Source organism: Pogona vitticeps, chromosome 1, assembly GCF_051106095.1.
Source record: "Pogona vitticeps strain Pit_001003342236 chromosome 1, PviZW2.1, whole genome shotgun sequence".
Lineage (NCBI taxonomy): Eukaryota > Metazoa > Chordata > Lepidosauria > Squamata > Agamidae > Pogona > Pogona vitticeps.
The window spans coordinates 83,719,380-83,791,468 of record NC_135783.1 but is presented as its reverse complement, the minus strand read 5'-3'; the positions used below and the strand labels follow the sequence as shown (position 1 = coordinate 83,791,468).

Sequence of the window (72,089 nt, the reverse complement as noted above, 5' to 3'; positions counted from 1 at the left end):
CACATTCATACACTCAGTCCAAACATTAAAACTCACAATTTTGTTTAAAAATAAGAAAAAAGGGCAAAGCACAGGACATTTGCTACACAAACAGAACTCTCCCATGGTTGCTGTAGGTTTTTCAGGCTGTTTGACCATGTTCTGAAGGTTGTTCTTCCTAACATTTCTCCAGTCTCTGTGGCCGGCATCTTCAGAGGACAGCAACCTGTACTCTGGTGTAGTTGGCTTGGGAGAACTCTCCCACTTTACATTGTGTCTGGAGAATGGCTGTAATAACCTGATGATCTCACTCAGAGACCTTCCATGATCAGACTGTGCAGGAGAGGGTGAAACTGCTCTTTTTTTCCTCCTTTGGCATCCTTTTCCTAGGCTCCTTGGTAGACTTTGTGGTTGCCTTGGAAACATGGAAATAGCCCTGATCAGGGTAGTGCTTCAGCATTTGGTCAAAAATATGACATATCCCTAGTCAAAAATGTTTCTTTAGGACAATGGGAAAATATCATGGAGTTAGGGAAGACCCTAACATATCACATCTGAATAAGCTATCAGCATTTATAAGGCTTTCTTACTTCAGCTGGGAAAGCCAAAGCTCTAAAAGGAGTAGTAGGGTCATGCTGACATTTGCTAAACAATTAATGAAACATGCAGAGCTTTGCCATCATACTCTGTAGGTTAATTGACCATTTCTAAATAGAGCAACTGAACTGGCTCTTTTCTAGATCCAGATGATACAATGGGCATATTGGTAATAATAACTTAATCCAGGTCTTATTCCAAGCCTTTCCTTTGCCACTCTCCAATACAGAGACAAAACAGTACAGTACACATTTTGATTTTCTTTCATATCCTTTAATGCTCTTCCAAAAGATCTCCTATATGGAGAATCAGTGCAGGGAAATTGCCTCAGAGGGAGACCACTGCTACCATACAAGGATAGCTGCAAGCGGGATCTGAAGGCCATAGGAATGGACATCAACAGGTGGAAAAGTCTGGCATTTGAGCGTTCAGCCCGGAGGCAGGCGGTGCTTCATGGCCTCTCCCATTTTGAAGAGACACTTGTCCAGCAGGCCGAGGCAAAGAGGCAGTCCCGAAACTAGCAAAATCAGGGAGCTGGACAGGGGACAGATTGTATTTGTCTTCAGTGTGGAAGGGATTGTCACTCTCAAATTGGCCTTCTCAGCCACACTAGAAGCTGTTCCAAGTCTTCTATTCAGAGCACGTTAGTCTCTCGAGACTGAAGGATGCCTAATCTGAATGGACTTAAGGAAATCTAGCATTTTTTTAAAAAAAGGTCCTCACAAGAATATACAAACTACAGAATTTGGAAATCAAACCTCTGTAATTCAGTTTTCTTCTAAAATGAAACAAAACAGAACATGAAACAACACCTATATTCAACTCCACTGTGGTTGGGTGAAGGAGCTGATGCTTTTGTTTCTCTTTTGTTTTTCTCCAGGTCCTCTGGAAATCTCTGGATGGCTCTGAATGTACAAATGTACAGCCATGCTAGGTAATTAATTCAGAAAAGAGACACTGCAAAACTTTATATGAAGTAGTGGGACCTGACAGAAAATGCTTCAGTGGGGCTATACTATTCCAACCACAAAAACACAAGCAATATTTTCGATCACAACTCCAAATGCTACCCTACCACATGGACAATTTTGACCTCAGTGAGGTCAGTGTGGAAGTATTTTGAAAATCCCTTTTGTAATCCATTCAAAAGAGGGAGGGAGAAAAAATCATCCTGGCAACACCTCTCAGCCTTTCTTTCTCTTAATAACCAAGTTTAAAGAAATCCACAGTGATCTCACCCAGAGGTTGCAAAATCACATCCTTCAATTAAAGCATTATGTGAAACAGGACAGCCGTAGGGATATGGCGCAAGGGCTTATAAAGGGACATCTGTAATGATTAGGTAGTTCCTTATGTGCAAGACAAATGCCTCAATGTGATGAAGATCACAGGAATTTTTTGCGTATAAGCTTACAAAATACGTTAATCAAAGTAACATTTGCAAGAAGAACAGATGTTATGTCCTTAACTTGCCCGGCTGAATAATCTAGTCAAAGAGTCCTGCTAACAGGCAATTTTTTTCTACAGTGTCATCATTGTAACCATTTTATTGATTCATTTTCAGTTTAATGGGAGCTACTGTGTTGCCTTCACCTGCCTTCTGCTGGGACAGCAGAAATTGTGATCATGAAGGGCAAAACAACACATGAGTTCAATCACGTCATTAGAAGACAAACAATTCTATTCTCTAAAATTGTAAATGTTGCATGGAATGGATCTTAATGATTATAGCTCATGCTGACATTCTGTCACAAATCCTCTCTTTGACATTGACATTTTGACATGGGAAGAAAGCTTATCTCAGAGCTGTAACTAGGGTAGAGCGACTAGAGCTTTGACCTTGGTTGCAGAAATTCAGAGACTGCAAAACCATTTTCCCCAGGTGGACACGAACCCTCCTATCAGTGTTTGCTACTGGAAAGAGCATGATCCCACCTACACGAGTGCTTCTGCCACCACCAGCCACTCCTTCACTCTAATTTCAAGCCATAGCATATACCTAGAATAGTACAAAAATCTAGTTAGAAATAGTCTTCACTGAATTCAGTGAGACTGACTCCCAGTTGTCTAATAATAATAATAATAATAATAATAATAATAATGTATAGACAAGGCAGTTCTGTCTCAAAGTGACCCTGTTCAGGGTTTTCTGGTCACAGAGTACTCAGAAGCAGTTTACTATTCATTCCTTCTGGGACTGTGAGGCTAGCTCTACGTCTGGGAGGCACACAGGGAAATTGAGCTCCCAATCTCTTAACTCAGTGGTACCCACTGACTGTGGGCCTCCAGATGTTCTTGGATCACAACTCCCAGAAGCCTTCATCACCACTTCTGCTGGCCAGGATTTCTGGGAGTTGAAGTCCAAGAATATCTGGAGGCCCAAGGTTGGGGACTACTGTCTTAACTCATTGAGCTGTCCAGTATAGAACTGAAAAACTAGGGCGGCTCCCATAATCTGGCACCTAATGTGATGACCTCATCTTGTCAAATCTCCACAGGACTGTGTTTCTAGTTAGGTAGGCTGAGGGCCCTTTCTGGTTGCTCTGGAGCTCCAACCAGTGCCCAGGAATGCCATATGCTGGGGTCAAACCTGGGTGCATATAAGAAATGGCAGGTCTTTGGATGGAGAGAAGCTCATTTCCATTCCAAACCTAATTCATCCAACTCTATTGGGCCCAGAAAAACCCAGAGGTCTATCAAGAGAAATCTGCACAGTGGAGTTGGCTTCTGCTTATTACAGATTGGTAGTGGTGTTTTAAATAATTTCTTCCCATCTTTTCCAAGCTGTGTTGATGAAGCTGAGGGACTCTAATGATTAAATGGTATGAGAACAACAGTGTTAGAACTATGGGCAGTGTAACACACTGACTTCATAAGGTAGTCATTTGACCCAGTTAGCACTTCAAGTGTTTGAAGATTTCATGGTATAATACATCATTTGCCCATGCTCTCTTTCCTCAGTTTTCCTATGAAAGAAACCCTGCCCCCATGTAAACAGCAATAATAACAACTATTGGTTTTTGATCTTCGCCATGTGCTCAATTTCTGTTCTTTGGAATTCCATGTGATCCCCTAGAGGATTTGGGAGAATTAAGACCTGCACAAGGTACACATGCAAAGAAGCAAGATGAAATGAAACCCTTTCATTAAGGAGCTTTCCTGAATAAAGCCAGGATAAACTGATCACTACTGGCACTTAATGTTCTTTTCTGCTGGGAAGTGACATTAGCACTTCCAAAAGAAAGGACCATAATGGCTAATTGAAAGCATTCTTGTTTACCCATTAACGGCTTATTCTTTATGAAAGGGAACAAAATTAAAGCCACTGCAAAACATTCTCAGATGGTAAAATGACCTTTATTGAGATGAATTAGGAGCCATCTGTATGTTTGGTCTGACATCATAAAAAGATTCTGACAATAGAGCATCCTTTAGCATCAGGTCACATTCTGAAGAGAGCCAGTTTCTGTTTAAAGAGGTATTCCTACGACAGTTCCATATTCCTATGACAGTTCCACATTAAGCCAAAGCTGTCAGAGTAGAACAATGGAAATACCATCAACACCCTGTTCAAAACCAAGTACTGGTCTTCGGTAGATCTTAAAAGAGATCTTGGAGAACCTTCAGAATCTACGGTATTTCCCTTAATGGCCTTGTGCACTTCCTTTCTATTTAATGACTAAGAAATAATGGTGTTAGCCTGTTCCAACACATGTAGCAAAAACAAAACAGAACAAGGCAGAAGTATTTAAGCACCTTTAAGGCCACAGTACTTTTCATTACATTTACACCTCCAAAGCTGAAGGAGCCTACATGGGGCTCCCTGAGGCATAATGACTTGTCTCCCCTTGATCTGTCTATTATCACAGTCTTTTAAACTGCCAACTACTTCTCCTTTTTAAATATACCATCAAATCAATTCCAACTTACAGAGACCCTTTCCAGGGTTGTCTCAGAAGTGGTTTTCCATTCTCTTCTTTTAGGGGCACTTTGGAACCTCCATGCAGTTTGCCCAAAGTCTCTCATGCTGTAATTCACATGTCTGTTAACTGGGGGTCCCAACAATAGAAAAGAAGTGATTGTTGAAGTTCCCAGGATCATGTTGAGTGAATGTCCATGAACAGTTCCTAGATTTGCTAGTGGGTTTTAAAAGAGACTTTGATTCTTTAAAAAGCAAAACCCAAAAAAGCTATTATCTAGCTGGCTATATCCAGACAATATACCCTTTTATATTGATTAGGCGAAAGATAGAGGAGTGAAGCAAGGCTGCGTCCTGGCTCCAACCCTGTTCAACCTGTTTATCAACGATCTCGCCCCTCTCTTACGCACTGTCAACGGTCACAGCCCCAAAATTGGCCACCTCTCGATACCAATCCTTTTGTACGCGGACGACATGGTTCTCCTCTCACGCTCAAGAGTGGGCTTAAAGAGACTAATTACTTGCTGCCTTGAATACCTGTCACACAACAACCTTCAACTCAACTTTGAGAAAACCAAAATTGTGGTCTTTGGCAAAGCGTGGAAACCCTTCGTATGGTCATTCCATGGGAATTCCATTCAGCAGGTCAGAGAGTTTAAGTATCTGGTCATTACTTTCCATCACCGACACTCCTGGTTAACTCACCAACGGGCAGCAATCAAGACAGCCAAACTCTCAGCCCAAGCCATCCTACGATTTCACCACACCTGGGGCCATGGCTTTATTCCCGCTGCTCTACAGATCTTTAACGCGAAATCAGTTGCTCAGCTACTATACGGCGTCCCTATTTGGTTGTCCTCACTACACAGCTCTGTGGAGAGAGTACAATCTGTATTTTTATACAAAATCCTTGGTCTCCCTCACTGTGTTCCATACGCAGCTCTGTGTCTTGAAGGTGGCCAATACAGAATTGAGACTAAGGCCTGGCTCAGATTTCTCAAATACTGGGTCAAAATTTGTTTTTTCTCTCCCAAGGACACCCTATTGCAAGCGTTGCTAGCCGATAGCCTGCTTCCCAATGGCTTGGCCCTATTCACAAAGAAAGTTAAGACTCTAGGGCTATCTCCCGACCTTCTGGGCCTTATACCCCCCTCCAAGGTGTTTCCAACTATCAAAAACAGGGTCCTGGACATTGAAGGGCAAACTTTGTTTAGTGCGGCACAAAAAGTCTGCTCTCCACTTCGTCTTCACCTCTCACTCACTCTCGGACGCAGCCCAAGCTACCTATATTTCCTTGAACAGCCACTAGAGCGCTGGGCATTTACTCTCGCCAGATGCAACATAGTTCCATCAAATCTAGTGCAGGGCAGATACTTGGGCCTACCTACAGACCTGAGAACCTGTCCATGTGGCCAGGGAAAAACTGAATCTCTGCATCATATGCTATTTCATTGTATTTTGTACATGGATATCCGCCTGCTCCACCAGTCGGTCTTTCCCCCTCCTACACGCGATGGGATGACCTAAAGAAAACCCAATACCTTTTAAATGGTACTAACAAGGAAGTTACTGTATCAACTGCTCGATATGTTCACGCCATTATTCAGAGACGTCGCAACATGCCCTCTCTAAAATGAGGGGCTTAACGCTGTTATTTTCTCCACCCCACTCGCATGCAACGAACCCTGTATGCGTATTTTACTGTATTTATTTTGCGGCTCCTTCTGCTGTATGCCAATAAAGGTTTATTATTATTATTATTATTATTATTATTATTATTATTATTATTATTATTATTATTATTATTATTATTATTATTATTATTATTATTATTATTATTATTATTATTATTATTATTATTATTATTATTATTATTATTATTATATTGATTAGAGATGGGCACAGACCACAAAAGTGGCTACCACAAACCACAAATCATCTGAACTTTAAAACAAAAGTGAATCACAAATCATTTTTTAAAAAAGTTTGTGCCTGGATAGAATGGAAACTAAACCCCCAACCCCTGCAGCCTGGCCCTCGTCCCCTGCCCATGGCCCATGTCACCTCCTTACCTGGTCCTGCCTTCACCTCCTTCATCACTGCAAATGGCTGATCTGGTGCTGTACAGTCCCAGTCTGGCACTGTGCAGCACCGGATTGCCCATTTGCAGCCCCACAGCTTGCCTCCGTCCCCTTCCCACCACCTGCCTACCTGATCCTGTCGTCCCCTCCTCCATGACTGCAAATGAGCAACCTGACACCACGCAGCACTGAATTGACCATTTGTAGCCCCACAGCCTGTCCACTGCCCCCGTTGCCTTCCTACCTAGTCTTGTCACCTCCTCTTCCTTCTCCTCCTCCTCCTCCTCCTCCTCCTCCTCCACCGCTGCCATCTTTAGAGCCAACAGTCGAGCTTCCCTTCCGGAAGCTGAGCCTGCTGTCACTGACCATGTGCCTGCCCATCTGCTGATATGTGGGGGCCTGCACAGAGACAACCCGCCCAGGTCCCAGAAGGAAGCTGTCTCTCAAGATGGCAGTGGAGATGGAAGATGAAGAGAAAGAGGCAACCGGTCCTGGTAGGAAGGTGATGGGAGCTGTGGGCAGGCTGTGGGTGGTGGGTGGGAATGAACCAGAAGGTTCATTAAATCATTAAAAAACACAACAGCAACCTGAACCAAAAGCAGCAGTTTTTAATTTTTATTTATTTATGGTTGTGGGTCTTCTGGGCTGGTTGGCCATGTTCTTAAGGTTTTTCTTCCTAGAGTTTCACCAATCTCTGAAGATGCCGTTCACACAGACTGGTGAAACATTAGGAAGAAAAACCTTAAAAACACGGCCAAACAGCCCAGAAAACCCACAACAACCATTGGATGCTGGCCATGAAAACCTTCAAGAATACATTTATTTATTTATTTATTTATTTATTTATTTATTTATTTATTTATTTATTTATTTATTTATTTATTTATTTACTTATTTACTTATTTACTTATTTATTTACCTATTTACCTATTTACCTATTTACCTATTTATCTATTTATTTATCTATTTATTTATTTATTTATTTATTTATTTATTTATTTATTTATTTATTTATTTATTTATTTATTTAATACCCCGCCCATCTAGATCAAAGTCTACTCTGCACTCCCTGGTTTGTTTTTTAAGTTTGTGTCCATCTCTAATATTGACCCAGTGACCCAGCTGAGAACCAAGTGTGTGTGTGTGTGTGTGTGTGTGTGTGTGTGTGTGTGTGTGTGTGTGTGTGTGTGTGTGTGTGTGTGTGTGTGTGTGTGTGTGTGTGTGTGTGTGTGTGTGTGTGTGTGTGTAAGGGTTAACTCTCTTGTCATAACTCTGTCATAACTCTTCCCCACCCATTCAGGTGATATTAAATCTGCAAGAGAGCATTCCATGAATATCAAATAGTGCTCTGGCTTCTGAAAACTGGAAACAAAAAAGATATATACTTTAAGTTCCACAGTAATACAGTTCGAGATTTAGGATGATGGAGTGGTAAGATGGGACTTGGGATATCCAAGTCTAAAATGGGCCAAGAAGTTCACTCAATGACTTTGGACCACTCTCTCTCAGGGTGGTTGTGAGTTAGTGAGGAATGAGAAACCCTAGTTGGGTTAAGGTGAGGTATCTGAATACACTGTGGATTTCTGACTCTTTACCGAGACAATACACAAATGCAGAAACTTGAGTAACTTTCGTTTATCCTTTCCTTTGACTGTACCTAACTATAGCTCCCATAGCATCTTCCTAACCGGTTCGCACATGTGAGCTACCAACTTCAACAGAGTATGTCCTTAGTTTCCAAGCAAGTGTGCTTGGACTCCCCATGGTAGATCAGTAGATTCAGGCTCTTAAGTATATGCATCTCTTTCCTTGTACAAAAATCTGCTTCTATGACTTTCCATGGAGTGCTTGTTACTTACTTCAGGGTCAACATGTGAAGTGGTGGGTGAAATACACTGAACATTATTTACCATCCCATAGTAAACTTTAACATCCCATCACTTACTATAAGGCTCTGAGTGCCTTTTCTGAATGACCTAACTTTGCCATTAAATTAAACTCCATGGATGTTGTGCTACCACATTCAGTCAAAGATATATTGTAAAAAGCATTCAGATCTCTTCTAGGCAGAAGCTTATATTCTAGGATTGTATTTTGAGAGGTGGTACTCTGGGTGCGTACAATGCAGTACCATGTCTTTTTTCCCACCTTTTCTTTCACCTAGGATGGTCACTTTGCACATAATCAAGAGGACGATTTGCTTCACCAAAAGTAGGGCAAAATAGGTTTTCAGCAAAATTGCATATGCTAATTTATATGTACAGATGCAAAATTGGAAATGAGCTTTATAGTTTAAACAGAATTAGAATGCATCATGCTTGAGCAATGAAGATTATGACAAGGTGGACTGCATGCCTGCTGAATCTGCTAGTCAAGTCCCGCTCACTGTGATTGGGAAATTTCAACGTTCCTGTCCTTTGTCCTTATAATCCTTTCTTTTTTAATCAGACATGGACTGTATAACTCTTCAAATGGAAGACTGTTTTGAAAGGAAGATAGAGCTCTGGCAGCCCTTCAAATGGAGGATCATCCTCCCTAAAAGGTGACATGAAAGCCAGGGTGGTATAGGAGAAAGACTTGGATGAAGATTCTGGAGACCTAGATTCAAATTCCTGCCTGACTGTGGTAACTCAATGGTGTGTGTGCGCGTGTGTGCATGTGTGTGTGAGTGAAAGTCAGTGTGAGTGTGAGTGTGAGTGTGTGAGTGTCAGACAGTGAGAGAACAATGATGAAACACTCCTTGAATCTCATATACTTTGAAGCCTTCAGCCTCATATACCTTAAACTACATACCTCTCAATCAACATGATGGTGCATATCTATAGTAAAAAGAGGACATGCAGCTGCTCTTCTTTGACCTTCACTACTGCCATGGAGAAGTGAAAGTCAGTATCCTTGATGACTGGTCCTACATGAAAAGAACACTAGATGTTTTCAAGTAAGTGTGTGTGTGTGTGTGTGTGTGTGTGTGTGTGTGTGTGTGTGTGTGTGTGTGTGTGTGTGCACGCGCACGCACGTACACACGTGCGTGCGCACATGCACGTGCGCACCAAAGCACCTAAACTTAAATCAATTATTATTTTTATAACTGGCTCTCTGAATACACAATGCCAAAGGCAACAGACTAAAAATATAGATCTTATTAAAGCAACACATCTCTGACTCCAAGGCAAGTTAAATTAAAGTGCTCAGAGTCCAATGCCAGTTGTTTACTGTGCTTTTGCAAAACAGAGATTTGATTTCCCTGGCAGACTGGTAAAGCAATGAGCTATAACGGGGAGCAAGGAAGTCCCTTCCCAACAGAACACATGTGAGCTATGTTAATGAGTACAGCAATATAAGGATTACCCACTCCTAAGTATACTATTGCCCTTAATGGCTGCATTTGGACTTGAAAGCCATTCTTCTTAGTCAGTCTGGATAAAGAGACCTCTTTGGCAATCAGGTTCCAGCTAATTAAAATCTGTCCATCAGTTTAGCATCTGAATGAAAAAATCGCAACTGGAAAGTGACTGTGAGGCAGCAAAAACATAAACAATGAAAAAAATAATAATACAATGAAAACATTTATGGAATGTGGAGGCCTTCCAGGAATATTGGGGAAGGAAAGTCATTGCATACCAGCTCATTAGCAAAGTAATCAGCAGACAGCTAAGTGAGGTTGCCACAAAAGCTCATTTTAAACATCTCATTTTCCACAGAAGCTGAATATTCTCCTCTCTCTGCCCTGTAAAAAGAGTTGTGCTAACAGCAAAATAAAAAGCACTAAGGTGAAGAAATTTGTCGGAATATTGAAAATGATTGGCACAACAATATCCAGTGGGAGTTTCTTCTTACAGGTACTCCAGTCTAGGACCAAGCTATATGTACATCATTTGCATTTATTTAAATAGCTCTTAAATATATATTACAACACAGTTGAATGTGCCATGTTAACTTTGTGCAAAAGTGCTGACTGTTCATCTCATTAATGCTGCTGTTTAAAGAAAACAAGAGATAGACTGATGCAATTGATTTAGAAATGGGTCCTTAAACATAAGCACAAGGACCATTTTTATTGGGGGGGGGGCAGATACAGAAATCTAACGCAGGTGAGGTTGCCAGGTCACCACCATCCTATTCCCTGAGATTTCAGGGCACAAACCTAGCTAGGGGAAATGAAAAGAAAAGTGAAGTTGGAAGGGGCCTACAAGGCCATCAAGTTCAACCCCCTGCTCAACGCAGGAATCCAATCAAAGCATATCTGCCAGGTGATTATCTAAGTTTTTCTTGAATGCCTCCAGTGTTGGAGCACTCACCAACTCCTGAGGTAACTGGTTCCATTGCTGTACTGCTCTAACAGTTAGGGAGTTTTTCCTGATATTCAAGCAAAATCTGGCTTCCTTTAACTTGAGCCCATTGTTGTGTGTCCTGCACTCTGGGATGATAGGGAACAAATCTTGCCCCTCCTCTGTATAAGCCTTTGAAAAGCCTTTCAAATATTTGAAAAGTGCTAACATATCACCCCTCAGCCTTCTTTTCTCAGGGTTAAACATGCCCATTTCTTTCAGCCTTTCCTCATAAGGCTTGGTTTCCAGCCCTCTGATCATGCTTGTCGGCCTCCTTTGAACTTGTTCCAATTTGTTAGCATCCTTCTTGAAGTGTGGTGTCCAGAACTGGATGCAATACTTAAGGTGAGACCTAACCAGTGCTGAATGGAATGGTTGAAGATGTGAGTCCATGCTATAAAAGTGTGTCACACACAAATCACACTTCTGCCTCCTCCAGCACCACATACCCTGAGGGTTGTCTCTCTGACAGGCAACCTGAGGAAGCATAGCAAAATCCTGAGACCTAGTCTACACATTACATCTGTTAAACTTGCTTCTTATACACAACTATTAAAGATTAGGGGTCCTGTCCTCCATTTTATTTGGCTGCCCTCCCAAGTGGCAACCCTAGACATAGCCCCACTTTCTCACTCACATCAAAATCCCATCCCATACAAGCAGCGTCATGAGTCACAGAATAAAAGCTTCTGTTTTAACTCTGAAATCACATTTTCTACATTTCTGAAATTACATCTAGGCTCCATAACTGTTTCGTTTTTACTCAGCAAAGAAAGAGAAAAACATACACGCAGGTCTGCTGTTTTTACTTAAGATACCATCCAGCCCAAAACAGATTCCTACAAAGCTTGCAGGCATTGTAACTTTTTGGCTAGTCCTAATAAAGGTATTATCTTGCAGATGTTTAGATTTTTTAAAAAAAATCTAATGGACAAAAACAGCTTTAACTGTTTCATTTATATGGATCAACACAGCTGCTTGCATTTTTGAACTTTCTAAGGCCTGCATTTGTTTTATTTAATTTATACCCCACCCATCTAGACCCAAGTCTACTCTATACGAACTGTGAGTATGAATGCCTGCATATCTAAATTTTGTCAGCTTTTAAAACTTCTGAGACATTTCAGTTGTGATAAGGCTATATAATGAACACACATAGGTCAAGGTAGGAGTAGAGCTTACTGCTGTGATGAATCATGCCACTTGTCTAGCACATTTTTGCCTAGGCAAACAGAAACAGCTTTTATCTGATCAAATTCAAACTGTCTTAGTTTATGGATCTCCTGTTCCACACCCACTCTGCATATGTGTTTGAGCTACCCCAATATAAAATATTGTTCCTTAACTTTGAAAAAAGGTTATTTGCATATGTACATATTTAGGTCTCCCTACCCTTAGAGTACAAGTAAATTAAAGATATCATACATCTTAAAACAGGTACAGCATTTATGAATTCCACATGCTAAATACTTATACACAGTGGGAAAGACCCACCACTGATCCTATTCTGTTGGCTTCGGTGGCTGTTTCATTGAGCTTAACAAACTGTTGACTCCTGCAACCACTGGCAAGCAATTGTAGCATCAATGAGATCATTGTTTGCTTGCTGGGGTTTGAAGAAATGTACTGGAGCCAGCCTGTTTTGCTCATCCTCAGATTATTTAATCAAAATGTCATTTAGGTTTACATTGTTATAAAAGAAATGTGAGTCTTGTTGCTATTGATAACACCAAATAATCAGACAAGAAGCATGGAGGAAGCTTTTAACACACCCTACATGTGAATGTGAGGATGACTTGACTAATATCACTCACTCCTCCTGGCGAAGAATACTGCCTAAAGAAATAGTGAGAACAAAAATCAGAGGACATGTTTTCTGGTTGCATCCTGGACAGAGCCGCTAGGTTTTAAAACAGATTGTAGTTCTCTCCATTTATTTTAAAAGTGGAAAAAACATGTAAGTGGGGAGCAGAGTAACACCTACTAAGTCTGTTGCTGGTGTCTTTAATTAGCTGTTCTCCAAATGGCAAGCATCCCAGTTAGCTCCTCCTCCTCCTGGCATCTGTGTGCATGCCATGCTGTTGGGTGATGTGGAAGTATTTGCGCACACAGCTTTGTGCACAAAGCCCCTTAATCTACAAATGTGGATGCTGAGCATGCACAAGAAAGGTGAGGAGCTAGTAGGCAAGTGTGGCATCAGAGGCACAGTTGCTCTGGACAACCTGACTCATGTACCAGATTTATCACGTTCACTGAATAACTTATGTAGTAATGGCCTCTGCGCTAAGCAGAGGTCTGCCAGATGCACTATCTTCTTAAAGACCTGTTAAGTTAGCAAGTAACAGTGCAATGTTTCTGGACAGGAAGGATTAGCCAGCTGTGTACCATTGCCTAGGGGTCACTCAAATGTATTCACAATGCTGTCTTACTCTTCAAGGAGGCTCTTACTAGGGGAAAATCTTTGAGGCCATTGAGCACCAGCAAACCTCTGTATTAGAAGATCTTTCCTTATATGAACAACCCACTGAAACCAAGCCCTTTAAAACAGAGGTCTATGACATCCATTGAAAGAACAGAGAAGCAGAGAGGAAGCTCCAAGTTAGGTAAGATTTTGGAACATTGCCCTACCCCAAAGTATTTGGGCATCCTTTTGAATTGAACCTTGGCCTGCAAAAAACACCAAACAGAAAGGCTACTTGGATACAGGACAAAATTTACGTGACTGCTGAGAAATTCCATCAATGATCCATTTATGTGCATGCAATTGATGCTCCACCACATGTACAAAAGAAGATCTAGCAACTGGCCAAGATAATGCTACAGAAGTAGCTTGTTTCTGGTCAATAACAGTTTTAAGTATCTTAACGTTTTAATGTGTTTTTAGTTTTACCTATGTGACATATACTTATTTACTTATTTACTTTGTTTCAAATTTTTATGTACCACCATAATTACAGCTGGGCATTGCGCAATGCTCTGCTATGAATAAAGAAAGGAAGTTAGCAAGCACAAGGGGCAAAATGTCTTCGTATCCATTGATTTCTTCCTAAAGGTGGTACATTTGTTTTCCTGTTTATTTTTCTGTAGGACTTAAAGATTTTTATGTTTTAATAACAGACATTTTTATTATTGAGTTTTTCTATTTTCTCTCTTTGTGCTTCCACTGGTGGTATGCTTTTCATTGGTTTGATTATGTTTTTTGATAGGGACTGTGGGCAACCATGGGAAAACTTTGCTTGGAATATACAGTCTCCAATAAATAATTTAATCAATGCATTTGTAGGATAAAGACACTCAGATGACTGAGGTGAAGGAAGCTGGTAACATGAAGGTCACAGGAAAGGAGGCCTCAGGGGAGGCCATGGAGCATTTTGAAGAGGAAGAGGAAGAGTTTCTGCTGATTTTGATAGCAGAAAGATAGCCAGTCGTGGGTATTTCACAAGGAGAAGAATTGTGGAATCAGTGGACAGATGTTATTTCACAGATTGGACCCAGAAAGCTGCAATGAGCTGATGTCAGAGTAGAAGAGTAATGAAGAATAAAACGGGAATAGGTTCATACCTGGTCTTAGTCAAAGATTAGAAAACTAACTTTTCTAGGGTCCAGCTTTGGTCACAGGACGAGGGGATGTATATACAGGTCACACATCTGGGGCAGAGTTCATGCAAACTCCAGCACTCCTACATGCTAGGGGTGCACATACTCTCTCTCTCTCTCTCTCTCTCTCTCTCTCTGTGTGTGTGTGTAGAAGATTTCCACAGTGATGGTAAAGCTTAATGGGTTAGAACACCAAAGCTTAGAAGTTTGAATCCCCACTATATTCTTGGAACACGGGAGAGTTGAGATCACTCACACTATTCCTGGATGAAAGATTTATGTCCCCTTCCACCTGTGTGGTCTTCTACAAGCTGTACAATCCCAGAGGACCACCAAGTAGAGAGACTGGTAAGTATCTTACACCTAATGCAACCTGGGAAGATTGCTATCAGTCAGAATCAACCTGGCATCTAAGTGTCAATATTTGTGTTGTTTTCCTCTGGAGATATTAAAGTTTGTATGTGAAGACCTCCTGTTCCACATATACTCTCTTCATATCTGATTTCATCAGTTTTTCTTCCTTTTTAATGGGCACAAATCCAGCTGTGTATCTTTTCCCCCATTTATTTATTTATTTATTTATTTATTTATTTATTTATTTATTTATTTATTTATTTATTTATTTATTTATTTATTTATTTATTTATTTATTTATTTATTTACTTACTTATTCATTCATTCATTCATTCATTCATTCATTCATTCCATTTATACCCCACCTATCTGGTCATACTGACCACTCTAGGCGGCTTACAACACAAAACACAAAATACAAAAACAATATATAAATAAAAAGGAATTTGTACACAATCAAAAATTCTATAAGATGTAAAAGGGAAAAACATAATAAAGAATAAAAGATGGTAAGCATTACCTGAACTCATTCCTTATATTAATGCCATTTTTTGCACAACTGATCCATGTGCACACTTTCCAGAAAAAAACATTCCCCTCCAAATTAATCTCTGCCTGCCTGTCGGGGAGGGGGGGTGTCAGAGTGCAAATTTCATCTACTCTACAGCCGGACGAGGAAGAAGGAATGGAGGCAAACCTATACCTCAAATCTGATTTTGAATTTACGTTTCCTTATATTCTTCATTCTATTTAAGTCCATAGGAAGAGATGGAGCTTTTAGAAGGTTAAGGCTCCTAAAAGATTTATAGCTGAATTATATTAACGTAATACACAGCAACATCAATAGACTTTGTAAGCTGTATGTTATCAACACATTTTTCTTCTCAAATAAATGGTACATTCACTACTAATCTATGTTGTGATCTTAGAGAATAATTTGTGACAGTCCTCTGACTTGGTTTATTCAGCACTCAGATACATGAACCATAAAAGATGTTGCTCATCAGGGCAAACAAAACACTGACTGTATTGGTCATAAACATGAAGTCTGACAAATATTGCTTCTGACTGGCACTGGTTTATATCATGCCAGCAAGATGGGAAATATACTGCAAGAGCACACAAAGATTCTGATGGGCCTCACTGGATGAATTGGAGACTGAGGGAAGTTACTGTTGTTGTCCAGTTCATCTGAAGGGTATCGGATGAGGGCAGGCAGCATGCATACTAACTGGATTTAGAAATGCTAACTGGACTTTAAATCTTACAGCTTTGCTCTATAGTTGACTATGTGGGAGTAGATTCCGAAGCTTTATCATCCACACGGGTTGTATATGCAACACTTGAGTCATCTTTCAGTAAACAATTATTCATTAGGAGATGGAGGAAGGATCAAAATGATCAGACCTGTCCTCATACTTCTGAAGCTGCTGTGAGGAAGGCAGGCAGGTCGGCTGGCTGCATCCTGTCCTCATACTTCTGAAGCTGCTGTGAGGAAGGCAGGAAGGCCAGCTGGCTGCATATTTTGTATCTAGTTTATTCTCCAGATGCTATTAATACAACCTGAGAAACATGTTTACAAGCACTTGCAAATCTTTTCCATTTTGTGAAGGAAAACAAGAGCACAAAGTATAGGAACTGTCCTGTCTTTAAACATTATATGGGTGTAACTAGTGATACATGTTACCACACTTCCATCTGTGCAAAAGATGGGCTAAAAGTAGGAGAAATTAGATCAGTGAATTGATGGTTTAGAAGCAACCATGCCAGCAGTTGCCAAAAACCTGTGCTTTGCCACAAACCAACAATGAAGGGCAAGCTGACCACCAGGGCAGAGACCTCCCATGGTATGTGGTATGTGAGCAGTGCTTCTGCCTTACTCACAGAAGTGTTACATAATGAGTGACTAACAGCACAGATCTGTACATGCTTACTCAGAAACCAATCCCAAAGAATTTAGTGTGGTTTAACCTAGCACCCCTCATGGAGTGGGTATAGGATTCTCTATACAGTATTTTTGTTATAGCCCTGAAGTGACCCCTCACCTGCTCTCAAAAATCTCTCTTCAAATTCCTTCTTTGCCAAATCTTCTGAGATATTATTTAAGACCTGTGCACTTTTTAGATGGATGTATTAAAAGTTTGACCATATTTGATGACTGACACGCAGTACCCGTCAATATTGAACCTCGTTGGACATATAGCAGTTAACGAAAAGGACCGGACAACTGGCATGCAACAGCAGTCATTGCTGAAGAGTATTTAATGCCTAGCTGTGAGTATTTGACAGGAATAGGTAGTTGACACGCAACAGATGCCAGCATTATGCAGCGTCTGATAGATGGCTGGCAATATAACTTAGTTGTTCTTTAATTTGTGTAACTAATTGGACAGTGGACTTTTGATGTCAGCATTGGATTCCATAATTTTGTTCGCAAATCTAGAAGTGTATCTACACTGTGCAGTTGGAGCAGTTTGACATTTTAACAGGCATGGCTCCATCCTGAGGTTTGTAGTTTGGTGAAGTCCTTAGATTTCTCTGGTGTTGTTCACCTGAGTTCTCACAACAAGGATTCTAAACATATCTTAGGCAAACTATAGCTCTCGTGAATCTCTAGGATGGAGCCATGACATTTAAAGTGGTATCAAATGCTATAACTGTCGCGTCGATGCACACTTAGTGTCATACTTTCCAATTAAAAATTTGACATTCAGTTTTGAATTTTGAAACATTAAATTCTGTAAATGGGCCAATCATGTACAACTTGACATAACAACATTCTGACCGTTTTTGAAGCGTCATTACTTTCTCATCCTCACCTACATATGTTACATTTTCTGCAAACGTCACCTATGCACCTTAACTAAACCAATTCAAGGAAGCCACGCCTACCTTTAAGGCCTCTGCGCTATGGAATAATTTTTAGCCTGCTTAGCATTGCTGCAACCTAGTCTTGCTCATTATTCATATGTGGAAACTATCCTTAATAAAACTTTCACTTTCTGAAGGAAGACCCAAAAAAGAAAAATGATGCAGCTAATTATATTTTTCCATGTTCTTTTGGAATTTCCACTTTCCACGCATTCTTTTTTCTCTCCTTATAAGATGTGATATGAAGTTACCTCACATGGAATGAAACCTTTAGTCACAGGAACAGAGGAAGCTACCTTATATTGAGGCAGACTGTTGATCCATGTAGCCCAGTATTATTAACTCTGACTGACAACCCCTTTCCAAAGGTTTAAGGATTGATTCTTTCCCAGTTAAACCAGGAGACCCCTGGTATTTTCTAGTGATCTGTCTTCCAGATATTATTAATCCCAATCTTACTTAGTTTAAAGTCCATCAAGGTGGTATGAAGACAAAAGGCAGATATTTTTCATCAGTTTCCTCAACTGCACAGTTAAAACAGTGTACCAGCTGTGCCCATTTCTTGAGAGGGCTGATCTGGCCATGGTGACACATGACTTAGTTACATCTCCATTGGATTACTGTAACACACTCTACAAGGGGCTGCCTTTGAAAAGTGTTCAGAAACTTGTCAGGATCTAAAATTCCACAGCTAGATTGTTAACTGAGGCTGGTTACAGGGGACATGTAACACCCCTGTTACAATAATTGCACTGGCTGCCAATCTGTTTTCCAGCACAATTCACAGTGCTGATTTTAAAAGCCCTAAACGGCTTGGGTCCAAGATATCTAAAACCAAGATGGTGACCCGATAGCAGGAGGCTGTGTTTGTTCCTCCTGCTGGGTTGGCGTTTTGCTTTTTCTCTTTCTCTCTGGTCTCTTTCTTTCTGCTTTCTTTGTTTTGTTTATTTTAGATTTCTTGCCTCCCCTTTCTTGCAGCTGCCTTTTATTTTATTTTTATTTTATCTCTGCTGCAACAATAACAAACATTACAATTGTTGCTGTTCCACTATCACTGGGAGTAAGAAGAACAATAACAACGCCGCCGCCGAAGCAGCCATTATGGAAACAGGCAGGCAGTCTGGAGTACAGTGAGTTGCCTGGAAAAGAGAAGGATTGTTTCCAGCACGATAATTGAAGGAATTTATTTTCTTTAATTATATATATCACTGTGGGAGGCTGCTGGTGTGAGTCAAAAGATCAGGGCCGAGGCAGCCAACTTGTTTGTAGTGAGGTGGAGCTCGGCGTCGTGGGAGCTTCCTTTCGTGCTGCAGGACTGGAAGAGCTGAAGGGTCCTCTTAGTCTTGGTGGCCTGGTGCTGGGGTCTCGGAGACGAGCCCAGTGCGGAGAGGTGCAGAGGAGCCCACCTGCTTGAATGATGAAGCCCTGGAGAGATCGCGGACACCAGCTGGAGGAGGCATGGTGAGCCTGGAGTCGGTGACCGAGAGGCTGGTTGAGGACTAGTGAAGCTGGTGCCAGCTTGTGGTGGTGACTCTATTGGGAACTTTTCTGGGGGGCTGTTTGGAACTGGGAGTCATCGATACCTATGGCCAGGGGAGGTGCCTTTCCAGCAGAGGACCCTGGCATGCTTAAGAGGGAATTCTCTTACTGTACCCCTGTTGCCATGTTTCCAGCAGCTCTCCATCAGCTCCCCCTCCTTCAGATGTGATTGCTCGCTTTGCCTCTGCTTTTGACTGCTCGGCTTGGGGCCTTCACCCCCATAAACTCAAATCCATCTCTGACAGCCTCCCTGAGGGAAAGAAGATCTGCGGCCAGTGTGTGGTGGGACAGGCCCAATTGTCTGTGGGAGAAACTTAGGCTTATTTTGTTTACAGTATATATGTATAGATATATGTGTATGTATGTTTTGTGTAACACCCTAATTGTATTTTTTATGATTATATATATATATATTTTATATTGATATATTTTATGTTGCAAGCTGCTCCGAGTAGACATGGTCTAGAGGGGCGGGGTATAAATAAATAAATAAATAAATAAATAAATAAATAAATAAATAAATAAATAAATAAATAAATAAATAAATAAATAAATAAATAAATAAATAAATAAAAGACTGCATCTCCATCTATGAGCCTGGCCAGGCATTAAGATCATCAGGGGAGGCCTTTCTCTCAGTCCCACCACCCTCACAGGTGCGCTTGGTGGGGACACCAAGACCTTTCTCTTCAGGCAGGCTTTTCCTTAATGACCGGTGGTCTGAGATAGTTTTTTTTTAATGGACTGTTGGGCTCTGTTGTTTTAAATGTGTTTTTGTATTAATCTTAACTACTGCTTTAATAGAGCATTTATTTATTTATTTATTTATTTATTTATTTATTTATTCATTCATTCATTCATTCATTCATTCATTCATTCATTCATTCATTTATATCCCACCCATCTGGTATATTCTACCACTCTGGGCTGCTTCCAGCATAACATATATTCATTAAAAATAACACAAAACATTATGACATAGTCAATAACAGGTACAGTGCAAAAAATATAATAAATAATGATTAGCAAGAAAGAAAAGAGCGTCAAGTGCTGACAGGAGGGAAGGCCTGGATGTACATCCATTCTTTTTAAATATTTGTATACTTACTGTTTTAGTTTTTAAATACTGCTTTAGGGATATAAGCTGCCTTGGGTCCTTTTGGGGAGAAAAGTGGCAGAGAAATATTTTAAAATTAAGTACTTTAAATAAACTGGAAGCAGGTACTTGTGAACATTTTACCTTGGAGATGCTGTTGTTAAATCTTCTGGTGATAAGGAATGTGCTAAACTTTCTTCCTATACAGCATCACTCCTTGAATTATGGTTTCACTTCCTTTCAATAGAAATCACAGGCAGCAAGGACTGCCAACAAGACTAGAACTCTGGGAGAACCAGACGGTAATAACAGCATATTAAGAGGTTTCTAGGCTTTGCAGTGATAGGAAAAATCTGCTGGTTCCCAAACCCAGGAGAACAGTTGCCAATTGGAGTTGCCAGAACTGCCTTAGATTAATATGCAGTCTAGCACAACAGAAGGCAGCACCCCCTCACAAGTAACAGGTTCTGTTCTTAAAACAACAAAGTAAAAATGACAAGAGCTCAGTTATTACAAAACATGGATCTGATTTTTAGAAGATGCTTCTCCAGAGCTTCCAAAAAAGGAAGAGCAAATATTGCCACCAGCCTCACTCCAGTCTAAAGCAGCACTATGTTTACTGATGAAAAAAATGTGTCTCTCTCAATCTCAGCATGGTTGGGATGTATTTGAGGGTGACCCATCAGACACCACAGAAGAAGAACCTTATTTGTAGCTTTGTAGATATCTGGCAGCTGGGAGAAGGCATTCTTGAATTCTTGTTGGCTTGTGAGGCGAATCTTCTTGATCTGCTCCTCTTGCTTATTCTACCATATGGATGATGTGACTGGTCTTGTCCTGTCTAGTTGTGGTCATACCCTGCCCAATATTGCTCCCTACATCTGCTCTTGTCTTTATCTCTGACCAAGACTCCACTTTTGGCTCCAGATGAATCTGTCTGGCTCAGCGTTCAAGCTGTGAATAGCCACAGTGTTCTTCTTGAGGCCATGCCCCTTGTACTTCACAAAGGCAACATTGCTCATAGTTGGGCCTAACTAATGTTTGTCACCTTTGTTGCTCCTTGTGTGATCCGTTGCCTACACAAAAATTCACGTGCAGTGCTAGCCATCTCAGAAGTAAAACAAACAAGCAAGACCTTTTGGTGTTTTGGTGTTATTTGCATGCAAAGTTATAAAAGAGCTACTCATTGGGATACTAAGAAAGATAAACATATGGCAAAACTCTAAAGCCTGTTTCTGGAAACCTACTTGGAGAGAACAGCTAATCCATTGTTCTGAGTCTGAAAAATATTATGCGTCTGGAGTGGGAAATAGATGTGGAGAGATCCAAGAAAACAAAATTCAGGGAGCAAAAAATCACAGTGGCTTTCCCAAAGCAAGCACAGAAGGCCAGAAAGAGTGTGGGCAGGTAGAAGGTGCACCGTTGATGGTGTGAAATAGGGTTTGCATTACCAGAACTCTGTCAGAGAAATCCCAGAATACAGAAATACCTGGCAATATCAAATTTTCCCATATTCAAATAGGTAGAACTGTTTGTTGGGGGTTAGAAGAAAATCATCAGCTGCTATGGCAACAAGTTCTTGCCAGTTATAAAGCCTGGAAGAGGTGAAAGTGGAAATAAACTGGGCTTTGAAAATTAAAAGGAAGGGTGGACAGCTTCTTACATTTAAAATCCTTGTACAGCAGAGCCCTTACTAGCATCACTCGCAATGGAAATGTTTCTTTCCAAAAAGAGCAGTGACATTCATAGCCCTTGTTGCTGAAAATGGCCTTGCTATATTATGAGAGAGGGGAAGAAAGCCAAGTCCTTCAGGCACCGGGTACTGTTTAATGATTCATTATTTCCTTCATAACAGAAAATATTCCATGTACACACAAGGGCAGACCTAGGGCAGAGCATGCATGCCCCAAATTTTCTGCCAGCAGGTACCCTTTCAAGGTAAGACGTGCCTGCTAAAGTAGCCTGGACATCTGCATAATAACCACAGCAGGTTGCTAGGAATTTTGGCTCATGTTTTGTGGCCCCAAATGTCCTTGACTCCCATAAACCCAAGCCAGGAGGCCCAATGGTCTGAAATATGCATAGACCAAAGGTTCAGCCTGCTGCTCTAAGGCATGCATTTCTTTCATGAAAAGTGTTCTGTAGATCTGTTAGGCTCACCTGTGCACAATCCTATTTTGTACACATTACAGGGAAATATAGGCAATTAAAGGCTAGCTTCCTTTTATCTGGCAACAGAGATGAGGTTTTTTTAATCAGTTTCTTTGGAATACTGCTTGGAAACCACTTGTTCTAAATAGTTATGATATAGAGAAGAACCAGAGGTTGTGATGACCCAGAACTGCGGCCAAAAAAGCCTCTCTGCATTTAGTTGTCCCCTAATCTTTTGAAGCATCTTGTAAAATTCTCTGTGCACTATTCATTTATTTGGGCTTTCATCAGATTGGATATCTGTAAGATTTCCAGCTGACAAACATTGGTAAATCCCAGGATTTACACAGTTAGAAGACAGATACTGAGTTTCGTCTAGTAAAATGAGGTAAACATTTAGCCCTGGCTATTTTTATCTAAGCTGTACTTGGTCAAGTGCCAAAGTAAAGCATCAAAGCAAGATGCAGCAAGAACACCGTGAACTCCACCATTCACCCCCTCCAACTATTTCCCCCTCCTTTCATTCAGCAGTTTTCTACAGAAAATCAAAGCTCACACATGCGACGTGGAAATCTACACAGGACTGTTATGAACAAGAACCAATAGCTGTAGTGGAACTTATCATGACTATTCTCTGCAATCTGTGAGAGTCTTTAAAAATCTTATTAAAATCCTTTATTTCCTCAAAATATTGTGTGCGATGTCCCCATAACCACTCACATGTTGAAAAAATAGTGGTAGAATTCATTTTTTGGACTATCCACTTTGATAACGGCCTGAGTCCTGTATGTCATTTTGTCATGTAAAGTTTATGCACCCATAACTTTGCTAGATGTTATGCCTAAGCAACAAAAATTGCACATGTGGATTGCACCATTACTCACAAGGCTGCTATTGTGACCAATTGTGCAAGGATGTGCTTTGTAAATAGCACTTCTGCCTTGGTGCTATTACACCTACTGCTTCTGTAATGTCAAATTATCCAAGTGTAGCTACTCAACAGGATTTCGGCTTGTGGAGGCACGTCTGAGGAGTTGCTTATTTCTCTACTGGAGACAAACCCACACACAGGAGAGGGGAGAGAAAACCATGAACCACCAGATCAGGTGCTCTCCTTCTGTCATTAAGTACTTCCCCAACATATAAAGGAGTATCAGAACTATCTCCACCCCAGCCTTTGGCCTATGTATTCAACTCACACAAAAAATTATGAATGCCACAGCTGTGTGTATACATGCTGAACTGAGGAAAGGAAAACAAGGAGAGAATTTGCCCAAGAGATCCATTGTGCTTTATGATAAAACAACTGGGAGGTAAATCGAAGTTGAGTGATGACCAACAAAGCAACTTAAGCAGACTGCCTAGAAAAAAATCATAAGAATTATTCCAGGAACTGCTAGCTAAGCATCTGTTACTGCTTCTAGACATGGTATTCTTCATCAAAGGACAAAGGAATTGACTAATTGACCTGTATAGAGTCTCATTGGGTCTTTGGCACTATTGTTCTCTTTGTATAGTGTTCCTCATCATGAAGAAAGGCACATATTCAAAGGGGAGGGAGGAAAATCTGTATTTTCAGAAAAAGTCTTTTAGATGGCATTTTACTGATGCTATGAGCAGAGATATTACCAAATACAGATGCTAGATGTTGTGTTTGTCATGTTTATTTATTAAGTGAGGTGTATGAGCAATGTATAGAAACCAAAATAAACCTGTAATGGACATGGAGGTGTTATTCTGAAAGCATCCTGTTGACACTCAATAACTTACAGATGGATGGAAGTAAGGTACAGATCATGGATTCTCAGACTAGAAACTAAAGCTACTCAGGGCAAGTTGGAGCAACAGGGTACATTCTTTGCAGCCCAGCCATTTTTTCTTTGAATATCTATACTACAATAAACTTATTCATAACAAGTTGGCGCCTGTGAAAAGTGTTCATGACTTCTGTCAAGTTCAATCGAATGCCCATCCAAAGGTGCACTCAAATGATGACTTTGTCCACCTGCCCAGCTTAACTTTTTTCTGGAAAGCCTATCAGGATGTCCATTTGGACATGCATTCCATCAGCTTATGTGCTTTCAACTGTGCACCTGACGTAAAATGCCTACATTTCACTGATTCCAATGCAATGTGCACTTAGTACAGTTGGGTGCACATCTGACACACATGTGCATTTCACTGAAATCAGTGCAGTGCCAACAGACCACCTCTGTGTGTGGAAGCACTTTGTGGCCATGCATTCCTTTCATCTGGCAATCCTTTAAGGACCCTTAGGGTGCTCAGAGAAGGAGCTGTGAAAAAGGTAATGCCTACAGGCAATCCCTCCTGCAACCTTCATATGGCACAAGGGAGTCCCCTCAAGTTCCGTGATCATTAGGGGAGAAGGGCCTGACAGTTAGCATTCTTTCTTGTCTGTTCAAACCTCCAGAGAGGCAGTGGATGGTGGGGTCAATTCCTAATTGAAAAGATCCAGGAACTTGGGTTGAAAGAATGTCTATGCCTGCTCCTCATAGTCCCATTTTGATGGTTCCTTCTCCTTTTTGTTCTCTTCCCATCACACCCACACCCAATCATTTTCCTTTATGCATTAATGTACTTAAGTACATATGCAAACAATCTGAAAAGAAATACACAGTTTCTTTTTAATGCAGGACTCATAGGTTTATGCTGAGGAGCTCTTGCTGAACAGTTTCTGTAGCACCTTTCAGAAAGTAACAGGAATCAACTGGACTGGGTTTGGAAAGCAGATTTTGTCTTCTTGCTCTTCTTTCCCAGTAACAATTCCTTCAGCACCTGTTATTCCCAGTGTTTGGTGGCTTATCCTGAGGAAATATAAAGGTACAGCTTGAGCACGTTTCCCTTTCCGATACACAAGGTTTCTTTTACATCATTATGTAATTTTGAGAATTGGTATAAGTGAATTAAAGGTAGAAAGGGGGAGAGAAAGAGAGAATATCATGGAACTAATAATAGGCAGACTCTGAGGCTTACAAATGTATCTTAAGCAAACCAGTTACCAGTTCAGGAAAGGTAGAACATGAAGAAGGGGAAACTCAAGTAACTACTAGACAAACCAGATCAACAGTCCGGATGAGGATTACATTTCAGCCTTTCAAACATTCCTTGGCCCCACAACGCCATCATCCTCTGCACCTCCCATGTTTTATTTTTCTTTTTTAAAAAAATACAGTAATTGCAACATTAGAAAAAGAATTTAAGCAGCTTAGGAGGGAAACAGTCTGTTCATAAAGCACAATACCCTTTTCATTGTGGGACTCCTTGGGTTCTTCTGCTTATTCCAGTGAAATATTTGAAAGAATCAAAGGCCCCTTTCCCAGACATAAATGAATAACATAGCTGTGTATCATTATATTTGTTGACCATGCAAGAGCATACTGAAGGAAGCACATTCAGAGGTGCGCCTCTCATCTGCTGTTCCTGTTGAGTTTAATCTAGTACAATAAATTCACTTATTGCCATGCAGTTCATGGTGAAGACCACGGTCTCCATAGTCTACAATCCTAATGCCCCTGGGGGTGGCAGAGCAAAGACCACTTTCGACTAATTATCCAAACATAATGGATTTTCTAAACTAAGGGGCTTGGGTGGTCTCAGCCAAGCTGAAGACCATTCCTCAAATTCGCCAGCAGATCAAGGGTGCAACTCCTAAGAGGAGGGGCTAAAGGAGGGATGTGACCAAAGACATACAGATTGGCCTATTTAATTTGCAAGGTTTATTTTTGGGGTTTAACTTTAAAAAGGTGTTTTTAACTGAAAAAGCACTCTTGTGCCTCTCTTTTGGCCCCAAGAGTCTAGAGGGGCCCAGGGATTCAGGGACCCCTGCAAACAAAGCAAACTTGCCCCTTCACATACCAGAAAAGGGAGCACAAAAGGCCATTCTAAGCAAAAAAAAAGGGGGGGATTGGGTTGGGGAGGGGGTGCCCAAGTATTGTGGGCCCCATAAAAGCACTGCTAGGAGACTTTATGTTGCTCACACTTATTGAACCAGAAGTACCTCATAATTTGAGGGGAGGGATCCCTCGAGATCCACAATAAGAGAAAGAAATAGAGTCAAGTACTGAATATGTTTTTTTAGTAACAGGAAGGGAAGTTAAACTATACATTCACTATTAGAAATAAGTTGAAACTCACCAGTATTTCCTAAGTTATTATGACTACAGTATTTCATAATGAAGGGGACGTGGTGGCGCTGTGGGCTAAACCGCAGAAGCCTGTGCTGCAGGGTCAGAAGACCAAGCAGTCGTAAGATCAAATCCACGCGACGGAGTGAGCGCCCGTTGCTTGTCCCAGCTCCCGCCAACCTAGCGGTTCGAAAGCATGCAAATGCGAGTAGATAAATAGGGACCACTTCGGTGGGAAGGTAAATAGCGTTCCGTGTCTAAATCACACTGGCCATGTGACCACGGAAAGATTGTCTTCGGACAAACGCTGGCTCTATGGCTTGAAGAGCGGGATGAGCGCCGCCCCCTAAAGTCGGACACGACTGGACAAAAATTGTCAAGGGGAACCTTTACCTTTACCTTTATATTTCATAATGATGTTGACATATTAGTACTGAACCACTGAAGCAAAAGGTAACACGGCTAGAAAAATAAAAACAAGACCATTCTGTATGTAGACCTAGAAAAGAAAAGAGGTGAACACACATTCAGATTACTGATCTGTCTCCTTTCAACTCCATTACTTGGTATCACTTGCTCTGTTCATCTGCCTTGGCAATTGGTCACTGAGGCCAAAATTATGACAGCCCTTTGAAAACTGGTGCAATGACAGTGCACTAGAGGCTGTTCTTGGTTTCCAACATATTACAAGAGATTCAGCTCCAATAAACCTATCTTCTGCATATTTTTGTTTACATCTGTCCTCTAACAGGAAATACAAGTGAATTATACCGTTGTTTAGCAGGGCACAATTTCCAGAATTTAAACATTTCATATCTTTGTCCTGCACTTCCCGCAGTTCCCTTTCCTTGGTGGAAGCCAGGGCTGTTGCAGGATAGGAACAGTCAGTTTTTAATGACTGAAAATTGCTATCACCAGTAATGTCATTCTGACAACTCCCATGGTTTACATACTTTGAAAGTGATTACCCAGGACCCATGTGAGTCATGGGACAGAAGTAGGAAATGTTTAATTTCTGAAAATTATCAGCTGCTGCTGATGTCATCAGGCTTTCACACATGTGGTTACAACCAGAATGCATAAATGAATAAACTCTTTATTTGCTGCACCACAGTGCGTAAACCTCTTTTATTCAGCATGATTAATTACAGAGACAGAGGGTAAAAGTCCTAATGTACCTATTTTTGTCATGGTTAATAGGTTTGGCCCAAGGATATTAGGATATCCGAAGGGCTGTCTGATTCGAAATCCAGCTGCTTTGTTCTTAGGGGGCAGAAATTATAGGGAAACATTTTGTCTAAACAGAGAGAAACCGAGACATTGACAATGGAGCTGACTAGTTGGATTCCTTCACTAAAAGAGGCCAAGGAAGGCCGTTTATCAAACATACAGTAGTTCCATCCTGTTGACAGCTCCTGTATTGAGCTGGAGCTTGCCTAAATGATCTTGAAGTCCCTTTCCAGCTTTATGATTTTGATATTCCTTTCTATATTGGTTGAGAGCCTTACATTTGAAGGCTCAATATATTATTTATTCCCTCCCTTGTATTTGATTAACACATATCTGCTATCCAATTTTTTTTTTTTTTTTTTTTTGCAAAGACATTTTTGTGGGCATAGAAATAAGACATAGGAGAAGAGATCTTGGATGTCAAAAACAAACAAAAACCCTCTCATTTTCTCTTTCTCTTTTAAAAAGTGTCACAGTATTGTAAGAAAATACTTTAGGAGAATAAATGAGATAATTTCTGTCTCACCAAACAGCAATTTTCTTTTGACATGAAAAATATCCATCCAAATTCCAAACTATCTTCATTATTACAAACAGCTCATGTGGTTTAATTTCTCCTGCTGAATGTCAAAATTTCTTTTCTTGAAACTCAGCATTTTGAAAGTCAAAAATAAATTTAATATTGATCATGGCATGTTCTCTGGAATGTTTGTCCTCAATTTCTAGGAAAGACTGGCTATGGTGGATCCTAATGTCTCCATGCAGTAGAGTTGGAAAAGTTTAGTTTTGTGCTCCGGCAATCCGTTGTGTTTTTCGAGTTTCCTGGCTTCCCTTCTTTCTTCTCTCCCCACCCCACCCCCAGTACAAAGGGCAATATGGAACCTTAGAGTTTTTGAATCCCCTTCCCCCTTGGGGACTCTTAGCAGGACCAACACCCTTCTTCATGGGTCTTCTTTAGAAATATAGTCCCATTCCCATTGAGGTTCATGGTGTTCAGGTAAGAAGTCTTCAGCCTGGTATTTTAGGCTTAGATGAAACACCACAATCTAAGACAGTCCAAACTATTAAACTGATATTATTTAATACAGAGGGAACTTGTTTACTAAAGGTTGCAGTATTCAACCTGTACTATGTGACAGATTGTAACTATCTTGAAATGGATACTGTTGTTTTCACCAAACTTGCAGGCTCCCCCCCATCAGCCCAAATCACCTGAAATAAATCCAAATTTGTTAGGGGGCAGCCAGATGTAAGCTGGATTTCAGTAACAGATTTCCCACACAGATGGGAAAGAGTAGCATCAAGAAGGCTGACCACCGAAGAATTGACGCTTTTGAATTGTGGTGCTGGAGGAGACTCTTGACAGTCCCTTGGACTGTAAGGAAAACAAACCTATCAATTCTGAAGGAAATCAACCCTGAGTGCTCACTGGAAAGACAGATCCTGAAACTGAAGCTCCAGTACTTTGGCCAACTCATGAGAAGAGGACTTCCTGGAAAAGACCCTGTTGTTGGGAAAGTGTGAAGGCAAGAGGAGAAGGGGACGACAGAGGACAAAGATGGTTGGACTGTGTCATCGAAGCGACCAACATGAATTTGACTCAAATCCGGGAGGCAGTGGAAGACAGGCGGGCCTGGCATGCTCTGGTCCATGGGGTCACGAAGAGCCGGACACAACCTAATGACTTAAAACAACAAAATGAAAACTGGTTAGGTGTGAAAAGCTAGGATAAAGAGCATTTGCTAGAAGTAAATTTGGATTTATTTCAGGTGATTTGGGCTGATGGGGGGGAGCCTGCAAGTTTGGCGCTCGCCAAGTAGGTGCCGCCGCTGCGGCTCCCGCTCCCGGTTGGACTGAAATTAGAAGCCAGGCAGATTTTGAGAGCGGGTGGGTGTGTTGCGCTTGTGGGTGGGTGTGTCACAATTGTGCACATGCGTGCAAGCATGACACGCCCCTCCACAAGCACAACATGCCCCTCTGTGATCGTGATACACCCACCCGCAAGCACTGGGGTGCCACCGCCCCCCAACCAGTCTGTGCATGGAGCTCGCCCCCCCCCCCAATGGTCCACTGTCCCAAAAAGGTTGGTTGGGGGCCACTGCTTTAAATGTCTCATTTACCTTGGTCCCAACATGATGGTGCATAACAACAACATATATTTGCAGAACAATGAAAAGTGGTTTTCTTGCATAGGCTTCAAACGAGCACAACAGAGTCAAGTCCAGCTTTCTCAAGGTTATATAATTGGTCAGTGGAATTATCATCTGCCTTCAGCCATTCCTGGGGTTTTACAGACTGCAAGGAATGGAAACACCCCTCAAGCAATGATTCATACAGTTTCATTATATTTCCTCAAGCCAGTGATTCATGGTGTTTGCTTTCACAGGATGTGTTATCTCCAGTGGAACAGGAGCGCACAGGGAGGAGATTCACCATGTGCGGGTATGTCCACCGTCTAATGTGCTGTGTTTCCATGAAGCAGCCACCTGTGTTTAGCCACATCGTTTATTTGAAAGGAGCTATTTCTGTCCTGTTCTGAGGAAGATTCCATGACCAAAGTCCTCTGAGTCCATATGTCTGCCCCAGAAATAGCTTCCTTTTCTTTTCTTCTTTTTTAAACAGGTGCAACGGAATAAAGAAAACAAACTTAAAAGAAGCAAAAGTTCTCAGTGGTATGGGTATGGATGTTTGTGTATCTTTGTATAAGAGACAGGAGGAGTGCAAATTATGGGAAAGAGTACAAAGGTTGCCTCTATCTGAAAGTAAGAGTTAAATGCATTTCCCAACCCTTTCCTCCAAAATGCCACCAAACTATGTGCTTAATAAATATACAGTTCAGGACTATAGTACCATTTCCATTAAGGCAAACAAATACCAGATCTGAAAAGCAAATGATGTTTGCTTAAAAAGAAAGCACACATATATGCGGACACACAAAAGAGGGGAAAGAAGAGAGAGAGAGGAGGTGCACCGTGGCAGTAAGAGAAAAGGAGAAAGAGGGGACACAGAAGGGCTGACGGAGCCAGGAGGAACATGGCAGCAGCAAGAAAATGCAAGGGGAGGGAGAGGAGAGAGCAAAGCTGGTATGTCAAGAAAGTTCACAAGTGCTGTAGCCAGGCGAGAAGAAAAATCCTGGGATATTTGGCTGAAGGAAAAATGTAATGAAAGAGGAAAACATGAAAAAGAGAAATGTTTAATTTAATTGAATCCTTTGTGTCTATGAGGTTCTTCTTTGGGAATGCACAGAAGAACCAGAAAACAAAAGTAAGAGCTTGGTTGTTGTGGGATTTTCGGGTTCTTTGGCCATGTTCTGAACACGGACAAAGAACCCGAAAAACCCACAACAACCATCAGATCCCGGCCGTGAAAGCCTTCAAGAATACAAAAGTAAAAGCTTCTTCTCCTGTTTGAAACAAAGGTCCCATTTCTAGATGGGGAAAAATGAGTCTGAAGAACAGGGCCTCATCTCTTCTTAAAGACTCTCTGTTTGAGTTGGAACACTGATTTTCCAGGGTCCTCAACTCATGCTGAGAGACGTCATAGGCAGTAGTTGGTCTCCCTCTTTGGAGTCATCACTTACCGTAAGTTGGAGAGCAACTAGATAGGAAACAAGGATGGCATTAGAGCTCCCCCCCACCAACCTGTTACCCATGGTAAGAGTACATAATTTGCTAACCACTGAATCAGGCTTTTCAAGAAACAGAAACTGGGAAAATAAGTCCACTTATTTCATTGTCAATGGCTTCGTGGAGTTATGATCAGCTCCAAATTTTGCAGACTGTTATACAGTATTACCAGCCTGGCCAACGAGTCAGTGTTGGCCTAAGAAATGCAGTTGCCTGAGTAGAGCAGCAAATGACATTTCCCAGCCTTTATCCACCGGTCCAGTTTAAGGATCACAGATTCAATGTCAGATATGCTTTTAAACAACTGAAAAAGAAAAATTGCACTAGTGCTTCATCCCCACAACTAGCAGTAAAAATATAGTACAAAATAAAATGACTAACAATTTTATAACAGTTTAAATCTGCTGCTTTGCTCTGCTTAAAGTAAACCCCAACAATTACTGTGATTTTCTAGAGAATTTTATTCTTCCCTCTATCCTATACTACCCCATTCCATTCCCCCATTCCATTCACATACACACAAACACAGAGAACACATGCAAGCTGTGTGAATAAATCATAAAAGCAACACAGAAATGAATGTAGCAGTATTAAGACAACCAGTTCTTTGCTCACTAAATTTGTTTTCAGTATTTTAATCTGTGTTCTGTAAAGCAAAGGAAAGCTTGTCCTGATGCCAACGAGGACAAGCATCCATTTGTTTTCTTGACCAAAAGAAAGAAAATAGACAGCAGAACCAGATTCCTTGGTACATCTTAATATTTCTTCTCAGAGAGGAGCAACATATCCTGTTCAACCATCTGATGCCTTGTTGTTGTTGTTGTTTAGTCATTAAGTTGGGTCCAACTCTTTGTGATCCCATGGACCAGAGCATGCCAGGCCCTCCTCTCTTCCACTGCCCCCGGGAGTTGGTTCAATTTCATGTTGGTACCTTTGGTGACACTGTCCAACCATCTTGTCCTCTGTCTTCCCCTTCTGCTCTTGCCTTCACACTTTCGTAACATCAGCGTCTTTTCCAGGGAGTCTTCCCTTCTCATGAGATGGCCAAAGTATTGGAGGCTCAGCTTCAGGATCTGTCCTTCCAGTGAGCACTCAGGGTTGATTTCCTTCAAAATGGATAGGTTTGTTCTCTTTGCAGTCCAAGGGACTCTCAAGAGTGTCCTCCAGCACCACAATTCAAAAGCATCAATTGTTCGGCAGTCAGCCTTCTTTATGGTCAAGCTCTCACTTCCATACATCACTACTGGAAAAACCATCGCTTTGACTATGCGGACCTTTGTCAGCAAAGTGAGGTCTCTGCTTTTTAAGATGCTATCTAGGTTTGTCATTGCTTTCCTCTCAAGAAGCAGGCATCTTTTAATTTCGTGGCTGCTGTCACCATCTGCAGTAATCATGGAGCCCAAGAAGGTAAAATTTGCCACTGCCTCCAGATCTTCCCCTTCTATTTGCCAGTTGTATAACTTACACCACACAAGGCAGATGAGTTCATTGCCCAGCAACTTGGATATTTAATTTAAACTAACTGAAAGCTTCCTAACCCCATCTCTTTTGATGTTACTAAGTTCCACAGAGCTCCCTTTTGCAGTGGGAATGCCTTTGAAAGCTTGAAGGCAGGCAATGGAGTCTTTAATAGCTGAAAGTCATGGCTTGATCACCACCAACAGTCCCAATCCCAGCATTGGCAATCCAGTGGTGATTTTGGGCCATTAAGGTCCCCCCCTTCCCAAGGCTCCCAAATACTTCACACGTACTTGCCCTCATTGTGGGTATACAACCTTCACTGATAGGTGCAGCTTGACCCTGATGGAATCCAGGGGACAGGGGAGAAGTTAGAGATGGAGATCAAATCAATGAACTTAACTAGGTCAGAGGATTGTGTTGTGGAAGTGTTGAATGTTGCTCCTATCCAAGTTCCAACAAACCCTTTGGTGTTTGAAGTTTCTCATCTGGAGGTTGTTGAATGGGAAATGGAAGAAGGATGCCCTGCTGAACAGGCCAGGGCTGGTGGGGCTCACAGTCACCTATTCGGATCTCACAGTGGTGACACTCTGTGACTCCTTGGTTGAGATCAACAGCGAGGAAAATCCATTTCACAAGCTTCATGCAATGCCCCAGGTTTTCAAACCACTAACACCTTATTCAGGTCCCTCACTTACTCCTCAAAGCCTCATCCCTTAGGAAAAACAAGTCATGAAGAAAACCAGCTCTATTAAAACCTACAACTTCAAAATATTTGAAGTCCCTTAAAGCAGACTTCCTGAAGGGAAAAATTACACTGCAGCAGCAGTGGTGATTGGCTAGCACAAGGATGGGTGGGTATAGGGCAAAACCTCAATTGCAATGATTTTAAAAGGCCATATAGCCCTATCAACCAATATAAAACACAGCTTAAAATGGATTAAATTTTCTCAAGAGGACACACACCAACCCAAATACCATGTGACTACCACATGACTTTAACATGATTTCAAAAAACACCAATTCATCTCCAGATTTATTTTCATAGTGTAACTGTACCCCTATCGGTTGCAACTTTTTTTACTAGTCTGTGAAGCAAAGCAACAGGTAACCATGTTTTTGCAACTTGGCGCAGTGGTTAAACTGCGTTGTATGGTATACTGTGTATATACTTACAATGACAATAAATTATATTATTATTATTAAAACTGCTGTACTGCAGCCAAAACTGTGCTCACGACCTGGGGTTCAATCCCAGGTAGCCGGCTCAAGGTTGACTCAGCCTTCTATCCTTCCAAGGTCGGTAAAATGAGTACCCAGCTTACTGGGGGGGGGGAGGCAATGTGTAGCTTGCATAATTAACTTGTAAACCGCCCAGAGAGTGCTTGAAGCGCTGTATGTGTGTGTTTAGTCGTTTAGTTGTGTCCGACTCTTCGTGACCCCATGGACCAGAGCACGCCAGGCCCTCCTATCCTCCACTGCCTCCCGGAGTCGTGTCAAATTCATGTTGGTTGCTTCGCAGACACTGTCCAGCCATCTCATCCTCGGTCGTCACTTTCTCCTCTTGCCGTCACACCTTCCTAACATCAAGGTTTTTTCCAAGGACTCTTTTCTTCTCATGAGATGGCCAAAGTACTGGAGCCTCAGCTTCAGGATCTGTCCTTCCAGTAAGCACTCAGGGTTGATTTCCCTTAGAACTGATAGGTTTGTTCTCCTTGCAGTCCAGGGGATTCTCAAGAGCCTCCTCCAGCACCACAATTCAAAAGCATCAATTCTTCGGTGGTCTGCTTTCTTTATGGTCCAGCTCTCACTTCCATACATCACAACAGGAAAAACCATAGCTTTGACTATTCGGACTTTTGTTGGCAATGTGATGTCTCTGCTTTTTAAGATGCTGTCAAGATTTGTCATCCCTTTCCTCCCAAGAAGCAGGCGTCTTTTAATTTCGTGGCTGCTGTCTCCATCTGCAGTGATCATGGAGCCCAGGAAAATAAAATCTGTCACTGCCTCCATGTCTTCCCCTTCTGTTTCCCAGGAGGTGATGGGACCAGTGGCCATGATCTTAGTTTTTTTGATGTTGAGTTTCGCTTGAAGCGCTATGGGGCAGTATATAAGCCGCACGCTTTGCTTTTGCTTTGCTTTGAAAATGCATGACATTTTTCTATGAGCAACTCTCCCAAATCTCTCTGAAGCAGAAACATTACCTTTACCAAGCCAGGGTAGATCAAACCAGGACTTACATTCCATGTATGTGTGTATGATTCTCAGAAATATATAAAAAGGAGCTGTGCTGGATCAGAGCAGAGGCTCACTTAATCTAGCATTCTGCCCACACAGTGGCCAAACCAGCTGCTTCTTGGGAAGCCCACAAGTAGGACATGTGGGCAAATGTACCTCAATCAAGTGATGCTGAAAGGTCTGCTGTTTCTGCACCTGCAGGTAGTATATAACTGCCATGATAAGTAGCTAATCAGTGAATTTGTCCGATCTCTCTTTAAAACCAGCCAAAGTGGCCACCTGTGCACAATTTCTTTCTGAATTTTGGGAGTAGCCAGATGGTATATGGTGCATTTGTCCCATATCAAAGGTTGTCAGAAGTTGCCTCCCGCAAACATTCTGTACAATACCCCCTGGCAGGAGTTGTCAGAAAATATGCCATAGTTGAATCTAAATATGCAATCCAAATATGCTGTTCTTTTCTGTTTTCCTCTATGTCATAAGGAATGGAAAGTCATGTGCTGGAAGAGTGAATAGTTAATATTCTTGGATGCAGAGACACTAAGAAGTGATCAGCTTCATGAAGGTGTGAAATTTAACTGGATGTCTCCTTTTTATGCCAAATAGAAATCCTAGAAAACAGGAAAAAACAAAGACTGAAATCCTAAGACTTTCTTGGAAATTAGAAATATTATAAATCAAAGAGCTATTGATGGTACTCACTTTGGAATAAATCTGTGCCTACGACTGGTGAGTCAAGTGTGTTTACATCTTGTTCATACCATGGCCAAGTCACCTTACTCTGAGCCCACTACAGCTCAGTTTTAATTTGGCCTGCACCATCTTTCATGAGCAGTGGTGTTATGTTGGATTTTGAACTGCAGCAATTCATAATGACAATTCATATAGATGAGGTAGGCAACATGCAGCCTTGGGACTTTAGGCTGAAAGGACTGTATTGTGGTCTTCTTCACTCTCTTTTGAATCTTCTTTTTTCATAAAATGAAAGTAGTGTTTCTGGAAGATCTCAGGAAAGAGGCCACAGGATTCTTTGCACCACTGAATACCCCCAAAACAGGGTCCCCTCCCCCCCCAAAAAATCTATCCTCCTGAAAAATCTGTCCTCCTGTGAAGGAAGGTTGAGAGGATTTCAGCTAACTTGAGAAGAAACAGGAAGGTTGAAGAGGTAGCAGATGACACCATCTTTCTTTGTGCTAATCAAAAAGTCCACCGCTTTCAGCCTTTGGACTAAAATCAACTGTATGCCTGTGAATAACATTGGAAGCTGACTTATACTGAGTCACAGCATTGACTTGCCAACTCTGGCTCTCCAGGTTTCACAGATGATTCTTCTCCAGCCTTACCTGGAAATCCTCAGAATTTGCTGGTGGTCCCATTCAAAGACCAAGCAAGTCCAACCCATTTTAGCTTCTGATATCAAGAAAGATTGGTGAATTCAGGGTGTTGGTCTGTAAAGCAGTGCAGGCATGATGCCATGGTGGCACAGGAGCAGGTGGCACACTGGGCGTTTTCAAAGGCGGCACCTGCAATGTTTCACTCTGGACACTCTGCATCAAATGAAAACAGATGCTTAACATGTATTTCTATTGACAATGGTGCAGTCACTCAAGGATGAAATAAAATATTATACATGGTTAAGTATTTCATATTGGATATAGGCATTGCAGGAGAATATTTGTTTTCTCAAGTATTTCTTTGACAGTGATGACAGAAGTCCCTCTTTTAACAGTGTGCCCCTCTATTAAAATGTTGTTGTCAATTTCTCATTGAAAAAAAATGTTAAGCTCTTTGTGGTTTAAATCCATGGATCTTATCCATTGTATTCTTTGACTTTGGGACAGGACCTGTGAAATGGAATGATCTGAGATATCAAAAATTAGAGATATCTCTCCTAGGAGAGTAGAGCTTTTTACAGTGACTCAAATTAACCCTTGTTCAGTGAAAACTGTGCAGAGAATGACCAGATTTTGCCAAGGAAAACACTTACAGTCATTTCAATGGAAGTTTTAATTGGCAAAACCTGCTTGTCAGATTACCCTCTAATCAGTACAGGAATGTTGTTGGGAAAATATGAATTATGCCTGACTTTGGGCACCACTCATCCATTCTGGTCTCTTCAGCATGTTGAAACTGCAGAGGGCTAAAACTGGCAGCTCCTGAAGCGCTTTTAGACCTGGGACCACAGAATGATCTCCCTCCTCATTGTCGTCATACCACTTCCTTATAGAAATGTCTCAGCATGAAGGCATGTTTTGATCCAAGGCAATGAGGAGAGGCATAAAACATGAATATGAAAATAAAGGGGGCGAGGGGCAGGTGAAGCCTGGCTTGAATCTGCTTCAATGAAATGGCTAGGTACTAATTAATCTTACATATTAACTGGACAGGAGTCAAATACATTTCAAGGTTATGTAGTATGGCATATAAACATTTTCAGAGCCAGAAAAGCATCACCACAGGGGATCAGAATGATAAGGGGGCAATGTATTAACCTGGTATTGGCCTCTGGAAAGCTGAGCTCAGAAACTTTCAGCCTATCTGCTATTTTTGTCACCTTTTAGGTTCTTCACATTCCCTTCACAAAATATAAACACACATGTGCATGAATACTGAAAGACACACACCCATTTTCTTAAGGAAAAGATACATGTATGCACGCACACGCACACATTTTAGTGAAAGCTAACAGCCTTTCTGACTCCCATGCGTTTGATAGATTCTAAGTATTCCACTGATGTAGACCGAGAACTCCCAGAAGTACAAGCTGGATTTCGAAGGGGCAGAGGAACTAGAGACCAAATTGCTAACATGCACTGGATTATAGAGAAAGCCAGAGAGTTCTAGAAAAACATCTACTTCTGCTTCATTGACTATGCAAAAGCCTTTGACTGTGTGGACCACAGCAAACTATGGCAAGTCAGGAGGCAGTGGAAGATAGGAGGGCCTGGCGTTCTCTGGTCCATGGGGTCACGAAGAGTCGGACACAACCTAATGACTTAAAACAACAAAATGAAAACTGGTCCATGGGGTCACAAAGAGTCAGACACAACTAAACAACTAAACGAATGAACGGTTCCACTGAAGCTTGAAGCAGACTTTTAAGTGGCTTGACAAAATAAAGGTTTTTATTAGCATAAATAGGAAAACTGAAATGTGTGGTGAACAGCTTATGCATGAAGCAGTGTATTTAAACAGAATGCACCTCATGTGGAATCTCCAATATATACACTGAAATCCTGTTGCACAATTTATGGCATCATCATTGGTGACCATTTTTCACTAACTAAATAATTTTGCCACATATCCCAAAGGTCCCTTTGGATGCTTTTCTTCATTAGGGAAGCTGTTGGGGGCCATGAGATTGGGGGGAAGTCTTTGATTTCCAAAAAAACCCTCAGTGTCAAATAATCTCATCAGTGATCATTTATGGGACCAGCATCATCCCATGATTCCACCAGGGTTTTCCCATGATGAATGGGATCCCAAGAAAGCCTGGAGATCTTTGGGGGAATCAGAAGTTTTTCATTTTAAAAAAATCACCCTAGACAATGATGTCCAGAGCCTTACATAGTGTAAGTTAAAACAACAGGATTTTAGCCATGGACCAGGCCTAACACAAAGGCCTTATCTGCCCATTTTTAATGAAAAATAATTTTCTATTCTTGGCAACTAGCAATTTCCAGCTTGCACACAGGGCACCTCAATTGGATGACCAGCAATGATGGACGTGATTCCTCTTGCAGCTCTATACTTGTATCGCAAACCATAGTGATTTTTAAAATTGCAAAGTGTTGATAAGTAAATGAAGTACTAGCCATATGACGTGAATCCTCATGCTAAATGTAAACACTATTAATTTTATTTATTTATTTGATTTATATACCACACATTTGGCAGCCAGGACCACTCTACTGTCCCATGGCTATTCTTGCTGTCCTTTTCCATCCTACCAGTATTTTTTAGTTCCAGGCCACCTTCCAGCTAAGCCTCTCAAAGGCACCCGTCAGTTCGATCTATAAATACTATTATGGAAAATGTTATGGTAAAGTCATTTAGAATAGAGTTTTTCAATCTTCCTAGATTTAAAAGACCCTTTAATGTACAATTCTTTAGAATTTTTTTAAAAAGATGTAGTCATGTGGTCCATGAGTAGAAATAAAAATCAAAATTCCTCAATATTTTAATTAGGACCACCAAGATGGTATTAGGATATATAATTAATGGCTGCTGTCCAATTCTGGAGACAAAATGGCTGTCTGTAATTCAGAGACCTATCTGTTGTCTGGGTCCAAAGCACACTGATCCTTCGGCTGGCTTAGAGTAAAGGCATAGAATGACATGACAGTCTTTATAGCAGTAAAGCTGAAGATTAAATTCAGGTATTGCATTTTTTTTTAACGGCAACTGAAGCGTGATTATCTAACGTTTGGAGGGGATGCCTTTTGAGAATTTGCAACATGTGTGGGTTTCGATCCCTTGCATGTCACAGATTATTGTGACTATACTTTCTAAAACTGATGTCAGCCAATCCAGGCAAACTATAAATGGACAGAAGCCTATTAATGTTCACATAAGGATTCCATAACTTATTGTGGCTAATAGATGAGATGCCAGGATGTATCTCAGTTGCGCAATCAGGTGCATGACCGGGTATGTGATGGAGTCCTGCTCCAGCAGACTCTGGCCATTGTGTCTTGGTTATTAGATCATAGGTTAAGGCAAAGGTCCCTCATAAAGCCTTATCCTTTAAAGCCACACAAATTTCAGTGCTGTGGGCCCAAGAAACAAAGCGATGCTATTTCAAATTTACCAGCTAGCCAGACAACCTTTTCCTCAAAAGGGTTCAGCTGGTAGATGCAGAATCAGTATCTCATCTAGTGAAGACCTCAGATACAAAGTCATTGAGAACTGTTTTGTGCTTGAATGTTTGATTTAGCAAACTTAGTAGTTGGGCATTTGCTACCAGTGGCAAAAGTCTTATGTGGGGGGAAAAAAAGCAATGCACCATTTCAAAAAGCATGGGATAAGATCATTCTTGGCCTCTTACTGTTGTTATGAAATATTTACATCACACAAGGCATTCTCAGTCAGAGATCTCTGTGGATAACCTGAGCAGAGATTTAAAAGCCTATCAGTTGAAGGCTGAAACTACTGCTGTTTCACTTTTTGACCTCTTCCCTCAAACAATTAAAGAGTATATTATTTCATGATTCACTGGGGATTATTTTAAGTGAGTCTAAAGCCTTCCAGCTACCCTTCCATTTTACTAACGAAGAGGCATTATTATCACAGTTCTTCTGCCATTTGTGCAGTGGAACTGGGGACTGTTTGGTTGGAAGTAGTAAATCTAGCGTTGATAAAATTGTTTCATTGGGGGGGGGGATCTCCCATTCCCAAAAGCCATGCTTTCAACAACACTCAACTGATTGCATTCATATGTATGGTTGACTACAGTATTCTGTGATGGTTCGCCTGGGTTAGTCAGGGTCTTTTTTTCCTCATCTCTTTCCATGTGTAAAAGCAACTAGGTAGGCATGTCAATCTTCATCACTGACAGCATCCTCCAGAAATCTTGAAAGATGGCAAGTCAGCTTGAGGTTTCAGTGTTCAGTCTGGCAACATCGCACTGCAGCTTCCACGCATCTTCTCTGTTGGAGTTTTGTTTGCAACCTCATATGCTGTCTGTGGTTTGTGTGACTGGGAGGGGCTTTTCTGGGCTGGGGAGATTAGACTATCCAGCACTAACTTATTGTTCCTTCCAGCCTTTGATTTCAAAGAGAGCCCCATCTCTCTGTTCCCTCTCTTTAGTCTATTGCTGGCAGTTGTTTGTTTGCTGTTGGTCTCTTTGGTTGATTGCTAAGTATGTGTGCTATAAAGAAAGCAGTATTCACAAGTATGTAATTTCAAGCAACTGTAAGGAAAGAAATGTTCTAAATTCTTTCTCCTACAAATGCCTCAGAGTGAGTTATTTTGGTGCCAGTTAATGAGAAAGAAGTGGATTCTGGCAAACCTGTAGCTATTCTCCAGTGTGGATCTCTGCATTTCTACTGTGTACCAAAAGGAAATTTTCTAGAAATCAAAACTCTGCAATGCTCTTCCTGGTACAACCACCTCATTCCTTCACATGGCAGGGACTACCCAGCAGCATACATATGGTTTGAAGTGATGATGGAAAGCCATTGCAAAAATGGATCTGCAAGAGCTGTGTGGACAGGCTTTTCATAAGTCCTTGTGCTGTGTGGTTGTGGTTACTGCCAGGCTGCCAATGATGAGCAGCTACACAACTGAATTTATTACTATACCACTGGTCCTCTCTTGTACATACTGACTGACTGGCTGGCTGGCTGGCTGACTTATTTACTTATTGCACTTCTATGTACCTTTCTGAGAGGGGAGATATGAAGAATCCATACCCTTGCCAAGATTCTGGCTGTTTCAGCACACTTGAGGGATCTCTGCTCCTTCATGAGACTGAGACTAAGTACATGTGTGTATGCACCAATACACACAGAGCAAGCACTACATGCAAGAAGATCACAGTTATCACATTTTTAATACAGCACATACAAAATGATTCATGAAAATACCCTGTTTTTCTCCAAGACCTCAACCCCCAAAGGGGCAGTTCACATTGTAGGGGACATTTTTTTAAAAAAAATCCTATTTACCTTGTGAGGATGAATCAAGTCAGGAGTTATACCCCTAGAGTGGACTAATGCACTCACCAAATTACAGCAGTCTCCAAGTCAGCCTTCCCCATAGCTGTCTGGAGATGTATGGGAGTCATAGTCCCCCATATCTGGATGGTGCCAGGTTGGAAAAGGCCAATCGAAATGAAAAACAATGTTTGCACTCAAGCGGAATACCTAGCTGGGCTGAGATCATGGCTAATCCAGCGCGGTGGCCTCTGCACGTACCACCAGCAGAAGTCTTTCAAGTGGAACCCTGAGTAGCTGAATTTGTAAGATATATGGGAATAAAAAGAGAACTGGGTGGGAAAAGGAACAGTGATTCCAACTATAACAACATCTAGATTCTGTGTCTTGTTAATTTTGGCAGAAAGGACACGGTAATAAGATTTGTTATTCTAATGCCGTAAATCAACAAATCGAGAACTGTTTCCCATACTGTGTCATGGGAACACTCCTATAATTCATTCCTATGTCTAAAATTTTTAACATGTTGCATCGTGCACGTGTCTGACAAAGATACATATATGCTAATAATAAGTCTGACTTGTGAGAATTCTCATTACCTACAAAATGCTTTATGGAAACACCTAAAAGAAACTTGATGGGATCACACCCCATTTTGTAATCATCATCCAACTATCTTTTACATGAAAAGTCCAATTTGTATTTTGAAATAATAAAAATAAAAATCTCATAGTCTTATGCCCCTGACATGCAATTTCTTTGTGTTCTGCTTAGGAAGGAGCCATCGCCCAGTTTGGAAACCAAGACTTTAAGAGGAATTTTAGAAGGAAAACGAGAGAACAACACAGTGACTTCACATTTATCACAATGGACCCAGTGAATATGCAGGTGGCAGGTCTCTTCTTCCTTGAAAATCCACTTGAGAGAAAGCCTACTTGTTGCATAGGATCACTTACACATGCAAGTCGGCTGTGATGATGCCTGTCTGAATATTGTAAGGAATAGTGTAGGCTGATGTCCTGCAGTGTATAAATCTAAATAAATAAATAAATCTAAAGTGTTGTGGAGCCAGGTTTACAGAATCAAAGTTTTAGAGTTCGTTGTTGTTGTTGTTGTTGTTGTTGTTGTTGTTGTTGTTGTTGTTGTTGTCGTCGTCGTCGTCGTCGTCATCGTCATCATCATCATCACCAACCTTCCCAACTTTCCGTTTTCTCTAAGCTTAGGAATCCTCACAGTAGCTGATGGGATAACTTTTTCTGGCAGAAACATATTACAGTGAACCTTTCTGAGAGGGGAGATATGAAGAATCCATACCCTTGCCAAGATTCTGGCTGTTTCAGCACACTTGAGGGATCTTTGCTCCTTCATGAGACTGAGACTAAGTACATGTGTGCATGCACCAATACACACAGAGCAAGCATTACATGCAAGAAGATCACAGTTATCACATTTTCTAATACAGCACATACAAAATGATTCATGAAAATACAGTGAACAGTTGATGCAATTCTGAGGTGGCTTGATCTTACCTAAGAAATTTAAATCCATAAGCTTTACGAAATACTGGCTTCTCACAGAAATAAAAATGAGGGGGACTGGATTTATTAACATGGGTCAGCACAATTACCTGAATTTTTGGACTCTCTTTGGGGTGTGGTTATGGTGACAAGATATGATGATCACCTGTGCTTCAAAATTTCTCACTGCTCCAATGATTGCTTCCCAGTACCTGACTGAGAAGCAGTGGAGCCAATCAGAGATGTCACTAGAGCATAACATAGCATAAGTAACAGGGGGTGGGGATGGGTGGGTGAGGGATGCAAATAATATGGCATGAGAACCATACCGCACTTACCTGAACACTTTTTTTTTCAAATGATGACCCTGCCTATGTATATACTGATGCTGCTTACAATGTGTGATTTATGTGTTTTCTCATACCTCTGTAGTCCTACATTGTTTGTTGTTGTTTCAGGCCCTTTGCGAGCAACTGATTGCCAACATTATAGGACAAGAGTCAAAAGCAGACTCTGCAAAGCTAGCAATTCTTTTTACAGAAAAAGGTTTTTGTTAGGCAGTTGCCATTTTAAAGCACTTGGGACTGGCAACTACAAGGGGCTAGTTCGCATGTGTTGAGGGGGTGACGTGCATTGGATGTAAGCTTTTTAGGAAAGTGCAACACACACACCACACATATTTAGCCCTGAAAATATTTAATACTATTTATAAATACCTCTTAGCATGCAAAGCTGTTGGGAACATTCCAGGGACTTTTGCTGTGATACTGGTCTGCCAGGCTGCCAGTTTTCTGTGGGCAATATATATGGTTTTTTTTTACTGTAGTGAAGAGAATTCCTTTGAAAAGGATGGGCAAATATGCTCATTGAGTTTACATACTTTCTGTGGTTTGCATATTCTCTAGCTAAAAATATCAAAACCTCTTTTAGCCCATCTTCCAAATCAGACTTGGAATTAGACAGCGATGAAGCAGCTGAGTCCAGTTCTTGCGAATGGCTCACCTCTTCTCTCTCTCTCTCTCTTTTTTTGCATCTCAAAAAAAAATCACTTAAAAAAAGGAGAAATCTTAGACTACAAGCATCTGACTTAGAACAGACGTTCTTGTCTCTATTACAATTTAAGGAGTAATTATTCCATATGTCTCTATAAAAGGAGAAACACACAAAGTTTGGACAGAACATGAGAACACTTATTAAATCTGATACTTGGTTAGGCCAACCTAAAGAAAATACTGCTCGGCCCTGGACTCATGGGCCACCCCAGGAACAGACATTGGTGGATTGTTGGCAGCTTCACTCAGCTTGCTCATATTTTGCCACATAGATTTTCTCAACATAAAAGGATGCAGACAGAATTTAGCTGAATTGGAATGAGAGTGGGTGGCCAGTCAACAAACCCCAATTCCCAGCACTGTAAGCTGGGACAAATGAGTTGGGCGTGGGACCAGTTAGAGATTTTCATGGCAATGGAGCTGGCAGATGGTGGTGAAAGTAAGTGGAAAGGCAGTGATGATGACTACGAAGCTGGAGAATGGCATTATGGAGTTCTAGCAAAACATCTCAAATCACTGAGTTACACTCACCACATTCACCACAGAGCCTCATGTCATGTTTATTTCTGAAGGAAACGGGTAAGGATCAGCAAAGGCTATAAAATAATGCTTTACGATGAATTAGTATCCCTGCCCTGTACACTGCTTCCAGTTCACTGGTGCCTTGAAATGACACCCTGGCTGAAAACTTTAAAGAGTTTCTTGTGCATTTTTTTTTAAAAAAACCCTCTTAATACAGCCTTTCTCAACCTTATGCCCTAAAGTTATGTTACACTGTGATTCCCTATATTCCAAACCAGCATAGCCATTGGGATGATCAGAGCTACAGTAGCCCGATACATTTGGCAGATCTAAGATCAGGAAAAGGCATCTGTCACTATAGACTCTTTCCTATAACCACTCTGCCATGCTGTCCCTCACTTTCTCTGAGTGGGAGCACTCCTGAATGAGCAGGTGGGGAAGAGGCTACAAGTCCTGCCTGGGATCTTTCCAGAGCCAATGTCCCTTCAGCCTGCTAAGCAATGTGTGTTCCAGGAACTGCCATTTAAAACTACATTAGACTGCCACCAGCTTCCACGGACATCAGTATTATCAGTTCAGTAGCTTATCTGAGGCAAGGACTGGAAACTCAATACTGCAATTCTCCTTTTTTATTTAAAACAAAAAGGGAAAGCAAGAAAATTAGAGAATAATGTTTACAAAAAGGAAAATAGTTCCATATCCAAAACAACTGTAGGTAGAGGGTTGCAGGATATAAAAGAGAAACATCAGAAAATAATAAATACTATCCTATCTATCTCATACCTAAGTAGAGTGATGGAGTAAAACTAGGAAGACAGATTATATTCAATGAAGCAAGGATGCCTGTGTATAGATTTTGTAGAAACTGTGTAACCATTTTTTCCAGCGTATACTGTGATTGAAACATGTTTTTCAAACCTTATTAGTCTCCTTCTCATATTTAAGGTCATGAGGAAATGTGCACCATGCAAAATAGAAGTGATGCAACCACATAAAGATATTTCTTTTCAGTCCTTTCCTCTCCAGACATTTCCCCATTCAAAATCATCTCCCACCTCCAAGCTGCTTTGTCTTCTTCAGGGGTTGGGAAAAATGTCTGAAGGAGAAATGGTTAATCAGCAATATATCATCTTGCCCCTCCCCTATTTCTCTTCAATCAGATTGTGTTGCTATAGCATCCTCCTGAAACTTTTTTTGTTAAAATAAATGGGGAGGGAGGTGTAAAATGGTGTGGCTTCTATGGGTCATTCCCAAATTTGTAGTTCCCAGAAATCCTGGCCAGTACAACTAGTAGTGAAGGCTTCTGGGAGTTTTAATCCAACATTTGGGTCCAAAGTTGGGGAACCCTGGTTTAACAGACCCAATACATTTAAATGACAAGAAAGAAGGTTCCATATACACATTTGGAAATTTTTAAAGAGCAGCAGTTGTCTATGCTTGTGCCTCCCTGGAATGCTAAACTTGGTATTTCTGTAAATGTACGTAGGTAAAAACTATAGTCAGATCAACAATTCATAGGTATTAATATAATTCCCTCCCCATTCTCATTGTTTCTGCAGATGTCCTTGGTGAGAGCTGATGATATGAGCTGCTCTGCAGTGGAACAGATTACCTCAGAAGATGATGTTGTTATTGTTGTTTAGTTGTTTAATCGTGTCCAACTCTTCGTGACCCCATGGACCAGAGCACGCCAGGCCCTCCTGTCTTCCACTGCCTCCCGGAGTTGGGTCAAATTCATGTTGGTCGCTTCAATGACACTGTCCAACCATCTCGTCCTCTGTGATAGAAGATGATAGATTTCCTTTAATTGGAAGGTTAAAAAAAAGAGAGGCCAGATGGCCATTGGTCAGGGATGCTTTAGCTGTGGATTCGTACGTTAGCAGAAGGTTGGACTACATGACTTCAGAGGATCTCTTCCAACTCTGATTTGTTGACTCTGTAACATCTATTTTGGCCCTACATTTGGCTCTGCACAACTTGCTTCCAGTGCTTCTTATTTTCTGCTCACAAAAGCAAGACCAACATCCAAGTCATAGTGCCTGCTGCTTCTCAACAATGCTTCAATTCAAAGTAGGGTTATGTGACCATCACCTGGGGATAAAGTATCAAATGCCAAGAACTAATGGTTCACCATCTGGCCCATTGAAGGAGTTCCAGACAATGTCATTCAAATGTAACTGTGGAATTCCAGGCCAAATGGGGGGCATGGCCTCATTTTAAAGAGCAATGTTATGGTCATTAATTCATGCAAGCAATGGTTGCAAAAAAAATCAGTGTGTGTTTATTTTCTAGTAGAACTTGATTTCCCCACAGCTCATAAAGAATTAATTTTATCAGTATAACACCGTGAGGGAGGAAAATGCCTTTCCACAGCCCTTCTTTCCTTGTTTTCCTGCACAATCCAAAATTTTAAAAAAGCAAGGCAATCCATATGTGATGACAGCAGCATCCTAATAAAGATATGTACAGTGCTGCAGAACTTTAGAGCTGAAAAATTATGGTGAAAGTTCTCATTCCCTTTTAGTTAGCTACACAGGGAATAATGAAAAATTGTTTTCCTTTCAGAAAGTTTGCTCCCAGAAAATTACAGACAATAAAAACAAACAAACAAAATGCAAGGGGCAGGATGTACGGTCACATGTATGTTGATTTACTTCTGGATCATCCCACCCACCCCCGTCCAAGGCAAGAAAGTGGATATTTGCATATAACATTCATGTATTAGGTAGAGATGTAAATTAAGCAATAAATATCACAGGTTCATAAGAAATGAAATACATCTCATTGCAGCAGTGGAAACTGTGAGCTAGTGACTTGCTTTCACCAGGAGATCTCAGCTCAGTCACCTGGGCTAGAGGGTGATGGGCAGTTTTGAGTATACTGGTGTTCGCCCATCTCGTTTAATTTTAAACTTTACTTGGACCAGAAATTCCCCCAAACAGACCATAGATAGCTACCCTGTGTGAGACCCACTGCTTTCATGTCCCAGTAGGTGTGCCTAGTGTAACATCCTTAGCATCTAATCATCAAGTCAAGAGGGTGACATGACCCTTAAGGGAAAGCAAATATTTCCCAATTAGTCTCTTCTTCACCTTTCTGATAAAATACACACACACACACACACACACACACAAGTAATGACTCAAGCATTTCCACACTAGCAGCTTCCTTTCCCCCTCCATCAGGAACCCTTGGAGCAATGGCGCCAGGAAGTGAAGTGCACTGATTGATCTATTTTTGGAGCACAACTTCGAGACCTCACATGTTGATTGTAGAGAAAACAGCAGTGGACAAAGTCAGGTCTTAAATGTTGCCTAGTGAAGCTCAGGAGGAGAGCTTCACTTCCAATCAGTTATACTTAGGACCTAGAACACAGGACAGCTGCATTTCCAGATAGCACTGCATCTGGCTGCAAAGTCTGTGATATGTATATGCCAAATTTGGGAGATCAGATTAGCAGGAGTTTCCCAGGAACAGATTTAATGTTGTAGTATAATCAACAGGAGAACATGAGCTAACTAACAGTGCAACAAGAGCTTTCAGTGAGTTTGGTCCTATTAGCATTACTGTGTCATTAAAATTGCATCTTCTGATGAGGATAACTAGATAACAGGAATGAAATATTTTCAAATCATCATAGTTTCTGTGTTTAACAATTACCTGATTATGTAAGATATTTCTTGAAAGTATATTATTATTCAACATAACAAAAAATATCATCAACAGGAAGGGTTTAAAGCTAAGCATCAACTCTTGCTGATGTCATTGAGAGAACTAGATACAAGTTGAATTCCTCTAAATTTGAGTTGGAGAATATAGATCACTGGTTCTTAACCTTGGGTTACTCAGGAGTTTTGGACTGCAACTCCCAGAAGCCTTCACCACCAGCTGTCCTGACTGGGGTTTCTGGGAGTTGCAGTTCAAAATCATCTGAGTAACAAAGGTTAAGAACCACTGATATAGATAGCTCTCAAGTCAAATTTCTGTATTGTATTTCAGGCACATTAACAAATCGATCAATCAAAAAAATTATTTACTCAACTAAAATCAAATTCTATATGTCATGTTTATGAACATGAGACACTGGGGTATTCACAATTATGCTCTGAAGCTTCTCTCTCTCTCTCTGGCCTCCCCTAATTCTTTTAAAACATTGATTTAGAGATGAAAATTATGATGCCCCATTTTTGTGGTAAAGTTGGGGGGGGGGACACACAAAAGGAAAACAGTAAGACTCTAAAACAATCTGATGACCCTGCCTGAAACACTTAGTCAAGCTGTTTATTCTGTGGCTGCTCCTTTGGCCTGTTTCTCTCTGTTTTTAATGCAAGAAGGTTTGCAAAGTGAACACCTCAAAATAACCATTTATTTTGGTAAAATTTATATTATTTGGTTCTACTTTTAGTCAGGAAGTGCAAACAAAGCTAGGAGACAGCTTGTTCCCTGACCCCACATTCATTCTGTGTTGCTATAGCATCACCGCTGAGAAAATGGGACAGGCTCTTTTCCTCTTCTTAGTCCTGCTCAATGGGCTTTTGTCAGCTGCTGAATTATGGCATTAAAATTTAAATACTACAGATTTAATGGAGGATTATTATGACACCCTCATGCATTCTTTCTGTTGCTATAGGAAACAAACATGAGGAATGAGAAGACAGTTGAAAAAAATAAAAATAAAATGAAGGAAGTTGTTGTTTTAGCTGATGTAGCCAGCATATTGGGGAATAAGAATAATGACCCCAACTTTGTCATTTCTATATGAAAGGAGGCTGCATAACTGCATGGATCATAAACTCTTTTGAATTCTTAAGCGTTGTTAAACAATTGAATTCCCCTACGCTAATTACCACTTCTTTGAAAGCTCATTTATTCAGTATTCATCAGTAAGGGGGAAATGTCTACGGCTGACTAAATACATATATATATATATAGGGTGGATGTGTGCATTCTTCATCGGTTTATACACACTGCTTCTAAGACTGACCACGATAATTCTTTTTTTGTGGGTGAAGGCAAAACGACATAGTATGTTAGCATAAATCCTGTAAGTGACAGCACTGCAACACAGGGTGTATGTGTATATTAAAATAACAGTACTTTAAAAATTAGGATTGCACTTTTGATTCCTTGAATGGGGGGAGGAATGTTTTTGTCTGCAACCTGCAAACATAAGCTCTGTAATATGCATGGAAACACACATACACACATAGAGAATCCTGGGCAAATTCATCCAATGTGCTCTTCACATCCAACCCCAAACATCCTTCTGACACAGTGCAAAATTTCCAGCATGAGTAAAATGCCACTGCTCATGATATGCTGTCACCAGCCTCCACCTCCTCTGTGTTACATTCTTGAATTCTTTAGATGATAATGATAATCATCCTCATCATCATCATCCCCTGCATGGACACAGGCCTTGTTGAGGTGGAGATACTTGCATGCTTCAGAGATATTGAGAGCTATGATGGCAGTAGTGTCACTAGCTGAAAGGTCTCCCAAGCCAGATGAGAAGTCAGACCAACTGTGTCCACCAACTATCAATTATGATGAGAGGAAATAAACAGAAATCCATATCACATTCCTAGGTCAACAAGGTTCACTTCAAATGCTATAGCCTCTGGACACCTGGTGACTAATGTGCTACAGGACTCAGCAGGCCAAGCTGAGGAACCATGACAGGTTGCTTCAAAGCTACTGGAACAACGTAAACACAAAACTTGGACTCCTGACGAAAACTGAGAAATCATTGAAATGTTATTATGAGGTAAACCCAACAGCCTGTGGTTTTCAAAAAAGAATTATGGAAATTTGGAGAAGGAAACACTCGAATAGTGACATAATTGAACAACGATTAATGGGCCAGAGATGGTTTTTCATTCAGAATAAAGTGTTTTCAGAACTGGAATTGCAAGAACTAGAAAAGGTGGCAAAAGAAAAATCAACCAACAATGACCATAGTGTGGAAGGAAGACAAATGGAGTCTAAAGTTAGACGTAATAGTGGAAGAAAATGTATCAATAGAGGAACAACTTACGGAACAGAACAGAAATGATGAATTGACAGAATGGCAGACATCACTGAGGGAAAAATAATAACCCATATTAGCCAAAATACAGAAAAAAAAGACATTTTGCACCAATTATAAAGTAAAAGTAAAAGATCTACTGAATGATGCAAATGTAGTAATTAGAACAATCCCAACCAACACACTAAAGGAAACAAACTACTGTAGCTTGTGCATAGCACAGCAACTATAATAACCATGGAACTTGGTTACAAGCTGCCAAACAACAACAACAACAACAAAAAAAAAACACAGAAAACTCCTGGTACTCCAAAATAGAAAATTCAGCTGGAAAGAGAAATAAACAAATTACATGCAGACATTAGCAACTTAAAACACTTGATTCAAAACTTAGAAATGAAACATTAAAAGCCAGACTATGCAAAATATATGATCTAGAAAATATATTATCAACTTTTGTTGAAATTACAGAAGAATTAAAATAACAGGTAACAACTATTGCAAAGAAATGGATGTTCGAAACAATATAGAGAAAAAGATGAAATTTCAAAATAACCAATGATTATTCTATAAATCAATAAGAGAAAATGTAGAGCAAAATAAATTAGGCCCATGTAAAGATGATGCTCTAAAATTTTGAAATGAAATGTGGGAAAGCCCAATCAGACATAACAAAAACACCTCATGGATTAAAGACATTTGTAAATAAACTAAAGGAAAACATATGAATGATATTGCAATAACAACTGAAATTATTAAGAGACAAATAAAGGCTGTGAAAAATCGGAGTGCACCTGGTCCAGATAAATTGTATCATTTTTGGTTAAAGCATTTAACAAGTATCCATCAATGCATAGCAGTGTAATTTAATCACTTACTTCAAAATTCTACTACTGAAGACAACAGACTACACATTTCTGATAATAAAAGATCATCAAAAGGGTAATGAATCCAGTAATTATCAGCCAATTACATGCCTTTCAACAATGTTCAAGCTCTTCACAGGAATACTTGCGAGATCAATATATACTTATTTAATTGAAAACTCCCTATACCCAACTGAACAGAAAGTTGAAACTTTAAAAAGTCAAGAGACACAAAAGATCAGGTGCTTATTTATAAAATGATAATAAATAATGCAAAAAGAGGAAAAACAAATCTTAACATGGCTTGGGTAGATTATAAAAAGTCATTTGACTCATTGCCATAAAACTACTGTAGATTATCACCTAAAATTTTTTGGGATTAGTAAAAATATTCAGAAATTCCTCAAGAAAAACATGGAAAACTGTCTTAATGGCCCATGGTGAAGAAATTGGGGAAGTTAGCATTAAAAGAGGAATATTTCAAGGGGATTCTTTGTCACCACTTCTGTTTAACATCTCACTAATCCCCATGTCTCTTGCCAGCCTTGTAGTTCAAACGCATGCAAATGCAAGTAGATAAATAGGTACCACCTCGGTGGGAAGATAACAGCGTTTCATGTCTAGTCGTGCTGGCCATGTGACCACAGAAACTGTCTTCGGACAAATGCTGGCTCTATGGCTTGGAAACGGGGATGAGCACCACGCCCTAGAGTAAGACATGACTGGACTAAATGTCAAGGGGAAACTTTTTGTTGTTGTCGTTTAGTCATGTCCGACTCTTCGTGACCCCATGGACCAGAGCATGCCAGGCCCTCCTGTCTTCCACTGCCTCCCGGAGTTGGGTCAGATTCATGTTGGTTGCTTCAATGACACTGTCCGACCGTCTCATCCTCTGTCATCCCCTTCTCCTCCTGCCTTCATACTCTCCTAACATCAGTGTCTTTTCCAGAGAGTCTTCTCATGAGATGGCCAAAGTATTGGAGCCTCAGCTTCAGGATCTGTCCTTCCAGTGAGCACTCAGGCTTGATTTCTTTTAGAATGGATAAGTTTGTTTTCCTTGCATTCCAGGGGACTCTCAAGAGCATCCTCCAGCACCATAATTCAAATGCATCAATTCTTTGGTGGTTAGCTTTCTTTATAGTCCAGCTCTCACTTCTGTACATCACTACAGAAAAAAACCATAACTTTGACTATTCGGACATTTGTTGGCAAGGTGATGTCAAGGGGAACCTTTACCTTTACTTAATCCCCATGTCAATAAGTTTAAATAAAACTTGATTGCTGTTGCTGTTCTTGTTGTTTAGTTGGTAAGTCATGTACGACTCTTCGTGACCCCATGGACCAGAGCACGCCAGGCCCTCCTGTCTTCCACTGCTTCCCGGAGTTGAGTTAAATTCATGTTGGCAGCTTTGATGACACTGTCCAACCAGGGCAGTGAAGGCAGGAGAAGGGGACGACAGAGGATGAGATGGTTGAACAGTGTCATCGAAGCGACCAACATGAATTTGACCCAACTCCGGGAAGCAGTGGAAGACAGGAGGGCCTAGCATGCTCTGGTCCATGGGGTCACGAAGAGTTGGACACGACTAAACGACTAAACAACAAACAACTGTCAATACAGAAAGCTAGGAGCTACCTTTTAAAACTCCACAGATACACGTTTATCTGCATTAGCCCTTTGTAACTACCCTGCCCTTAGCTGCAGTCTGATGATATTACCCCATGGATTGTGCCATCCATTGTTCATGCCCAAGCAAGCAGCCTGGAATTACAGCAATATGAAAACATTTGTTGGCTGTTGATGAAAAAGGTGTGATTGAACCCCATAATTTTGTATGTATTCAGCTGTATTTTAATCATGGATAGCATCAGCTTCAATTATATGTTTACAGAATCTTCATCCTGGATGATGGAGGATATGCAAAACTCACACTCATAAACTACATCACCGTTTGAAGAAAATGATGGATGGTAAGGATTACGTACCTCACATGCTCTGGAAAACAAGTGTGAGATCATGAAAATAAAAGGGAGCTTTACAACTCCTGGGTCAGTCACGGGTAAATGTGAGAAGCTTAGCTGTTTGCAAGGTTGATTCTACTCAGCAGGAGGTGATGAGTGAATTTTCTATGTTAAGCATGTAAACATTACTTAATATACCTCTTTGTTGTCTATTTTCCCCCCTAGGAGACTTTATGAGTGTAAGAAAGAGGACTATGCTTTAAGGAAATAAAGTAGACTGTGCTTTAAGGAGTGAAACACAACAGAGTGTGCATTTGTGGAAGATTGCCTCAGTGGGATTCCTGTATTGACAAATAGAACTGTCCATATCACTTTTTGAGGACTTTCTCTTTCTTCCTTTCTTACCTAATGAATAATTAATACATTTGACAGGTTCCTGCTGCGAAAAACAAGACGCTTGGATTTTATCCCAATGTATGAATCAAGCATTTCAAAATATGTATTCTCTCATTTCTACGTTATTTTTGTTGAGATTCACATTTCCTCTGAAAATTGTGGTGTTTGATGCCCAAGGTCTACAGTGCCCTTTCACTTCGTATGCAATTGATCCAACTCAGAACTTGAAAACATTTGTTTTTGGGGGCAAAGTAACTCTGAATTTCCAGAGAACATGGGTGATGCTGAGAGCGACGCTGCATCTGAAAAGTAGTTTTTTGAGCACTAACCAAACTCATGAGCTCTGACAGAGTCAATGAGAGATCTTGAAAAAGTTGATTTTCTGCAGAATTCCTCAGCCCTATTAGATAGTGGTCCTATTGGATGGAATTTTTTTGAGTTTTAGTCCAAAAAGAAAGAAAGAAAGAAAGAAAGAAAGAAAGAAAGAAAGAAAGAAAGAAAGAAAGAAAGAAAGAAAGAAAGAAAGAAAGAAAGAAAGAAAGAAAGAAAGAAAGAAAAGAAAAGAAAAGAAAAGAAAAGAAAAGAAAAGAAAGCAATCTTCTCCAACATCTGGTGTGATCATATTTCAGTCCTTTTATATGAGCAATAATAGCCTTCCTAATCATTTTCCCTGTAGTTATTTTTATTATGTTTTTTAAATTCTGAAAGTACACGTGTTTGTCTTGCTGTGCTGATATGCTCTGATTATTTTGATGTCTTTCAACTATCCCTTGAAATGTGAGCCTATTACATTCTACAAGCAAGATGAGTTCCTTACAGGGAGAACTTCCCAACCAGTTACTGTGGGATAAGGTGCCCCCGTCACCCTGCGTTGGCCTATAGGTTAGCTGCGAAGCCTGGAGCTAATTTGTTGCTATTATATATACTGCATTTCAGTAGTTCCCCTTCTGGCCGTCCTCATAACTGTTTATGTGAATCTTTTTGTTTCTAAACACCAGTTATACCGTAATAAGAAGTTATGAATCGCCAGTTCTCTTACAATGGTTCCAAAAGTGAATGGTTCCAAAAGAAAGAAAGAGAGCCTCCCTCCCCATACTAATGAAAACACAGCATTCTTTTTCTGCAAACTTGACAATGAAGTGTTGAATAAAAGGCTAGCAGCTATTATTAATCAATTTCTATCTTCGTTTTTTAAACACTTCCTATCCAGGAAGCATTCTTGTAAGCAAGAAAGCAAGTGTTCCAAAATAATTTTACCTCTCTCTCTCTCTCTCTCTCTCTCTCTCTCTCTCTCTCTCTCTCTGTGTGTGTGTGTGTGTGTGTGTGTGTGTGTGTGTTTTCTCTGTAAAACTGGTCAGAGGAAACTTAAAATTCAAACTGTTATTGGAAGTGAAAACTAGTTATTCTTACGTAATTGGGGGTGTAAATCAGGATATTCTTTTACTTCAGCCTTGGCCTAAAACATGCACACATACTGTAAGTGCTTGCAGAGCTAGGTAGCAGTCCAGGAAACACACACATGTGGTTATATACTCTCTGAACACCAGTGCTCCCCTCATAAAAAAGGCTACCTCCTTGCTATTTAAAGGATGGATATGGACAAATCAACTGTAGATGCACGTCGCACAAATTTATTTTCCCTACACCCTTTGGAGTGGAGCACTGCTAGCTACTGTACAGTATTCACTTCATGTTGGGTGACCTAGCCTGTTTTAAGTATAAATAGCAAGTGTTAGAAGTTTTGCAGGTTTGAATGGAATTGGCCTTGGAGGACATACGCTTTCTGTGACAGATAGCTCAGTGTGCTGGAAACCTGGCAGTGGAGCCAGAGGTCAGGAATCTGATTCACTCCTGTTCCTCCGAGGAATAATAGCCAGCCTGTGTGGCCTCAGACAAACAGTTCAGTCTCAGAGCACCCCCAGAAGAAGGGAACAGTAAACCACTTCTGAGTCTTTTATACCTAGAAAACCTTGAAGAGCATTGCCGTAAGTCAGAATTCATTTGACAGCATGTTGTTGTTGGACTTGTTGTTGTTGCTGTTACTGCTGCTGCTATTTTGGTTGGATGTAATGGGACTTGGAGGACATGTGCTTTCTGAGACAGATTCCCACACAATTATTGCCTCTGCTCCACAAAGTTCCTGTGATTAGTTTTTCTCTCCCCCCCCCCATGGTTCCAAGCTATGCATACACATGGACCTTCCAGTTCATGCCTATTTTGTCCAATTTAGACTTTTTCATTTTATAAGCCTGAAAAATAGCTATTGATATTTGATAACATAAAGCCTGCATAAACTTCCTTTGTGTGTCTTAAAAAGCGATATTACCAGTGGCCTAATTGTGTGAAATAACACACAACTGATATAATGTTTTAAATTTATACTTCTGTACAATGGATTTTGCATGCTGTTTTGTGTCATATGTAATTAGAGCTGTTTCCACTTTTGTCTTCCTCTCTGCTTCCCTCTCCTCCCCATCTCAATTCATCATAGCCCAGTATTTGTCAGCGGCTCTTAATTTGGAAGCTTCCATTTTGTGAAGTAGAGGGTGATAGTTTCCTCCTAACAGGGAGAAAAATCTGCAGAGTCTGAAGGTGGGGGATGAGGCCCATCCATGCTTAACATTACCTTTTTTTATTGCTTTGATGCCATATTTCAATGCACACAGTGAGGGGGTAGGAGAATATCCTACTCAATAGTACACAAGATGTTTAATTACTATACAGCATGAAAAATGTGATTCTTTTACCCTATGGGGATGGGTATCATAGAAGGAACGACTGTTAGCTGTTTTTTTTTTCTTGCAGGATAAAACAGTGTGTTATATTGATCCTGCCAGACATGAAGTTGAGCGTGAGAGGCTGCCGTGTTGGGGAGAACTTCATTCCCCAACTGTGAAGAGAAACAGCTGGAGGTAGCCCTGCTCCCTGTGAAGCAGAAAACCCCCCACAGCTGACATCACAGTCAATGGGAGAGGAATTTTAATTGTACATGCCCCAACAAGGTTTGCTCAACACAAAGAAACAGACAGATCCAGAAGGACTAGGTCTGCAAAAAGTGAGGGAAAATAAGCCTGAAATGGTAAGGAGGTGGAAGGCTTTGATTTCTGTTAAACTAATCCAGACTGATGTGCAGCTGAGCCCCTTCTGAAGCAAGAGCAAATAGAATGTGTGGGTGAACCCAATGTTTGCCTAGATTTGCAGTAATGAAAGTAAAGATTCCCACATCATATTTCCAAGACAATAGCCATGTTAGTCTGTTGCAGCAGAAACAGCAAAGAGTACTTAAAGACTATTAAGTTCTATTTCACATAACCTTTCATTGACTTTAGGCCATCTGAAGAAGCAAGCTGGCATCTAGAATTGCTTATAACACCTGCTAGCCTTTAAGATGGAACAAGGCTCTTGGTTGTTTTTCCCCAGTCATATTGTTTGTGTGAAATTTATGCCTCATTCAGAACGCATATGAACCACAAAACTGAAGAGAAGTATTATTTAAGCTCGTATTTACAATACCTTTTAAAACCAATTTAAGCAGACCTGAATCATGCAAATTAGAATTCCACTACCAAGGTGCTGAGTTTTTCTAATGAGAAAATATTTCCCCCCATAACAGTACTGAATAAAGCACAAATTAAACAGACAGATATCCATCTTTAAGTTCAAGTCCTGAGGACAAGAAGTTTCAGGAAAGTGTGATTTTTAAAAAGTAGTGAACAGCAAAATAATCTCAGGGGGAAAGTTAAATGAGTTCAAATCCCATTGATATTTTGATGGATTCCCCCCCCCCGAGATTTTAATATTTCACTTTTCCAAGCAGACATCATTATTTTTTATTGAGCTCATTAACACTTCTTATTTTATTCCTCCAGTTGGTGGACAGCTGGACCATTAAATTTAATTTCCAGCTCTTGTTTTGCTTAGGTTTGAGCAAGAATTTATAGCAATTTTGTGGATTAAAGGAAGAGACACCCCTGCCAGAGAAGAGACAAGATGGCAAGAGACAAGATGTCTCTATTTTATTACGAAAACGGCTCAGCATGGAAGCATCAACATCCTTATTCTCCCCCTTTGGCAGGGATGATGACGAGCAACTGGGGCAAAAAGGGGGACAAGATTGTTATCACAAGAACAATTTTGAACTCTTTTAGGTTACAAATTATCACACTTTGTTTTGTGATTGGTCATGAGGAGTGAAACACTTGTTTAGTTGTATTCTGATTGTTCAAACACAGCTTTAGCAGAGGAATGTGGGGTAGAAACACTAGTTCAACTGATATGTTAGCTACTGTGTCTGACCCAACCCTTTTAATTAAGTCCTGTTGAAACCAGCGTAGAACAGTGGTCTGCAACATTGGACTAAAACTTCCCAAAGCCTTCACCACTAGCTGTGCTGGCCAGGATTTCTGGGAGTTGCAGTCCAAGAACATCTGGGGACCCAAGGTTGGGAACCACTAGGGTAGAAGGTTGATGATTAATACTATCATTTCTGTAGAAAGTACATTCAACATACTGTCTGGGTGAGGAAAACCTGTATTTGTCCCATAACAAAATACAAAATTTAGTATGCAATCTAATGTGCATTTCTCTACAGTATCTGGCTGGAGAGCCAGAGGTTGGCATTTGGTTGCCCACTGTGTCTCCAGAAGGAAGAAAGAATTCCTTCTCCTAACCTCCATTAAAAGGTTTGCCCAAATTATTTACAAAGCTAATATGCAGCATATGGCACATCTTACCAGGAAACAATATAGTCTCACTATAGAAGTGGTGTGTCTGGATAGCTCAGTGGGATAGGCATCTGACTGCAGAGCCAGAGGTTAGAAGTTCAATTCCCCGCTGTGCCTCCAGGGAGGAGAGCCAGCCTGTGTGGCCTTGGGCAAGCTAGACAGCCCCAGAATATCCCCAGAAGAAGGGGATTATAAACCGATTATAGTGATTATAAGTGAATATAAACTCACTTCTGAGTATTCGCTACCTAGAAAACCTTGAAATGGGTTGCCATAAGTAAGAACTGACTTGACATCACACAGTTCTGGAAGAAGGGAATGATAAACCACTCGGGTATTGTCTGTTTGGAAAACCCTGAAAAGGGTTGTCTTTATTGATTGATTGATTGATTGATTTGATTTGATTTGATTTGATTTATACCCCGCACCATCTAGCAGCCAGGCCACTCTGGGTGGCTAACAACACCAAGAGAAGGAACAAAATATTAAAACACAATAAGAATTAAATAATACAAGCAGATATAACTAGTAGGATAAATTAAAACAGATGGCTATAAAGATGTTAGAAAGGATGATGAAAGGATGGCAAGAAGGGATGATAAAAAGTCGGAATTGAGTTGATGGCACACGATTATTATTCTCTGCATTCCTATTGTTGTATGTCATTGTTTCTTTTTGATAAGCAGTTTATTATTATGTAATGTTTTTGTGTATACTTTCATTAATATATGCAAATTTTTGTTCATTCTTTAGCCATAACTGTGCAAGTGCAAATCCTAAAGGATAACTGTGTTTCAGTTTGAATATTGATCTAGGAACTGTATACTGGTTGGCAAGTTCTTATAAAAATCAAAACCAAATAAAGTTTCCCCTCATCTACAGCCTGGAATCCAACTGGGTATTCTGAGTAAAAGTCTTTCTATAAAGAGTACTCATTAATCATCTCCTGATGCGGAATCATAATGAGTTATGCATTTGTCATTGATGTCTTCTAAGGCGTTATTTTATTCTCATCTTTTGTACAGGAGAACTATCTAACACCATCTGTTTTAAAAGTCATTAAAATACCCCCATACCACCTATGAAACCGCTACCGGAAAGTGCTAAAGGATACTGAAAACTACACCAATAGGATATTACACAAAATATTTCTGCCAGCTAGGAAAAATTAAGCAACCTAATAAGCTTTTATTTCACTTTCTCTTAAAACAAGGGTGACAAACTCTATGGAAACCTGAGACTCATTTGAGAACTATTGGATGAAGGAGTTGAATGGAGGAGTTTAGTACATGTTCAGATCTCTCTTACTGAAATAATAACACTTAACTTTGGTTGTATTGTTCCCGAGTACTGTTTTTCAGATATAACTTTTGAAATCGTAAATCTGAACCTAGAATTAAACCAGCCAGGAAAAAATAATCAAGAGGATAGAGAAGTCCAATGACAAAGTGTCAATTAAACTGCATTATCAGTTAACAATAATTATGTGCTGTGAAGTTTTCTTACTTAGGATGATTCTTTCTCATCTGGGTTTTGAGTACTCCCAAGAGATTTACCAGTCCTTCCATCTGGTTGTGCTGTGCGACTGCATATCGCGCCCTGGGTCACACAGACTGGCTCTTCTCCTGGGTAGCAATGAAACCAAAAACACTCAACCTCTGGTGCTACAATAACTGACCTACAATAATAACAATCATGTCAATTCTAACTTATGGCAACCCTTTTCAGAAATTTCTAGGTAGAGAATATTCAGCTCTTCTGGGGTGCCCTGGGACTTTGCAGTTTGCTGAAGGCCACACAGGCTGGCTTTACTCCCAGGAAGCACAGTGAAGAGTCAAACTTCCAACCAAACCACTGAGCTATCCAGCCAGGAATACCTGAGCTATGCAATCAGCTATATTGTAAGCAAGTGACCTGTTCAGTGATTAAGCAAATGCTGTTATTTAACTACCTGGTAAACAGAAAGAAGAGTCCTGTGGCAATTTAAAGAGTAACCTGTTCCCTCGTACGTTTCAGATTTTCTGCTAGAAACCATGGATTTAATACTTCAAAGGATAGTTAGTTTGCATAACTGCTCGTTTCAAGTTTGTTTAAAGTCCATGACCAATGTTAATAACACAATTAGTGTTTTCTATATCTCATTTCATTCTGTGTCACCTCCATGTGCATATAATATAGGATGTTTATAGCACCAGTGCCTTGAATGTTTATGAGCAGTGTTATTAATTACATTGCCATTTTTTATATCTCATTTCATTCTGTCTCATCCCCATAACCAGAATCAATGTGCATATATGTCTATGGTTTGAGCATTGTGTCCTTGCATCTGAAGAAGTGGGCCACGACCTTAAGAGCTCATTACCAAATAAAGTTTATTAGTCATAAAAGTGCCACAAAACTCTGTGTTGGTTTTGTTGCCACAGACTAACATGGTTACTTTGTGGGGTGGGGAATTATGATAAATGTGTGCTGTTCTGCAGAAATCGAAAAATGTTTGGTTCATTTCAGTTTGCTTTATGTTTTTAAAATTTCCAACAGATCAACCAAATGTGAAAAGCAAAAACAAACAGCCCCATCAATCTGTAAATGTTTTAAGACATTAATGTTTGCGAACTTTCTGGCAAATCTAGAGCATATTGTCTCTTTGTATTCTGACACTCATTAAGAGACATGTACGTTCTGATGACAGTTTGGAGAAAGGAATTGTTAGAAAAGGCTGATTCATGTTTGAGCAAAAGCGACCATTTTGGATGAGTTGGCTTTTCTCTCTAAATTAATAAATGTCTTGAATCTCTAACATAATACTGTGGGTAAACTAATTATTCCAATGTATTTGACAGGAGACTGAATACTACCCTCCCTGAATGTCAGTAAGATGGCATCTCCAGTGGTATTTCTTGCTTGGCTAAGACACTGGAAGAAACATGAATTAATGTTTTTCTTTAATAGCCTATGGCTGAGAACCTCTGTAGTGGCAGTATTCTGAATAACACACACTGTGCACCAACTCTTCCCTTAAGACCCCGAAATAGAACAAAACCACCTCTAAGGCCTGCTTTGGCCCCAAGTCGTCCAATTGTAGGAATGCTTTGAAACCACATGGATTCTATAATATTCACCCCAGAGTCTTGACCAAGGGCTCTTTGTGAGAAAGAGCAGCAAGATTCAGGATGTACTGCTACCAACACAGTACAGACCTTCAAACTGCTCAGTCAAGTTCAATATGGGAATGGGACTGAACTCTGGAAGAGAATGCAAAAAAAAAATTGAATGAAGTACTGCTGGTAAATATTGACTCCCGGACAGTTCTGGAGGCTTTAATGCTGAAGTCACATTTTGTTTGGGGTTTTTTAAAGTAAAATTTGACCTATGAGATCATCTTCAATAATGTTATAATACATCAGAACAGGAAACAAAACACACAAATGAGTTGTGCCTCATTGGACCAAAAAATTACTTTGACAAAATTGCTTTCACTCCAGTTCAACTAACACCCAAAGGGTGGGAGAGTCATCGTTATTAAATGTTTTCCTCTCTCCATGTTCTAGGGTTAAACAATTTTACACAGAGAGACGTGTGTGTGTGTGTGTGTATGTGTGTGTACACACATGTGTAATAAAATAAAACACAGTTGAATAACAAAAACAAGGACATGGTTAATTTCAAAATGGAGAGAAAAATGAAGCAAGCAGAGAGAATCTGTACATTCTTTGACACTTTATTTTTTAAAAGCTAAAGTGTACTTCTCTGTGTATATTCAAAACAATTCTAACAAAATATCTGTGGGTCTTTTCCCTTGTTATTTTGAAAGGGATTCCGTATGAAGCATCATCTCTCCTATGATCATTTTAATATTTTGCTTTCCAAAGTGTGCATGAATAACCCTTCACTTGAATACCCCTTCAGGGATTGCTGCCTTGTCGAGGCGAAGGGGCTTGAGTAATTTAGAGAAGTGATAGCCTATGCCATGCAGGGACACCCAAGACGGACAGGTCATAGTGGAGAGTTCTGACTAAAAGCGATCCACCTGGAGCAGGAACTGGCAAGTCATTCCAGGATCTTTGCCAAGAAAACTCCATGGACAGAAACAAAAGGCTAAAAGATGACGCTGGAAGATGAGCCCCTCAGGTCGGAAGGCATCCAACATGCTACTGAGGAAGAGCGGAGGACAAGTACGAGTATTTCCAGAGCTAATGAAGTGGTTGGGCCAAAGCTGAAAGGACGCTCAGCTGCAGACAAACCTGGAAGTGAAAGGAAAGTCCGATGCTGCAAAGAAAAATACTGCTCCAACTACCATACAATTGCACTCATTTCACACACTAGCAAGGTTATGCTCAATTTCCTCCAAGGTAGGCTTCAGCAGTATGTGGGCCTAGAACTCCCAGAAGTACAAGCTGGATTTCAAAGGGGCAGAGGAACTCGAGACCAAATTGTTAACAGGCGCTGGATTATGGAGAAAGCCAGAGAGTTCCATTAAAATATCTACTTCTGCTTCATTGACTACACAAAAGCCTTTGACTGTGTCGACCACAACAAACTATGGCAAGTTCTTAAAGAAATGGTAGTGCCTGACCACCTTATCTATCTCCTGAGAAATCTCTATGTGGGACAGGAAACAACAGTTAGAACTGGATATGGAACAACTGATTGGTTCAAAATTGGGAAAGGAGTACGACAAGGCTGTATATTGTCTCCCTGCTTATTTAATTTATATGTAGAATATATCGTGTGAAAGGCTGGAGTGGATGAATCCCAAGCCAGAATTAAGATTACTGGAAGAAATATCAGCAACCTCAAATATGCAGATGATACCACTCTGATGGCAGAAAGTGAGGAGGAATTAAAGAACATCTTAATGAGAGTGAAAGAGGAGAGTGCAAAAAATGGTCTGAAGTTCACATAGGTAAAGGTAAAGGTTCCCCTTGACAATTTTGTCCAGTCGTGTTCGACTCTGGGGGGCGGTGCTCATCCCCATTTCCAAGCCATAGAGCCAGCATTTTGTCCGAAGACAATCTTCCGTGGTCACATGGCCAGTGCGACTTAGACATGGGATGCTGTTACCTTCCCACCGAGGTGGTCCCTATTGATCTCCTTGCATTTGCATGCTTTCGAACCGCTAGGTTGGCGGGAGCTGGGACAAGCGACGGGCGCTCACTCCGTCGGGTGGATTCGATCTTACGACTGCTTGGTCTTCTGACCCTGCAGTACAGGCTTCTGCGGTTTAGCCCGCAGCGCCACCACGTCCCTTTCACATAACCCTCCCCCTAAGATCTTGGCCACTGGTCCCATCACCTCCTGGGAAATAGAAACAGAAGAAATGGAGGCAGTGACAGATTTTTCTTTCTTGGACTCCATGATCACTGCAGATGGAGACAGCAGCCACGAAATTAAAAGACACCTGCTTCTTGGGATGAAAAGGATGACAAACCTCGACAGCATTTTAAAAAGCACAGACATCACCTTGCTCACAAAGGTCTGCCTACTCAAAGCTATGGTTTTTCCAATAGCGATGTATGAAAGTGATAGCTGGACCATAAAGAAGGCTGACTGTCAAAGAATTGAATTTAATAGTTTATACTATCTCAGATTGTGGTGTTTCATCTAAGCCTAAAATACCAAGGTGAAGACTTCTTACCTGAAGACCATGGACCTCAATGGAAATGGGACTATATTTCTAAAGAAGACCCATGAAGAAGGCTGTTAGTCCTGGTAAGAGTCCCCAAGGGGGAAGGGGACTCAAAAACTCTAAGGTTCCATATTGCCCTTAGTACTGGGAGGCAGTAGAAGACAAGAGGGCCTGGCGTGCTCTGGCCATGGGGTCACAAAGAGTTGGACACGATTTAACGACTAAACAACAACAACTATTGAATATTTCTCTCATATTCAGTTCTACAGGACAAAATGCAATATAACACCAAAGACACTGAGCAAACAAAGCCATAAACCTCCCAAGGTCTGCTTGTTCTTTGGAAATGTCTAATTTAAGAAAGTCAGCATTAAAAACAACTGTCTGAAGGTATTTTTAAAAAGTGATGCCGTCTCTAACCCTGAGAGAGAGAGAGAGAGAGAGAGAGAGAGAGAGAGAGAGTATCCCAAATTTTTGCCTGACATAATACAAATGTCTGGTCTATAAATTAACTGCAAGCCACGGTTTATAATGGAAACAGCTATTGGCCCTTGGCAGTGGCAGTGCATTTGCTGTGGTAATATTAAGTTACGACTCTGTTCCCTGGCAGAGCCCAGTGAGTTATATAACCACAGCCATTGCATGATTGCTCAACTTCCTTTCACTAACCCTAATTGCATGGTGGACATAACAACTCTCTCTTCTATGACATGCTCAGCAAAGACCTTGCTGACGCCACCAACCTCAACCATGATTGCCTTTTACGAAGCCCCAATAAGATGCAGAATGCAGGTGCCACCCACCTTAAAAGGAAATTTTGTTTTCCCCTCTCGCTTTTACTAACTGGCAAGCTATTTCTGCCTGAAATGAACGATTACTGTAAAATATTTGCACTAATATGGGAAGATGAGGATACTGGTGGAGTACATACTGTATTTTGGTTTTTGGCTTAAATGTGAGGGAGCCGCCAATAAGAGAAAGGGGACTGAGAAGAAAGAACAGAAGAATGAAAAGCAGAAAGCCTCCCTTTCAACACCAGCAATACCCCTAAACACACATCGACACTCCTGAAGAATTTTTGAAATATTAAGTGAATACTTGTATATAGTTTGTACACCATCCAGTCAGTAGCACTAGTCCTTCTCTCCTCTCAGAGGCAGTGGAGAGAAAGTAAAGCCGTCTTCATCAACCTGGCTGAGAATTATCAGTTCTTCTTCTTCCCAAACTTATTTCCTAATTAGCCATTCCATCTAGCTGCACCAATGGCAGCTGCCGCCCGTGTTAGGAACAGAGGAAGCTGCCTGAGTCATACTGCTGGCCCATCCAGACCAATATCTGACTGGCATCAATAGCTTTCCAAGTTTTCAGGCTGGATTTTTTTTTCTTATCCAAACCTGAAAATGCCTGAAATTCCCAAATGGTCTCTCATCTAAATACCAACCAAGTCTGGGACTGCTTACCCTTTGAAATCAGAGGAGACCAGATATGGTTTCAGGAAATTCAGAGTGGTGATATTCCTAGGAAAGGGGCAGATATGTCAAATCCTGAAATGGCACAGTGAGAGAACCCCTCTCAAAGCCTCATGATCTGGGGAAAAGAAAGGTTGGCAGCAAAGTGAAGCCTCTTCCACCAGGTCAGGAGGAAATCAGGTTGCGGTCATACCAGCAAAATGTTTCTGAGTTACTTCTTGTGAATTTCATTTTTTTTTTGTTCAGATGACACAAGGCTATTATTCATTTTATATACGCATAAAATCCAACCCCCTGGGGGGTACTACAACAGTGGTGCCTCGCTTAACGATTGCCTTGTTAAATGATGAAACCGCTTTACGATGAAGTTTTTGCAATCGCTTTTGCGATCGCAAAATGATGTTTCTATGGGGAAAATTCGCTTAACGATGATCGGTTCCCTGCTTCGGGAACCGATTTTCCGCTAAATGATGATTTAGAAACAGCTGATCAGCGGTTCTAAAATGGCCGCCCGCTGTGCAAAATGGCTCCCTGCTGTGTATTCAGGACGGATTCCCCACTTTACAGGCAGCGAAAATGGCCGCCCCATGGAGGATCTTCACTGGACGGTGAGTTTTCAGCCCATTGGAACGCATTGAACCGATTTCAATGTATTTCAGTGGGCTTTTTCATTTCACAAGACGATGTTTTCATAAGACAGCGATTTTCGCAGAACGAATTAACATCATCTTGCGAGGCACCACTGTATTTTTTCCATGTTTCATTGCATAGTAAAGCAAAAAAAAGCAAACCGTGCTGCTTATATACCGCCCCATAGCGCTTCAAGCACTCTCTGGGCGGTTTACAATTTAATTATGCAGGCTACACATTGCCCCCCCAGCGAGCTGGGTGCTCATTTTACCGACCTTGGAAGGATAGAAGGCTGAGTCAACCTTGAGCCGGCTACCTGGGATTTGAACCCCAGGTCGTGAGCACAGTTTTAGCTGCAGTACAGCGGTTTAATCACTGCGCCACGAGGCTCCTCATTGAGTGTGTACTCCAAGACTGATTCATTTCCTATGCATCTGGCATGTGGTTCCACCTCCTCACCCACTGTCATTCAACTCCCTTAATTTTTTTTTTAAAAAAATTTTGAACAGGAATGTTGGTGCATTGGTCAAATACAGAGCATCAGTAAGGGACTACTGTCCTTTGACTGCCACGGCAGTATAATGCAGCTTCTCCTCCATTGTTGTTGTTTAGTCATTAAGTTGTGTCCAAAATTTGCCTGTCGCGTTCTACATTCAAGATGTTCTACATTCAGGATGAGTGGTCAATAAAGATTATGCATTTAATTTCGTGAGAGATAAATTGACATGTGGTACTTTCAAACAGTGTACATGTGTCAATACCATAGGTTGAATAAAAGCTAGAAAATTAGCTTCTCATGTCTTAGATGGCATCCACCCAAGGGTTATTAAGGAACTGAGGAATGAAGTTATTGCTCTCTTAACGAAAATATATAATTTGTCCCTTAAAACAACCATAGTGCCAGAGGACTGGAGGATAGCACATGTCAAACCAATCTTTAAAAAGGGAAGGAGGGCGGCCCTGGGAAACTACAGGCTGGTTAACCTAAAGTCTTGCCTCACAAACCTTTTAGAAATCTTTGAAAAAGTCAACAGGCATGTGGCTGTGGGTGAACCAGTGGATATTGTCTATCTGGATTTTCAGAAGGCGTTTGACACGTTCTCTCACCAAAGGCTGCTGAGAAAACTCCACAGTCAGAGGATAAGAGGGCAGGTCCTATTATGGACTGAAAACTGGTTGAGAACCAGGAAAACAGAGAATACGGTAGGTCTCAATAGGCAATTTTCACAATGGAGAGAGGTGAAAAGCGGTGCGCCCCAGGGATCTGTCCTGGGACCGGTGCTTTTCAGTCTGTTCATAAATAACCTGGAGACAGGGATAAGCAGTGAGGTGGCTAAGTTTGTAGATGACACAAAACTTTTCCAAGTGGTGAAGACCAGAATGATTTCTCCAAACTGGGAGAATGGGTGGCAATGAGTTTCAGTAAAAGAAAGTGTAAAGTAATGCACATTGGGGCAAAAAAATCAAAACTTTATTATTAGCTGATGGGTTCTGAGCTGTTTGTGACGTGTCAGGAAAGAGATCTTGGTGTGCTGGTGGACAGCTCAATGAAAGTGTCAAGTTAGGGTGCAGCAGCAGTCAAGAAGGCCAATTCCATGCTAGGTATCATTAAAAAGGGGATTGAAAATAAAACAGCCAACATAATCATGCCAGTGTACAAAATACTGGTAAGGTCGCACCTGGAGTATTGCGTACAGTTCTGGTTGCCACCCTTCAAAAAAGACGTGGTGGAACTTTTGGAAAACGTGCAGAAAAGAGCAGCTAAAATGATTACTGGGCTGGGTCACCTCCTTTATGAGGAAAGGTTACAGCGTTTGGGATCTTTAGAGAAAAGGTGCCTGGGGGAGGCATGATTGAGACTCATAAAATTATGGAGGGGATGGATAAGGTGGACAGAGGGAAGCTCTTTTCCCTCTCACGCTGTACCAGAACCAGGGTTACAAAGATAAAGGTAAAGGTTCCCCTTGACAATTTGTCCAGTCATGCCTGACAATAGGGGCCAGTGTTCTATGGGGCTGACTCTAGGGGGCAGTATCCCATTTCTAAGCCATACAGCCAGCGTTTGTCCATAGACAGTTTTCTGTGATCACATGGCCAGCGCAACTAGACATGGAACGCCACTACCTTCCCACTGTGGTGGTACCTATTTATCTACTTGCATTTTTACATGCTTTTGAACTGCTAGGTTGGCAGGAGCTGGGACAAGCGACAGGAGCTCACTCCATTACATGGTTTCAAACTGCTGGTCTTTGCAGCCCAGAGGCTTCTGCAGTTTAACCTGTCAGCACCACCACGGCCCTTTTAGAACCAGGGGACATCCACTCAAATTGAATGTTGGGAGAGTGAGAAAAGACAAAAGAATATATTTCTTTACCTAGTGTGTTGTTAGTCTGTGGAACTCCTTGCCACAGGATATGGTGATGGCATCTGGCCTTAGATGCCTTTAACAGGGGATTGGACTGATTCCTGGAGGAAAAGTCCATTGCAGGTTACAAGCCATGATGGGGCTGTATAATCTCCAGGCTTAAAAGCAAGGTACCTCCAAATGCCAGCTGCAGGGGAGTGGTATCAGGAGACAGGAATCTAGTTGTCTCATGTACTCCCAGAGACATCTGATGGGGCCACTTTGAGATACAGGAAGCTGGAGTAGATGGGCCCTTGGCCTGATCCAGCAGGACTCTTCTTCTTATGTTCTTATGTCTTTTGTGAACCTTAGAGCTAGCTGTTTGTTCGTTCTTGCTTAATTTTGCAAGTCACTTCTTTTGACTGCAATATTATACAATTCCACTCCCCCCCCCCAAAAAAAGACAGCTGGTCCATAATATTTTGCTACTTGGGACAAAGCAGCAAATGTTAACCCACCCACCCCATTGCATATTATCCTTGGCTGTTCAAATTATTCTAGCAGCTAAGTCAGACAATGTCACAACTACTTCTCTCCTCTACTGGAATTAAAACTACAATTACAGTCTTCTGCTCTTTTGTGACATAGCCAATTTGCCTGAGGTGACTTCTTCATTGTGCTTAATAGTAAGGCCAGTCCTGTTCAGGATAAAACCACTGGGCTCAGTGAGATTTTCCCCCAGTTAAATGTGCAGGACTACAGCCTATGTTCTTAAGGAAGAATCTATGGCCATGATCAGTAAACATATAGAAGAGTTATGCCTCACTGTTAAACCATCTTGGGACTGAACTGAATGATCCTAAATGGGACATATGTACTGTATGTAGCTCCTGCTCCTTTAGTTTTCATATTGTGTTGACCCACCAGAATTAGCTCACAATTTAGATATATTCCATCAAATAGTAGACAGAATGACTGGACTTGCTAAGGACCAGTAGACAGTTAATAACCAATTTGTGGACAGCATCTGTCCTGTGCAAAACAGCCTGTTTATATTAAAAGCATTTTTGTGGCTAGCAAACAAGGCTGGTTTAGAAACGGTTTCTATAACAGTTCCTCAAGGCAATGACACACTGCTGTAGAAAGGAACCAGGTTTTCTAATTTACAAGCCATTCCTTCTCCACAAACCTGCCAAAAAACCTTGTGTGTAATTGTACTTTAAAAAAAGAGAAAGAAAGGCATAACACATCCTACAAAAACAAAACAACTGTTTTTGAGTTCTGATTCCCGCTCTCAATGACTCACAGGTTACCTCTTATTTGGACCCTGTTGTTTATATTCAGGGAATTCAGCACAAAGATATATTATCCCCACAGAAAGCTCAGCTGCTCTTGAACTCAAAAGCTTCCATTGCTGAAGGATAATTGGCAAGCTAAATAGCATAAAATTACTCACATCCAGGTCTTTATTTTTGGAGAATGCAATGATTTCCATCAAGGACTGTTTTCTGCACCATGTACTCAAATATAAACCAATTTCTTTATCGTGAAGCTAATACTGGTCAACTGAAACCACGTTTGCTTGCTCTTTAATCAAAAACGACCAACAAAGTTCGGGAAGAGTCCCTAGTCCTGCCCATTCCCTCATCTCTTTGCTCATTTGAGCAGCAACAACTCTGAAGAGAATACATTCTTGCTCACTTATGAGAAAGAATCCAGGTTTTCCACAGTTCTTAATTGTTTACAAGCAGCAACTACTTTGCTTCCCATTCTTGCTGCTCATGTGATCTAAGCACTGGGGTGGGGGCAGCATAGCCATTCATCTCTAACCATGCTGATGATCCTGGATAAGTTAAAGACTGTCTGTGACTTTAATGTGTTCTGGGGAAAAAGATGGGTCAAAATGACCTGAAGTTGATTTAAATTCTCAAAAGTCTTCAAACAGCGTGGAGAGTGTTGCCAGGTTGGCAGCTTTCTACTTCCTGAGATTCAGGTTCCAAACCTGGACCAGGAGGTGGGGCCTTATGATGTAATGGGGAAGACACATGTGGCAATTGAGAAATAATATGTGTAAATGGGAAGGAACAAACCTCACGGATTTCCTATACTACCGGCTAAACAAGGAATATGTGCACAACACACATACAAATGTCTTCATAATATCTGCATGCTGAGCCAGCGAGATCTGATGCCAGTGGAAAGTAGGGAGGTTGGGGTACCCAGGGATTAAAGCTACTACACACAATAATATTGAATTATTGCATCTTCTGGTGCTTCTCACCTTGAGATTTGCCTTCTCAACTGCAGACCTGGAGGAACATAGCAACTCATAGCATCTGGCACCCTAGCAACTGGTAACCCTGACCACATCCTTGGAGAAGTGTGGGGAGAGGGGGTTGTCTATGCAAGCAGGCAGGAGGGGTCCAGTCTGACCATTTCTCTCTCATAGCAGAGGGCTGCTGCTCATAAGTCTTCTGTCTAAAGTAAGTTCCAGCACTGACATTGTGCATGAAGGGATCATGAGATCTGATCACTGATTCCAATTGGTATTGGAGATTTGTGGTGGTGTGCTAAATGCCTCACATCAAACAGAAAACAAAGAATATTGTGAAGAGGGCAAAGTACAGCAGCCATAATTAAACTCAGAAGTTCCACCTAGCCTGTGCCACCTCAGTTTCAGCCAGTCATGCTTACAATATAGCCTCTTTGTCATCATAGCAGTATTGCGAATAGAAAACCAACTTTACACACTGCAAAATTGGCTGCAGTAAAAGCAATCCATATTGTGGGACCTTAAAAGTATAGCAAGTGAGAGAAACATTGGACATAGACTGATCTATATATTTGCTAGGAGATGGGATGAGAAGCAGGAGCACCCACCAGAAAAATAAACATTGGAGAGTAGCATTGGAGGTCTGTCTATACTGTGTAACGTTGTGGTATGAAGCAACACTCTGGTGCTCATTCTCCAGATAACTAATATATGCAGACATGTGTTAACTCTAAGATGACATAGGGAGGGTGTAAAACTTTTTGAATAGTTAAGATTCCTCAGCTGATTTAGAATGGCAGCTAAAGGTATTTGACA

At 40.9% G+C, this 72,089-nt stretch overlaps 1 long non-coding RNA gene across 1 annotated transcript; it reads left to right on the top strand.

Annotated features, from left to right (window-relative positions):
* Positions 1 to 36,611: 36,611 nt before the first annotated feature.
* LOC140707310 (uncharacterized) lies at positions 36,612 to 59,772 on the top strand. Its single transcript, XR_012087258.2, has 3 exons — positions 36,612 to 56,800; positions 57,014 to 57,287; positions 58,130 to 59,772. It is a non-coding gene; the product is annotated as an uncharacterized LOC140707310 (long non-coding RNA).
* Positions 59,773 to 72,089: the final 12,317 nt, after the last annotated feature.